Source organism: Tachypleus tridentatus, chromosome 2 (genome assembly GCF_004210375.1).
Source record: "Tachypleus tridentatus isolate NWPU-2018 chromosome 2, ASM421037v1, whole genome shotgun sequence".
Taxonomy (NCBI): domain Eukaryota; kingdom Metazoa; phylum Arthropoda; class Merostomata; order Xiphosura; family Limulidae; genus Tachypleus; species Tachypleus tridentatus.
In genome coordinates, this window is record NC_134826.1 from 126,726,715 (window position 1) to 126,789,024 (window position 62,310).

Genomic DNA, 62,310 nt, shown 5'->3' on the forward strand with positions numbered 1-62,310 from the left:
TTCCCAAATTTTGAATGATACACTCACCGACAACTCTTGGACTTTTCTAATAATGTAACCGTTACTTTTATTATACAATCACAGCCCCAAAATGATGAGCATGATTTTGTGGCAACAAGACGCGAAACTTGTATTTACACTACGATCCGCTAACTACGCCATGATTGCAAATAACTAAGTTTCTAGCAAGATAATGTAAGTATGCTTTGTTACTAAGAAACGAAACATTTGTTCAGTTTTTGTTTTTCTGTGTGAGCACAACATTCCGTAAAACAATTTATGTAGTAACGTGTATTAATAAAAAAGCATAACGTAGAAAGAACATTATGCTTCTAACTGGCAGAAAACTTATGACCACGTTTAGGTTACATGCTTCATGACTTTGGTGAGATTATTTATTTATTATTTTGATAAACGTAAAGATGTTTTTAGTTTTAAATTTTGCCTCATGGTTATGGCTGAATTGTAATAAAACCTTAAAAGTAATTTCCAGATTCGTGTATAACATGTGCATAATTACACTGTAAAAAGTTTTACTTCACAACAGGACTATAGGAAATTAAGTAAACTTAGTGAAAACAGTAGAAATTTAACACAACAAAGGAAGTACTTTGAAATGTAGTTAAACTTGAAATATCACAATTTTTATTTAACATTCAAACATTTCGCCAAAGAAATGGACAAAAATTGGTCAACGTATTGCTAAAGTCGGACGAGAGAGGCAAGAAAAACAAGAAACACTTAAGGAAGAAGAGTTACAAAGACAAAATAATTGTTTTCGACAAGCACAAGCTTTAGCAGCTGAACCAACAGAAGAAAGAGATACCTGTTGGGAACCAAATAGTATTCAAGCTGCAAGAACTCAAGCAGTACAATGAGGAGAACAAAACAGAGACAGGTTAGAATCAAACCAACAAAGGAATACCCGAGTAAAACGGCCTATATCTATTGAACGGACAAGGTCTGCATTCACCTGTCAATTAACTGTTGAATATTATTCTTACACAAAGGTCAGCTTAGGAAAAACGTTCAAGATTAACTTCCTTTGCCAAGATAAGAAATAGAAAGGGGAAAGTCCAGGTATGTAATGTGCACGTGGGAATGCCAAACTTCCAGACATTGGTTCTAATGAAGCGTAAGCTAATTCCAAGCATTTTCTTAACAAACATCTGTAAACACAATTCATGCTTTGAAATGACTTCCTTTGGAACAGAAAAGGTCCAGATGTTAGGCTACATATGAAGAATCAAACTTTGTGGAAAAGTCTGCAATCAGGCTAGCTTGCTGTTGCCCCTACCAGGGGTGCAATCTAAGTTTATGTAAATATATTTTATGAATGGCCATAATGAACAAACACAGCAGCGCTGCAACTATATTGAAGATGTTCAATTAAATTTGGTCTAATATCCAAGAAACGTTACATACCAAATTCAGTTATGTCTACAGCTTCAAGTCAACTTTGGGACAAATGCCAAATGAAGAAATTAAAGTGATTATAAGGGCAGACAAAACACCATCAGGTGAATACCAAAGACGTTTCAATGCACCATTTATAAACTAGATTGCTCTTTCTTAATGCTGGTTAGGACTTTGGAAAATGAAATATAGCTCTTCATTGGAGAAACAATAAGCTCCAAGGAATATCGGAAAACCAAAGATCATATTATGCGTTACAATATCCAAACACCTTTGAAGGATGACAAGATAGATATAATTTCCAAATGAAACGGTTAAATCTAACTACAGTACAATCCATCTCAGAGAAAAACTATTAATGGTAAGGAGAAACAATATTTTAAAATACTCTCAGCTGTTGTTAACTCCATCAATTTTAGTATGCTCAAAATGAAACAGATCACCTTCATTATATTCGATTAAACCAGAAGAAACGTAGAGTAGATGATTACATTCATTTTCATGATGCAATTGAAAATTATGGGAGCAGTGGAACTGCTGAACAGTTAGTAATACTACCATAATCTGTAAAATGTCAACCCTTATACACAAATGAGCGTACCCAAGATGCCATGGCATGTGTATAAATTTATCGCATACCTGACCTGTTCATCACACTTACTTATAATTATTCTTGAACAGAAATCACTGAAAAATTGTTTAATAGAAAAACTGCACAAGGCAAACATGTTATCCTGGCAAAAGTATTTAGGTAAAAAATAATCAAATTGATGAACCTCATCAAAAAGAGAAACTGCTTTGGTTCAGTTCAGTACACACGTATTCAACTGTATAGTAAAAACGTGTACTTCCACATGCCTACATAGTGATTTGACTCAAAGAAAAAAATTGAATCAAACCAAATAGATCCTATAATATGAGAAGAATTGCTAGATCCAAATAAGGATTCCCTATGTCTGAAAGATGGAAAGTACAAAAAACAATATCCTAGAAGTTTAATAAAGGAAACTCAAAACAGGAGGAAATAGGTAACCTCCTTACAGAAGACGTGGATCTGAGTATGAAAGATTTGTATCTACTATAGTCAAGAGGGAAAGAAATAACTCTTGACAATAAATAATTGTCCCCTACGGTCCATTGCTCTCCAAGATTTTCAATCCTCATCTCAATGTTAAATTTTGCAATTTTGTTAAATCCACAAAGTATATATCTAAGTACAACAACTAGAACAATGATCAAGCTGGCTTTGTTTTAAAAAGAACCAAAATTAAATAAAATTACGAGATACTTCGATACATTTGCAGTAATGAAGCAGTCTGGAAAATTCTCAATTTCCCAATACATGAGAGATATCCACCAGTAGTCCATCTGAGTGTTCACTTGGAAAATGGACAGTGAGTGTATTTTACAGAGGAAGGTGTGATAGAAAGGATTTAGAACCATCAAAACAATTTTAATAATTTTCTTTAAATTGTGCAAAGAAGCTGACTTTACTAAAACAATATTTTTTTACCCAGTTTCCACCCAGTACACATGGAATACAAGTACCAAGAAATTTAAATGTAGAATTTAAAGCATTCCGATTGATGGACATCCAAATTTTTAAAAAAATCTGATGTTACTGGTCGTGCATCCAAACAACTTTGAATGTTTCTTCATCAGACTTCTGCTGCATAATATATCAGAACCCACTTCCTTTGCCTATTTAATAATCATTAATGAAGAAGAATGTACCACATTTCGAGAAGCTTACCAAATGCTTGGTTTTCTAGAAGATGATTCTCATAAGAATAACACTCTGAAAGATACAGGAGTAATAAGATCACCAAACAGTTTAAGATATTTGTTTTCTATCGTGCTAACCACTTGTGGATTATCAAATCCCGTGCTATTTTCGGACAATAATCAGGAAAAAATTGTAGAAAACATTTTGCACCAAGTACAAGAGAGAATGTTGCTTGTATGGAAGACATCTTCAATCAGACTTTAATCTTCCATGAGGTAAACATTGAGACAATGTAGTTTTCTTGAACCAACAAGAAGAGCAGCATTGATATTAAGCCAAGATCTGTTCAGATCAATTACAACACAACAGAACGGAAAATAATTGTCAATTAAAATTAACATCTTCTTGTAGAAGATCAATAAAGAGGCATACAGAAAGATAATTCAAAATGTTAAGAAGAGGAATAGTATTTTTAGATGCCGTACGAAGTATGAGAAAGATATTTGTCAGCATTATTTTATTGATAAAAGTTCATCAACGAAGGAGAATTGCACAGGCCATTGGATAGTCTGGTATAGCTGCCACTTGACTTGCAGGTGGTCGAACAGTTCATTTTGCATTAAACTATGTGTTTTTTAGCTTAGCCAAGCAGAAAAGTCAGTATACAACATTACAAAAGAAACAGAAAAAGCTAAAGTTCTAGAAGAATATCGTTTTATTGTGTGAGAGGAATACATAATCTTTCACACAATTAAATGAAATTCTTTTAGAACTTTTGCTTGTGTTCTGTTTCTGTGACATGAATACATAATCTTTCACAAGCTTGCCTTCAGCCCCTTGATCACACAATGCAAGAGTTAAGAAGGAATAATCAGCTGCTGGGTAGAATTATATTAATAATTTCTGGAGACTTCCGCCAAAGTTTTCCCGTGATTCCACATGTTACACCAGTAAATTGACTAAAATGTATGCATGAAGTGATCCTGTCTTTGGAACCATGTTGAAACATGCCATCTTTCAACCATCGTGAGAGCCAGATTACGTAAAGATCGCAATGCTGGACAGTTTGCTAATGTTCAGCTTAAAACTCTCTTAAAATGGAGAAATAACTTTGTCTCCTAATTCTAGAGCAACGGTATGAACACTTGAAGAGCCGAAAAATGAAGTGTACTCAAACATAACTCTTAATTACAAAATATTCTTGCACCGAAGAATGATGCAGTCAATAAAACCAATGAATACTTGTTTAGAGACACTCAGTACTCCACCCCACAACCTAGCACTAAAGATAGTCTGCCCAGTCATGTTCTTAAGAAACATAAAGTCCTGATTGTGGTACGGTACTTGACTTTGCGTAAAGAGACTAATGCCTAATGTCATAATGATATTGACTGGATATGCAAAGGGAAAACATTTATGCATTCCAAATGATATGCCGTTTGGATTCAAATGCTTGCAGTTCCCAGTTAGACTTTGCTTTGAAATGTCTATGAATAAGTCACAGATGTAATCCTTAAAAGTGACTGTTCTTGAGTTTTCATCAACATGGTTTTCCCATGGTCAACCGTTGGTTTTTCAAGAGTAGAATCGTCAAGTCATTATGCATTCCTCCAGCAAACGATAAAACTACCAATATTGCATATCCCTCAGCATCAGAATGAACTACTTAACCACTATTGTTAGAACTGTTGAAAACAGTATATCTTTCTTTTTAGCATTAGCATTTTTCCGTATTTGTATCCTAGCCTTAGTTACGAACGAGTTTTTTACTTCACTCGTCTTATGGACATATACTCTCGGTAGTTTAATGGTGATCTGTAATTATGCTTCTATGGAATACTATATTCTACAATAAGATGTAAGAAATATCCTTAAAATTTTAATGAGAACATATGTCTCAAATTCAGGCTTAAGTACTTATTTTCTATCCTTCGTGTAAACTGGAGATCAGATAGTGTAAATTAGGCGAAAAGCGAGAAACTTAAATAGCAGCAATATCTTTATTCAGCGCATAACAGGTAGATGTTTTGTCACTGGATATTTTGGCTATTATGTGAAGCCAACCAAAATACTGAAAAGTTTATTTACGATATTTTACTTCGAAAATTTTAATGTGGTTTGAGTGTTGTTTAAACTCAACGCTCCCCAAGTGTGTGTGTTTTTTCATAGCAAAGCCACATTGGGCTATCTGCTGAGTCCACTGAGGGGAATCAAACCCCTGATTTCAGCGTAAATCTGAAGACTTACCACTATACCAACGGGGGATCCTGTATGTCTGCGAACCCACACCGCTAGAAACCGGGTTTTGATACCCTTGGTGGGCAGAGAACAGATAGTCCATTGTGTAGCTTTGTGCTTAATTTCAAACAAACAAACAGCTCAAACTCAACTCTTTAAATTAGCTACTGCAGTAAAATCATAGGAGGTATTCTATGAAATATTGTTTTAGACCTCTAAATATCGACTTCTAATCTGAGGGTCGCGGGTTCGAATTTCCGTCACGTAGGGTCGTTATAATGTAAAACAGTTGCCTAAGAATTGGCGATGGGTGGTGATGACTAGCTGCTTTTCCTCTAGTCTCACACTGTTAAATTAGGGACGGCTAGCGCAAATAGCTCTTGTGTAGTTTTGGGCGAAATTCGAAAAACAAACAAAGAAAAATAAAATATTTCTTGTTTTTTAATATATGGGAAAGTTTAATTAGAATTAAGCTATCTTTAAACTACTGAATTAGCACACCAAGTTTAGTCACGATGTGCTCGTTTGGGAGGAGATGTGTGCACAAAGAGACAGAAAGAAGTTTTATTTGATATTGTATAGTTACCGAGGAAGTGTTGCTTAATATGTATAGCGCATCTGTGAAGAACGCTTGTATTCTAATATTTGTAAACAGTGCTATCTCTATTTCCTTGCCAGAACAGGATTAATTTACACGTGTTACCATAATTTCAAAATTGCTCTTCGCAGGCCACTCCGATCCTCGCTGCCCGGGTTTTTCAAAACCGATAAATTAAGCTAATAGTTGACTAGTTTAAGTTGTTTTATTGCTTTTTTATAATTGTTCATTCGGGTCAATTTTTTTCTAAGTTTTATTAACAATATTTAGTTAAGTTAATAACATACTTCTCTTTGATTTGCAAATGACATCAAATTATGCATTATCTTGATAAATGATATTTAGTTTTTCATAGAAGTAACCCTAATCTGTATAAATTGAGTATTAATTCTTCATTAGCAACTTTTATTGGCTGGGCTCTTAAACGTATATAATACGACATAACAACCGATTTAACTTTCAATCCATCACAACAGCAAAATAAGGTTGTTTCTCTATAAAAGTCAATATATTGAGTTTTAAATGGAATTTAGTGTTTAAACTACCATTATTAGGAACATTAAACAGGTATAAACTCTGAAGTAGCTTATGTTATATATGTTTAAATCATATGAGTCAAAATACTACTCGGCATTGTATCATAGTAAAACCATAGAATTTTTTACTGAAACATTTAATTTTGTATATAGTAAAATTACCTTTTATTTGAATATGACGACTTTTTATTTCTGTGGTTTCGTTTATTTATGAGTAATAAGTCCAAAGTCCTTAAAATGTGTTGCTAAATGTATTCTTAAGTATGCTTTTCACAGTCCTCAATTCTGATCCTAGTCTTTGTATTTTAATATAGCCTATGGTTTATATTCACATTAATAAATATCTGACTTCAATAATTTTCAATAAGATTATTTATATTTTGGAAAATAAACGCGTGAAAAGTTTCCTGTACGTTTATCCCGCGATGCCAGTCGTCTGGCCTTTGAACAGTTCATTACAAGGTTCGGTTTATTGGATGCACATTTATTATTTACATCAAATACCCCTGGTTTCACGTGGAGGCGTTTTGTTCATGGAGAGTTGATCACTTCCCGTCTAGACAGGGCCTTTATTACGGCTAACCTGCAGGGTGCTGTCAGTAGTTTCCATACAATGTGGTTTCCTGGTACCGATCATGCTCTGTTAAGCTTCAAACTTAACTTATCTCAAGTTGTTACGGGTCCAAATTACTGGCACTTTAATAATCAGCTATTGAGAGATGTTGAATACATAAATACCACCACACTCTTAATCGAAAGAAGCCGTAGTTGACAAGAATATGGTCGTGATAAGATCTCCTGGTATGCGACCTTAAAAAGTGCAATCCGTAATATTACCAAGCGATATTCGCTTCGTCGGGCGTGTGACTTTCTATTTAAGAAACGTAAATTAGAACATTCCGTTGCTCGTGAGTTGCGTAAATTGGCGAGTTGCTTTACTTGGTCTAGGGAAAGTTATATGCATATGAAGAAGACTTGGAGAAATTTGATCATGACGCCATTGAAGGGGCTCGAATTCGTTCACATATTCGTTGGTTCGAGGAGGGCGAAAGGTCAACCTCTTACTTTTTGCGTATGGAGAAAGTTCGGCAGGGTTGAGCCATGCTTACTGAATGAGGTGTTCGAGGTGGATGATATAGCTGCTGTTTTACATCACTGTTATTCTACTTTGTACACTAAAGAAGAAGTCCAGCAGGATGATGCAGATATGGTGCTCAACTTTATCGACAAAACGCTTTCCCCTGAGCAAGTTCATATGTGTGATGCACCTTTCACGGCCTCGGGTTGTTATCTGTACTTGGTGGTTTACCGACTGGAAAATCTCCGGGTCTCGATGGATTTACATCAGAGTTTTACAATTATTTTTTACCGTTATTTGTAGATGATTTTGTAACCGTCTTATCCGACCTCTACCACTCCAAACAGTTGCTCCATTCTATGTACATTGGGGTGATCGTTCCTATTCCAAAGGGCGGGGATCGACGGTTGGCGGCTAATAGTCGGCCACTGACGTTCCTGTGTACAGGCTACAAGTTATTGGCTAAAGTTCTGGCTCAACGCCTTTCCACCGTAATATCTAGTTTAGTGTCAGTTAATCAATCTGGTTCTATACCTGTCATTGATAACCCGTTAACTTTAGTTTTGCTTCTCCAATCTTTAGAACGTACAGGACAGGGGGGGATTTTTTGAAGCTCGATCAAATGAAAGCCTTTGATCGGGTGAACCATGACTATTTATTTCAACTTCTGGTGCGAGTGGGCTTTAACTCGACTTTTGTTAATTGGATTAAACTATGTTATACTGATATTTCTAGCTGTGTTAAGTTTAATGGCTTTCTCACTGATAGGTTCTCCTTATCTCGAGGTATTCGTCAAAGCTGCCCAATGTCTGCTTTGCTTTATGTTCTCAACATTGAGAAATATGTTGGTCCATCTTGATCAGATTATAGGTATTGGTGGTGATGGGTTCCTCAACACACCGTCCTTTATCTATCAACATGCTGACGACACTACATTGACTTTACAAGATTCTGATTCCTTGCCATACGTTTTGGATGTTTGTAGTATCTTTGGTCAGGCTTCGGGTGGAAGGATTAATTGGACAAAGAGCCAGGGTCTCTGGGTTGGGAGCTTGGACTCTTCTAATGAGTTTGTCCTGGGAGAGTTGAAAATCTCCCAGAATCCTATTCGGATTTTGGGTATTGTTTTTCATTCTCAATTTGATGTTATGCTGCAGGATACGTGGCGGGCAGTTTTGCGCAAAGTCTCTAGTATCCTGGTGTCCTGGAGATATCGTTCCCTGTTGCTGAAGGGCAAATCTATTGTGGTGAATGCCTTAGTTGCGTCAGTTTTGTGGTATCCATTGCAAATCCTCCCATTGCCACAGCAATTTGAAGCTCGATTTCGTCAAAGTGTATTAGATTTCGTGTGACGGGGTGGTATTCTTGACCAAGAATTTCTCTGGTGGGGTATCAATTTGGTAGATATACACGTTCGTAAACTTGCTTTTCGCTTGAAATTGCTGCAGAGATGTTTGGACGATTCTTGTTCTTCGCCTTTGTGGCAACTTCTTTTTGGGTTTTTCTCTTGTTATGGTGAACTCGCATTGGGATTTCGGGCTTTTCAATTGCAAATTTCCGAGGTATGTGAAGGTCTTGCCAATGTTTATTCAAGAAATGTTTCGTGCATGGAAGGTACTGCTTGGGGATAAAGGGCTTGCCCCTGTTCCTCTTTCATCACATGTTTTCGACGAATCATTGTTTCTTAATCCTGTTCTTGTTGATGCTCGGTCAGACACGTTTTATTTTCCTGAATTTTTTAAGCAGGATTGGTCCTTGTGCGACACTTATTGTATGAGGTGCTCCCAGGGTTTCTCCCTGTGGAGGCGGTTGTGGAAATGTGTAGTGATGTCGATATGTCGTTGAATGTCAATACCATTGTTTCACATCTCACTTCTTGGACGGATGCATTGCCTGAAGATTGGCTGGCGCTCACGTTTACTCAGCCAGCTCCGCTGTCCTCGACACAGCATGAAATAGACTTCTACTTTGTGAACTCTTCTAATCAACGGGTCCATTTTAGGGGATTAACTCTGAAGCAGTTGTTTTGTTGTTTGAATTGTTCACTTGCTCATCATGTCTCTGCTCCATCCTTTTGGGGGAATATTGTTCCTCCAGACGATTGGACACTCATTCGCAAATCTACCTTTTCATCATTTGTGGGTTTTGATGTCTGTACCGTGGATTATTTGTTATGGTTGCGAGCGGTGACTACTAATGTTAAGTTGGTACATATGGATAGGCATCCCACGGGTTTATGCACTTTTTTGTGCACTAACGCGGGAAACCATTGACCATCTGTTTTTCATGTGTCCTTCTGTCCACCCCTTGTAGTCCAATGTGTATGCTTTACTGGAATTTTATTATGGATGCCCTATCTCCAACTGGGTCTGGAGGAGATGCCAGTTAGTGGGATCTCATCCTCTCTTACCTGATCGGTGTTTAAATATTTTTCGCTTATTCACTAGTTTTGCACGGCTTGTTATCCAATCTGCGAGGTCTGTTCAGTTAGCACGCAATCGCAAGCTTCATTTAATTTCGTTCTATAAAGTGCGTTTACGCAAACATATACACGTACATTATCATAGATGTGTGTTACATGACTCATTAAGTGTCTTTTATTCATTGTATCACTATAACGGTAGGTTGGTTACAAAGGGAGTACACGGATACCTGTTATGTGCTTTGTTAAGATAAAATGTGTTCTTTTCTACAATTGAGTTTTCTTTTTTTATCACAGTGTTCCTTTCTTTTCTTTGTTCTATTAAGGTTTTTGGTGTATTTTGATTTAAAAATTACAGCTAATTATCACTTCTTTTATATTTTTAACACATTTTACACCTGTTGTAATTTTTTAGCAAGGTATCTTGCAATGTTTTTTCGTTTTTTTGTGTTTTTTTCCATATGCTAATTACTTAACTAGTGTTTCATTTACTGTATCACTATAATGGTAGCTTGGTAACAAAGATATCTGATGAAGTGTATTATTTTCTACAAGTTTTCTTATTTATCACAAGTGTTCCATTGTTTTCTTTGTTTTATTAATGTTTTTTCGTGTAATTTGATTAAGATACTTACCGCTAACTATTACTTCTTTTATATTTTCTAATTCATTTTATACCTTTTGTTGTAATTTTTTAACAAGGTGGTATCTTGCAATGTTTTCCCCCATATGCTAATTATTTAACTAGTGTTTTATTTCATGTATTTTTGTTTATACCCCCTCTTTGAATAAAGAGAAAAAAAACTCGACACGTAATCCGAGGGTCGCAGGTTCGAATCCCCGTCGTACCAAACATGCTCGCCCTTTCAGCCGTGGGGGCATTATAAGTGACGGTAAATCCCACTATTCGTTGGTAAAAGAGTAGCCCAAGAGTTGGCGGTGGGTGATGATGACTAGCTGCTTTCCCTCTTGTCTCACATTTCCATATTAAGGACGGCTATCGCAGATAACCCTCTTGTAGCTTTGCGCTGAAGTCAAAACAAAGCAATGAATTAATTACACAAGCTTGTGAATTTAAACTTCAGAAAATTGTTTTAATAACGAATTTTCTATAATTCGGTTACGCAACTTTTGAAATAATATTCATTTTATTCGATCACGTAAAAGGTTTTTACAAATCGGGAATTTAAAAAAAATATTTTACTTAAGTTAAATTATTATTTAGTTTGCCACGATGAAAATTTTTTATTATTGTTTCTCAACAAAAATACAAAGGAACTGAAGAAAAGGGAAGAACATTGATGTCAAATGAAAATGCTTTTGTTATGTTGTTAAGTCTATGTTTTTAGCCTCAAAACTACGTGCTGTGGTCTTTTTTGCATTGCGTCCAGTTTATCTCCCTTCAATGACCAACAGTAATCAGCATATCATGCTGATGTTTCTCCTTTCCATTTCCCTGATGTTTTGATGAAACCTTTCCCCTCGTTCTTTACTGACGGCACCGAGATTTGGAGGGACTTAGTCAATATGAGTGTAAGAAATGAAGTTTCAAGCTCATATTACACCCAACTCTTTGAATTTATCTAGCATGCTATTGACAATATTTTCGTAATTGGGATTCTTGTTGTTTTATGAACTTTGGTCAATAACATATTTTAAGGAAATCTACGCTTGTTTTCTAACTTATCCTTTCGAACTGCTCATACAAAGTCAATTTCTTAATCTGAGGCCAAAGAAAAATCCCTTCTTTAAGTTATTTGCTTTTGAAAAAGCTGGAAATTGCCCACATAGATACTTGAAACACTCGCATTTTGTCTAAGGCCTACACAAACTGTTTCATTGGGCCAAATTTTGTATAAAGTGGAGGTAATAGTAATTTTTTGTATCAATCAAACTTCCCTGTTTAATGTTTTTCGATCCTGGTATCAGGCTGACTCTGCAAGACTATTGCTTCTTCAACCAGTGTTGTCCCATTCACACAGAAAATATGAAAATTTTATGTAACCGAATTTTCGACCCAGCAACTTTCAAAGAGCTTTTTAAAGTCTTCACAGAGAAGCCAACCATGTTCTTTGTATTTGACGTTATTAAGAAGAAGTTTGAGATTCTCACACTTTCCTTCAAGTGGACCGGATGACCAATAGGAACAGATGCATATATCTTACTATTGTCAAGGAGAACATCTTTTTTACTTCTTTTGGAAGACTCAATGAACAATCCCCACTAATTTGGTCTATAGACTGCATCTCTTAGCATTGGTATTAATTCATCAATATTGTTGCAATAAACCAGTGAACCTTTATTGCGAAAAGTATGATACAAACACTATCTCACGACTTCCGTACCAATAAAATGATGCCCCTAAAGAAAAATAAGTTTTTATTCCAAACTCTGGATCCAAGATTCCTGAAGAATCCTTTGAAAGGCCAATATTTCTCACAAGATCATTATGTTCACCTTGTGTGAAAAGTTGTGGTTCACTAGACATTTTAGGTTGAAAACGAACCCCATCATAATTTCTATTGACATCAGATTTAGAATTAGATGAAACTGTATTAAGAGTCTCTGGTGGAGTAGATAGAGGAACATCAGGTCCATGGTGGAGTAGGTAGAGGTACATTAGGTCCATGGTGGAGTAGGTAGAGGAACATCAGGTCCATGGTGGAGTAGGTAGAGGTACATCAGGTCCATGGTGGAGTAGGTAGAAGTACATCAGGACCATGAGCAACATATCTTATAGCAGAATGAAGGTTCAGTTAAGAACTTTCTTTTTTATTTCGAGTGTTCCAGCATTGTTTGTTACGTGAGTGAAAACAACAGTCATCTCCGTATTTCGTCCCTAATTATGATTGTGTTGTTCTTTTTCCAAAAATAATATTCAAGAAAAACTGTGTGGGCATTTTTAATAACCTTCTGATTACTTGTTATCAAGTGCAAAAAAGTAACATAAGATTAGAAAAGAATTCCAAATCAATAAAATTAACAAAATTATAATGTTTTTGAATGAAAGTGAGTTTTACAAATCAATGTAAATATTTACTGAACTAAATAAAACACAAGTGATAACAATAATAATTCCCCAAATATAACTTTTCGTATTTTTATGTATAATTTTTAAGAAGTAACTTGTATACATTTGGTGTAGTGTTTGTTATAAACACATCTGTAATGCTGGTTTCGTCCTCTTTCCAGGAAAGAAATATTATTTACTGATTGTACGTTCTTGTTAAACAAAAGTTTGGAAATTTACATCTATTGTGTCAGTTTTATATAAGTTTGATAAAAATGTGAAAAACAAGTACTAGTTAACTGTGAAAACAATTTAATGTTACAAGTATGCGAACTATGCACACAAACTACAATAAACCAATCTGCAGATTACATTTTCCAAGAACAAAGATACACATTTGAATACTTTTATTGTTACACATATATTATCTCTGGTTATTCAAAAATAGTATTCACGAAACTATGCACTATTTTCAAGAACCTTTTGTACTTGCTGTTAAAACTGATATATCCAGCTACTGTGTAATTGAATCATGAATTTTATATTATAATCCTTCAAGCTGAATAATGAACCTCTGAAAGGACGTGTTAGCTAATGAATCCATTGGCTCACTAAACTATAGTGAGACATATTGATAATTAGTTAAGAACATTATGAACAACTGGACTAAACCACATTCAGTAACTCCGGTATTCCAGCCCAGTATGACTATTACTCATTTCATGTTAATTATACCAGACAAGATATCTACTTAAGTGAAGCCTAACTTTCCGAAATATCAACTATATAATAAAACTTCTCTCTATTCCAAATGTTTATCTTTGTTGGTAACGCTCGACTCTCTGTTGGTAACGTTCAAATTGGCTAACTAGTTGGTCTTAAGTGGAAGTCTCGAGTTTATACACTAGTTAACGGGGATTTTTAAAGCTTTTTTTAAAAAAAATTATAAAATTCTCATGTTTAGAACAAGATATTACAGTATTCGGAAAACACTGTAACACGATAGTTTACATTAGAAATTTGGATTATGTGTTACAATTTAGTTACAAACGCTGGATGTAACAGTATTATCTAGTTTAACTATAAGATGGAAGTTTCGAATTGAAATCCAGGTAGCATTTGTATTTTATGTTACTTTTCTATTATTATAATAGTTTTATTAGATATATTTATTATCACATTTACAACAAACTTTTAATATTCGGAAACACACAAATACAATTATAGGTTAAATAAGGAATAATATATTACGCAATAAATGCCAGTGACTGTATGTGTCAAAAACAACTTAACCATGTTTTCAACACAATGCATAAGTTGGTGTTTTTCACCTTCTGTAAGAGATTGTTTAAAATGTAGTCAAAACATTTACAAGAATTTTTTTATGAAAAGTTATGCCTTTGTGAATTTCCTCTTTGCTATAAAACACATCGCCTTTGCCATCACTATTAATATATCACAAGATATATATCATTTGAAGGTCAAGAAATATTGTACCGAGAACCAGATTTTTCGCATGGTTCGACCTATAAGGCTTTTAAACCGAAGAAGAATTGAACGTAAGATAAAAATTAATATAAGTGATATATCTAATCAATGAAAACTTACAGAAGATGACCAAATATACATTAAAAACACGTTCTCCATACATATATTGTAACTACAGTATAATTTATTTTTAGAAAACGCGTTCATAAAACATTTATTCCGATTTAATTTTCAGAGAAAACATTAATTAGAATTTCCACCACTTGAAAAGCAGTTAACTAGTATCATATTATACAGGTCAGATGAGCCCTGGTATTGGATAGAAATGTGGTTCAGTGTCATTACGTACTCTTCTAAACACCCTTAGGGACCACATAAAAGCTGTAGCGTTTAAAAATACAGTAAGTCTATTACCAATACCTTATGGCATATATAATTACAATCACATTTCGCCAGAAACAACACATTTATATCATAAAAACGACACAAGGCACAGCTAAATTCTGCCTAAAAATTGTATTAAATATGATGTCATTGTAAACTTTTTGTTAGATATTCCATCCATGATTAGGATTGTTTTTTTAATTTTTTAATACTTCTACAGGAAATGTATTTTCGATAAAATGATGCGGATTAGTTATTACGTACGGAGATCTAGTCCTTAGAATATAGAAGGCTATCCCATTATTCAGAAGAAAAGTTGTTCATCAGAATATTTGCTTTGGTTTGTTTTGAATTTCGTGCAAATCTACACGAGAGCTATCTGCGCTAACCGTCCCTAATTTTGCAATGTAAGACTAGACGGAAGGCAACTTTGCATGTTTGGTGTGATGGGGAGAATATTTGGATGGAGGACTGGAATTTAATAGAATTATTTTACTGATTTTCATCCATTTATTTCGAAACTTGCTTGAATACAATGTTTCATTCCATTAACCCACGAAAATACAAAATATTGTTATGCATTCCATCTACTGATTCATTAATATGTACCGTTTGGGATTTTAGTAATATTATAATGAGTGTAATTCAAAGAATAGGGAAATAATACCTGTCTCTGAGGTATAAATTAACATACTGGAAGACAGTTATAAAATTTTCCCTTACTTTAATAATTCTCTCTAGCTTTTATCTTTAATAAATTACAAGTTGGTACGATATCACTAAATTTTGGATTGTGACACAGTTTTAGCAAAATTGCTCACAAAAAATTCATTCACAGATCCAAAATGTTTTCGATAATATTTTTATTTATGTGTCATACAATAACTGATTTAGTAAACTGAATTAACACGTAATTGTCTTTAATGCACGTTTTATGTAAACACGACAAATTTTAGTAAACGTACAAAACAGTTTGTCATTTTAACAATTAGTAAGAAATAATATTGACAACTGAAGTAAAAAAATATTATAGACGGATAACTACATAAAGACATTTTTCTGGCCTTCAGATAATAAAATTCTAAAATAATAATGTTGTTAAATAAAGAAATTTGATAATATATATATATATGCGTAGTTATATTACACGCCCCCTGTGGTTCAGCGGTATGTCTGTAGACTTACAACGCTAAGAACTGGGTTTCGATATCCGTGGTGGGCAGAGCACAGATAGCCCATTGTACAGCTTTGGCTTAATTCAAAACAACAACAACAAGTTATATTACATGTACTACAAAAAATATTAAGTTTTAGTAGAACATGTTCCTAACTATAGGTAAGCTGATAAAAAGATCAACGTAAGCCAATATTATAACTTGGTAAAAGTGAAGTTTGTTCTTGACATCAGACTAAAATAGAAATAAACACACAAACACACACATATATATATATATATATATATACTCTCTCTACACGTACGGATGTACACACAAATTATGAAGACTTAGTTCAACATTACTGGTCATTTTAAAAGTGTTGTATGTGTTGAAGTATATGCTACATTTCCCCCACCCTTTACCATAAAGTCTTGATATAAAATGGGTCTATTCCTTGCTTTAGCACTCACTGAACTAGTCATTGAACTAAAGTATCACACATACTTTCTAATGGGTTAGTTTCCAGTGAAGCGGTGCATGCTACGTAGAATGGACAGTGATCTTCCTCACTGGTAGATCAGTGATACCGCAGGATTCCAACCTCTAATACTGTATCAAAATGAGAAAACATAGTAATATCGCTATTCTCAGGACGTAGGTGCTATCCTCATGACTGATGGTCACTCTCACTCCAAAATAGTAGTGGTTGTAACATAAGCTTCGCCAGAACATATTTGATGGAGTAAATCTGGATTTGTTGACCTCGACTGAGTCGAAGAAAGGAAAGGGACTGTATAGAACACAGATAACACTTTTCATTCAACTTAAAACAATCAAAGTTAGAAAAATGTATCTTAATGCTTTTTAGTGTATCTTAAACCTGAAATTGTTCTGGTGTTACTCTTAGTTAAATCTGTGTTCTTAAGAATTCCACAGCATTCATTACCAAATAATACCTACATCAGTTTTGCTATTTAATCACCAGACAGTTTTATGCAAATATTTTAGGGCAAACTATATTCTTTCTTTTCTTGTTAAAGATACGGAATTGGTAGTCACTTTTACCTTAAGTGCAATCTGAAATACTTGTTGGTTTTTTTTCAAAATTTCAAGATTAGTATTACTTTACTTTTGGAAACCTCATCTAATATGGTCTTCCCATATGGTCTTCCCCTCCACAAAATCTCATTTTCTTTGAATTATGTGTCTTGTCATAATTAGTATGCAAATATAGATACTTTGTTCTTGGGAAACTTCGCCTATTATATCGTCCTTTTAAAACTTCTCGTATTTCGGATTAAACACATTCATTTTCTGATGTCAGTAAGTTTTGTTTTAACGCACAGGGTAAGGAAAGGAAGATGGAATAGTACCTTGAATTAAAAACTATCTGAGTTATTTGAACAATCGAATATTTTGGAATAGGTTGAGTAGTAAATTGTTTTTTCATAACAGTTTTTCTCCAACGAATCTCTTATTAAGTAAAGAATACTTTCAGGAGAAAGCTGTACATTTCAAATATAAATCAGTGCAAACTGATATCTATAAATGCGTAAACTTTGAGTTTGTAGTCTAATTCTCTGAAAACTTAGTGCAAAGAATTTTCTACTTACACGAACATGGAAAAAAATGTGCAACATGACAACGATTAGAAGCATTCTGTTTCACCTTTTACAAGTTATATATTGACATTTTAAAATGAAAACTTACAACCTTCTTCTATCCGCACATAACTCATACGGTGAAGCGAAATCTTACAGCACACAAGCCTTAACACGTTTTACAAGTATAATCACGGGTGCGTTGTCGGGTGTTTAAGTTATTACATGTATTGATATACATATATATATGACTTTACCAGTTATCGCTATCTGATTCAGTTTCATTCTGTGATGTTCTTTTCTTTTAAGGTCAAGAAAGTTTTCATAAAACTATTTTATGTTTAAGCCAATACTGTCTCCAGGGGCAGGACTGTCTAATTTTTTTTATATTCTAATAGTGTTCAGAGCATTCTTGCACAAGACAACTACATTTTTACTATAGTGTTTAAATAAAAAGGTTATTAGTGTTGTTAAAGTGAAAAATAAGTACCTGCTTTGTTTAATATTTCAGAAGCTTTTTCAAAGCATCTAGATTGTTGAAAGAACTCGATTGGACACTCCCGTGTGGTTAACTGGTGTTCTGAAAGTACCAGATATACTGCCAGAAAACTGTACGTGCCATCCCGTACATTTACAACCAAAAATGTTTAGGAAGCTTTTACGAAAATTTGAATTCATGAAGCAGTAAGTGATTGGATTACAACAAGATGATGTATAGGCTAGTAACTGAAAAAAAGAAATGCCGTGATAGCCAAGACCTCCGTAAACTGCTGTGGGGTTAAAAAAGCTAACTGTATTGATGACATGTATTGGAGTCCAACAAATAAAGAATTCCAATACAACAACAAAAAGCATCTTTATCACTCGCTTCTTTTGAGCTAGAGCTTTCTTGTGATTATTCACACTGTGTATGGCGTAAAAGTCTCTTTCACCTAGGTCCTGACGAACTCTGAAAGTATTGTTACTGGTTCTATGTAGATTTCCACAAACAGTTGTGCAGCTTGTTGTTAATGGTTGTTGGACGTTTCTAACATCTTGAAGGGCTATTCCTTTTTAATGTTTTTTAGGTAAAAAAATACAGAACTGAGAAACAATTTTATTAATACACACAAAATAAACCCTTTTTTTAATAAATAAATTAAATTTTTATATAGACTTGTTAAGTTGTAGAAAATACTTAGCTTCTATAATAATAAAAAACACACCAAGACTTCAGAACAGTTTAATAACTGAAAATAATCAACTTAGTCTTGATATCACCAGTGGTTAATACCTTTCTAGTTAAGGAACATGTTTTATGTTAAGATACAGTTTCTTATTTAGACTGTAAAAGATCTTAAGATTGTTACCATATAAATTATTTGAAAAAAAATGTGTCTCAAAACACAAATAGTTTCGAGATAAAACAGATTTCTGTAGACTTATGAAAAACAAACAAACACAACCAGCTCCGAGATAACTATATACTTAAAGGCAGAGCTTTTATAGCAGAAACAGACAACTCTAAGGTCATTGTATTTCTTCCTATTAGGAAACTATTTATAAAAACAATTCGATAAAAACATTAGACTTCTATAATGAGCTAGTCTGAAGAAATCAACTAACTGTGGGAAAACAGAATTTAAATAAGAACACAGATGAATGTTATATAGCCTGGATTATTATGAATGTTATATAGCCTGGATTATTATGTAGATGTAAACTTATTATTGTTTATGCTTATATATATATATCACTTCACTTGAACGAAAAGTAATAGGACGCAATGCTTGAAAAATGCTTAATTTTAAAGTTATCCCTTGCAAAAAAAAGTCTTTTTTTCCCTTCAAACTTTGTTGAGTTACTACAAAAACTTTCTTATTATGTCAAGAAAGCAAAAATAAAACCTATCGCTAACAATTTATACACACTAAGCCCTTTGTTTTTTTTTAATAAGAAACAAGACTGATGATAAACGAGATTAAACAGAACGTCGTAGCTTACAGAACTCATCAACTTCAAACCATTTTCTTTCGACGAATTACCTTACAAATAAGACTAATGATAAACAGGAAGACAGGTCGTAACTTACGTAACTTATAAACGCTAAACCTTTTATTTTGATGAATCACTGTGGGAACAAAACTGGTAGTAAAAAACGAACAAAACACAAAATAGAGGTTTTTCTACTCACAACATTGTGGAATATTCTAAGGTGAGCCAGTATTATTCGCACTGTTATAGGGTAAGGCTACAACAACAAAATATAATTCCACTTTTCTGCAAAACAACAGTTGTAGTAAAAAACGGTTCGTTTTACCTTCTGTCCTATAACGAAGAGGGCGCATAGCTCGCCAAAGGGTGATGGTGATAAGCAAATAGGTTATTACCATAATTAGTAATGGAGTGACCAGCAGGAGAGCGTCCAGAAAAATGTTGAAAAGCTTCTCTGTTGCTTTGCTTGGCCAATTTTCTCGACATTTGAATCTGTCTGGAAAATCAAGTTCTATTTATTAAATTGTAGAAGAAAGACACTAAAGTTTCTATGGTTGTTATTATTATTTCAGGTAAGTGCATTGTCCAATATTGGACCGAAATGAATAAGACATTATTAAATCAAGAGGCATCACATCTTAATGTCTACTTGAAGACAGTACACCAAAAATGGCTTAAAGATTGAGCCAATATACAATCCAATTAACCCACGTACCTATAAAAGATAATTTTATAATTGTAAGTGTATAGTTAGCTATGTTGTAGATTTCTCAATTTTAGGCTCTTAGTAAGAATTCAGTAAAGCACTTTCCAGCAAAGTTTGATTGGATTAGAACATAAAGTATATTTCTTTTTTCTAAACCTAGGTCTACTTTTATCTTTTTTGGAGATGTGGTACAGAAAGAGTTTCACCTTAAAACACAATTGTGTAAGTGAGATTAACGTTGAGTATGAGCTGGAAATAAGTTGGTAGTTTCTTTTCAAACCATTCATGAATAATCGATGGACAGCATTCAAGTAGATTCGTACTATGTTTTCTTCAACATATCGAAAAAAAAATTTACCTCATTTTCGTTGAAAGAAAACAGGTCGGTGCATCAATAGCCCGTTACTAAAACTGAAATCGATATTTATCTAATGCAAAACGCTTTTAAAAGCTAAATTATAACACAAAAAGTTAAAGAAATAAAAAAAATTGTGTTACATTTAAATTTATCTAACTTTCATAGAATGACTTAGAGTTGAAAGTTTTAACAATGTATTAAACTCTGTTGCTTTATCTTACCAGAAAATGTTAAAACATATTTTAATATTGAACTTAAAGAGCCATAATATCCTTCTTTTCAAATCAACAATCCAGGATCGCCTTCTTAAATATACTTAACTTTGACGTTACTTTATACTTTTCAGAATACTAGAGAAAATGGTAACGGTAAGGAAATATATTTATAATGAAAAATGATGGTGGTTCATAATAAGGATTGCAAGAAAACACATAAAAACATATCAGAACGTTCGGGCAAAACGCAATTTAAACAACAATGATTCAGTTCAAACAAACTTTAAAACCTTTGTCACTGACTACTAAAGTATATACATTTAAAAATACGCAAAAAAGTATGCATTTTAGACTTACAAGGAACAGAAAATCCGATTAAAACTACCCATTTGTAATTTGTATTATTATTACAACATGAAAGATTTGATATATTGCACCCAAACGTTTTGTAGAATACTAAATAAAGCATCACTAAAGTTTTAGAAGTATTGGAAAGTCTGTTTCTTCCATATTTAACATAAGCTAAAATACATCATAATCCTAGTGTACGCGATGTTAACATTACAGAAATTCGATGTTCCTTTAAAATGCTTAAACACAGGGTTATCCGAACATACCAGTCAATAATAGATGAAATTAGATGAGTGTAACATATGCATACTCAATGATTTGTACACTATACACACGGTGTCTTTAGGGAGCTAACTCCTAGGTCATGTACCAAGTGAAGGAGTAAATAAAAATCAATACACACAATGTTTTATTAATCACATTCATAGAATAATTACTTTAAAATATTTGAAGGTTTATTTAAAGCGATGTATGTTTTATTTGAAAAGGCTGCTTTTCTACGAGTAAAATTTTATTCGACCTTATTGGGGGGTTGTGTCTTTGTCTTGGCTTATATTTTCCATTGATATGCATTATATTTAGATAATTCTATTACGCAGAAACTTTAAATTCTCACTATATTCTCAAACAAATCTGCGTGACAATTTCCTGCTGCAGCTTAACATTTTATATCTCGAACTAATGCGATCAAGTAGTCAATAGCTATAGTAAATCATCACGAACTGTATCTTCTAGCTACTTGCTATGTATATTATCATTACAGTGTATAAAGTTATCTAGCGTAACAAATAATCGTCTTTCCATGGCTGAGCATATAAAAAGCCAGGAAACCAAATAAATAAAACAACTGTCAATTTAAATATCTGTAAAGAGGAACCGTAAAATGAAGGGAACAAAACTGGAGATACAACATCAACAGTATGAACAGAGTACAGCCTGAAAGATGTTCATCAACTAAGTTGTTGGTTATTATAGATGAAGATAAATTAAATTGGTCTTAATACATAAGAAATGTTAGAAAAAAACGTTGCAATATATGTATATTTACACGTAGCTACAATAAAGATACAAAACATATTAGTTAGTAAGAAATGTTTAGTAACGTTTTATTTTATTTTTATTTATTTAAAACAGTTAAATTCCTATTAGGAAAGTTCATCAGAATACAACGTAAATCATTGGTTACTTATTAATTAAAAAGACTTATGAAAGTAATTTTGGGTTAAGCTATTAGCATTCTGTGTATCAGTTCTTTCTTAAAAGAAAATATTAAATATTTATGTGCTTTTTGTGTGTTTGTTTTTCTTATAGCAAATCTACATCAGGTAATCTGCTGTGTATACTGAGGGGAATCGAACGTTGAAAATCTGTAGACTTACCGCTATCTTAGCGGGAGACTAAATATTTATGAAATAAGTAAGTATTCGCTGCGAGGCATTATGTTTTTAGTAAAAAGATGAATATTAATTAGTATACTGAGTCTTGTTTTTTGTTTTGAATTTTCGCACAATGCTACACGAGGACAATCTGCGATAGCCGCCCCTAATTTAGCAGTGTAAGATTAGAGGAAAGGTAACTGGTCATCTCTTGGACTACTCTTCTATCATCGCATACTGGAATTAACCGTCGCATTATAACGCTTCCACGGCTGTAAGGGCGAGAATGTTTGGTATAATGGGGATTCGAACCCGCGACCCTCAGATTACGAGTAGAGTGCCTTAACCATCTGATCATGCCGAGCCAATATAAAGTGTTCAGATTTAAATTCACTTAATATTAGCGAATACAAACAGACTTAGAATTTAAGTCACGGCCATCATCTCATAAAATATTAATTCAATCGATAATATTTTACAATGGGCAATTTGCGCCGTGCCCATCACGGGTATCAAAAGTTAGAAGACTTAGTTAGACTTCTAGGGTTAGAAGTCTGCAGACGAACCAGTGTGTCACTGAGTGACTGTGAGGTAATTATAAAAGAGGAATGCAGAATAACAATATTTGTAATATTTATTATTATTACTTCTCAGCTGATATTAGTTTTTGATTGAGAAGTTATGAATCACGTTAGGCGCTGAGAAGAAGAATACACGATAGTTACGCTAACGTATCAAAATATCATAATATCATTACTGTCGAATAATGCCCGACTTGGCCAGGAGGTTAAGGTGCTCGACTCGTAATCTGAGAATCGCGGGTTCAAATCCCCGTCGCATCAAACATGCTCGCCCTTTCAGCCGTGAAGGAGTTATAAGTGACGCTCAATCCCACTTTTCTTTGGTAAAAGAGTAGCCCAAGAGCTGGCGGTGGGTGGTAGTGACTAACTGCTTTCCCTCTAGTATTACACTACTAAATTAGGGAAGGCTAGCGCAGATAGCCCTCGAGTAGCTTTGCGCGAAATTCAAAACAAACCGAACCAAAACAACTTCTGTATAAATTATGCCACATTTAGCCAATATGTAATATTTTTTTTCTTGTTATACGTTGTAATAAATTTTGGTCTCACGTTAAAAGATCTTTAATTTAGTACCACTGAAGATGTGTATGTGTGTGTCTTCTTATAGCATAGCCGCATCGGGCTATACGCTGAGTCCACCGAGGGGAATCGAATCTCTGATTTTAGCGTTGTAAGTCCGTAGACTTACTGCTGTACCGGAGTGGGACCTCTAATAAGGTGGATTTAAAAAAAAACAAAACAGTTTACCAAGTACGCTGTTATGAATAGGAAAAACTTTAATTTAAAATGATTAGTGGTGTTAATCTAAAGGTCATAAAACATCTCATCTAACAAGATCTTAGTTAATTACACACTAACTTTCTCTCGTTTACTACAACTGTTAGAACTTTCTGTAGATATCTACTTCTTTAAAGTTAAAACAAAATTTTCCTACAATGAATAAAACAGCTTAATAAAACGTCTATTGAAAAGAAATCTCTAAATTTAAGAATATTATTAAATAAAGTGATAGTAATGATAAAGGAAGTCGTTTATTTTAAAACATTAATAGTTCGGCTCTGTGGCAGTTACAATTACTTGTAATCGACTTGGCACTAACATAGCTAAAGTCGGAAGCTCGATTTCCTGCTGTGGACAAAGCGCAAACAGCCTATTTGTACCTTTGCATTAAGAAAACAACGTCAATAAGATCAAATACATTCATTCTGTCTCTTCAGTTGACTGATCTTATGAAGATAAACTGTTTTCATTTTTTGAACTTGGTGCAACATAAGATTATTCTGGTAAGTAGTGCAATATTGTGTAAATGAATGGGAAAGAAATAATATCAGAAATTATGGTGTACGGTTGTAGAAATAGCTATTGTATATTGTAAGAAAATACAGTTCGTTCGTTTGTTTGGAATTAAGCACAAAGCTACACAATGGACTATCAGTGCTCTGCCCACCACGAGTATCGAAACCCGGATTTTAGCGGTGTGAGCTGCAGACATACCGCTGTACCACTGGGGGAAAATTATGGTCTATTGTGCAAATAATATCAGTGAGTACGGTGTACGGTGGTGTAAATAGCTTTTGTACAAATAATATCAGAGAGTACGGTAGTAAAAATAGCTCTTATATAAATAATATCCGAGAGTACAGTAGTAAAAATAGCTCTTGTATAAATAATATCGGAGAGTACAGTAGTAAAAATAGCTCTTGTATAAATAATATCCGAGAGAACAGTAGTAAAAATAGCTCTTGTATAAATAATATCCGAGTACAGTAGTAAAAATAGCTCTTGTATAAATAATATCTGAGAGTACAGTAGTAAAAATAGCTCTTGTATAAATAATATCCGAGAGTACAGTAGTAAAAATAGCTCTTGTATAAATAATATCCGTGAGTACAGTAGTAAAAATAGCTCTTGTATAAATAATATCCGAGAGTACAGTAGTAAAAATAGCTCTTGTATAAATAATATCTGAGAGTACAGTAGTAAAAATAGCTCTTGTATAAATAATATCCGAGAGTACAGTAGTAAAAATAGCTCTTGTATAAATAATATCCGAGAGTACAGTAGTAAAAATAGCTCTTGTATAAATAATATCCGAGAGTACAGTAGTAAAAATAGCTCTTGTATAAATAATATCTGAGAGTACAGTAGTAAAAATAGCTCTTGTATAAATAATATCCGTGAGTACAGTAGTAAAAATAGCTCTTGTATAAATAATATCAGAGAGTACGGTGTACTGTAGCATAAGTAACACTTATGAAAATTCTCGGGATATTAGTTTAGTGTTTTAAATTGAATTAAGTTTTTCAATATATACATATTTTCCATGACGGTCAGCAGAACTATGTCTCCACATTTTAAACAAATAAATATCAGTTTGTTAAAGTCGAAGCAAATGATTGAAGAAACGGCCATTAAAAGTAGTTTGTGAACGAAACGTTAATAGAATTATGGAATACAATGACACGTGTAGTAGGATATAAACACTTACCCTGAGTAATTTATATTACTTCTTGAACATTTCTGTCCCAAAAAAACAGACGTACAATGAAGAAAACATGGTTGTGTTCTCCGCTTTCAAAGATGTTTTTAAAACTAATGAATCTCGAAGATAAATAGAAAACCAATACGACAACGTTACCTACTTCTGGTAAGATAGTCTTTCAAATTAAGTTGTGAAGACAATATAGGATTAATGGATAAGGTTTAACTTAATTACAACTGAAAACATAAGTTTTCCTAACGTAGTGAAATTTTGTAAAACATTCTCACTACCTCACACTAGCAGACATTTGAGTCCAGACAAAACTACAGCATTAACTATTGTAGTTGTTAAACGTTACATTGTTATCAGTATGTAATATTGTAATTGTTTGGCACAATCACACTGTTTCGGTTCCACAAAATATTTAATATCAGTGACCATGAAAAGTGCCGTGTAGCTTCAAAACTACAATTATTTTTTTTTAATTCGTTCAATGTGCCAAATCAAAGAAATAAAATTGGTTGGAGAGTGAAAAAAATGTGGATAAATGAAATAATTTCATCGTTTATTTGACGTTGTAGGTTACAAATAAAATCGTCTTTGCCAGTTTCTCTGTAATAACCAGATTATAAAATGTACTAAAATATTTAAAATATTTCTGGTAATACTGAATTAATCTCAACATGTAATGTATTAAAGTGATTATTTATTTTAATGAAATAAATATACTTGTTAAAGGTGTGTTAATTTCCAAAAGAACGTGGTTAATGTTTCCAGCCCGATAAATACGCTACAATATCCCCTTACGTTTACTTTTATCTTTACTATTTCGCTGTAAATTAATAATGATCTGTGATGTTTGAATTTAATTAACAACTGTGATGTGCAATACCTTTGAAGTACAAACACACACGTATGTAATAATATCATTACACAATATTAGCAACTTTAAAATTTACGTGAGGGTTGTTCGTGAAAGAAAACAAAACAAATCATGCTAAAATGTGAATTTCAATGCATGAGGATTACAAGAAAAAAATCAGTAAATCTGAAAAAAAAACACATGTAAACATAATTCTCGTGTAACGCTACCCACTCGTTTACGTTAATACGTTTTTTTCTGAATCTCGAAAGCATCTCTAAAAACATCAGTTTTTCTCTTTGAGGCGGTATGGTCATAATATAGAAAACAGATAATTTTTTCTTTATTTATTTAAATAATGCTCTGAAATTTTAATTTACTGTATAGACATAAAACATACGTCATGCTTAGAAAATCCAGTTTTTTCTACAATTAAATATTACAAAGATACAGCAACTATCATGCACTAAGACTATTAGGTCTATGTTAAAATGTCAGAGCTAATTCACTAAGGTTCTAAGTAACATGTTAACGTGGGTGTACTAAAAATAAAAAAAAATGTTATAAGTAATGTATAAAAGTGTTTCTATTCAACAGAGAAAATAATTCTAAGTAGTGAATCGAACAGAGTTTATTGAACATAAAAAAAACACCTCTAGGTAACGTGTCAAAGAAAGTGTATTAAACATAAAAAACACCTCTAAGTAACGTGTCAAAGAAAGTGTATTGAACATAAAAAACAGCTCTAAGTAAAGTCTTAAAGAGAGTGAATTGAACAAAAAATAATTATAAGTAATGTGTCAAACGAAGTGAACTGAAAGTGTGTGTATTCATCATAAAAAATAATTCTAAGCGATGAATTGAAAAGAATGTATTGAACAGAGAAAAACAATTATGAGTCATATGTCAAAGTGAGTACATTTTTCTAAGCCATGTGTAAAAGTGTACGTATTCAACAGAAAATAATAATTTTAAGTTTAAGTAGTGAATCAAAAAGAACGTATTTAACAAAATGAACAACTCTAAGTAATGTGTCAAAGTGAGAGTATTGAAGAAAAAAAAATAATTTTAAGTAACGTGTCTGAGTGCGTGTATTTAAAAAAGTAATTCTAAGTAATTTGTTTGTTTGTTTTGAATTTCGCGCAAAGCTACTCGAGTATTATCTTTGCTAGCAATCCCTAATTTAGCAGTGTAAGACTAGAGGGAAGGCAGCTAGTCATCACCACCCACCGCCAACTCTTGGATTACTCTTTTACCAACGAATAGTGGGATTGACCGTCACATTATAACGCCCCCTACGGCTGAAAGGGCGAGCATGTTTTGGTACGACGGGGATTCGAACCTGCGACCCACGGATTACGAGTCGAACGCCTTAACACCCTTGGCCATGCCGGGCCAATTCTAAGTAATTTCTAGGAGTGTGTGTATATCAAATAAAGACAAACAGTTCAAAGTGAGTGTATTGAAGAGAGAATGGTAACAAATAATATGTTTCTGCTGCTACACACATATCTGTGTGTATGTTTAATAGCTACACGTTCAACACCAAACTAGTACCATGTACTACTGAGAATGAAGGAAAACTAGTCAGTGCATATTCAAATAGAAGAAAAACGATCAAAATGGTTCGTTTTAAAATTCAGTATCATTCTTTGTAATACATATTGCTCATACAATTCAACATCTGGAAACACAAAGATATTTTTATTTCAAAAGAAAGTAACAATAGATACACAACACGTATGGATACTGGGGAAAAAAACGGAATATTGGTATGAGTCTTATAGGTTTCTTATCATATTTTCATAAAAAACTTCTTTTGTTCTTGTGAACAGGTGAAGAGAATACTAATATAGTGTTCGTAAAAAAATGTTTATTTGAACATAAAGCCACTTAATAGAATATCTAGTCCTGAATATTGAGCTAACTATATGAAATAATCTCTATTATTAAAACATAATGATAAAATGAAAAATATTAAAATTAGATAGATTAAACATTATAAATACATTTAATGAGAGTAATAATCAAGAAATAACATTGTATAACTTTCTTACAGAATACATAAAAATTAAGTGTTGGATTTAAGTACAATTAGGTCCGAGGGGAGTCCGAAACACGATAAATCGTATATCTAGTGATATTTAAGGCAGAACTTAGCCCTAATATTTAAAGCAAAGCCAACATGATCAATCTTACACTTATATGATAATACTTAAGGAAAATTCCAGTCTCGGTATTATTAATGTAGCAAGTGTTGATAAAAAGATGTGTTGTTGTATGTTCTACCATTAAATTATAATAAAAAGATATTCTGTGATATGCTCTATAATTAGGTGTTGTTAAAAGGAAGATATGTAATGTGTTACGTCAGTAGGTCTTAATGAAGAGATACTCTTTGATATATTGTTGGTTTATTTCTTCTGAATTAAGCACAAAGCTTCACAATGGTCTATCTGTGTTCTGCTCACCACAGGAATCGAAACCCGTTTTCTAGCAATGTTAGTCCGCAGAAATATCGTTGTGCTACTGGGGGGCCTTGATATATTGTGTTAGTGTTATTAGTAAAATATATATTATGTGTATGTTGTCTCTTAGTACTTTTAGTACGAGATGTGCTGTTTCAGTATATGTTAGTAAAAACTATAGTTTTGAATATGTCAGTAGACATTAGTAAAGAGATAATCCCTAAAATGTTGTGCAAGTAATTATTAGTAAAACAAACACCCTTTGATTCGTTGTGTTAGGTAGGTGCTAGTAAAATATGTTCTGAAACTTCGGTCATTATCATGTTAGTTATAAGCCAAGTAGGTTAATTTTTTGGAAAAACCAGTGAACCAGGTAAACAAGTTTATTTGTTTTATTCATCGAAATTACAATTCAGTATATATATATATGTGTGTGTGTGTCTTTCCATATTGTTTTGTTTTGAAAAAACAACAACATGAATATTAGTTTAATTGCTCGAGCGAAGTGTTTGGATTGTAAAAGTAGAAAGGATAGAAAATATAGTGGACCTTACATCTTTGAAGTAATTAAAATTCTTGAAAAATTACAAAAAAAGGAAGTAAAATCGTTTACCAATCCCACGGAGCGGCTGTAGCTCACTAAGGACAGCTATGGGAAGCATGCACAAAATCGATCCCACCCAGACAGCTCCGATCATCCGGTAAGCATGAGACAGAGTCTGCCATTCTCGAGATTTTAATGGATGGCAGATGGCATAATAGCGTTCCACCGACATCGAAACTAAAGTCCAAGCACTCACACTGACCGAAACAGCTGGGAAGAGAAGTGAACGAATCAGTACAGTGTTTTTAAAGCAAATTTTTCAATGGACCATGAAAATCACTAGAACAATCGCTATATAACTCTTACTTTTATAATTTAAAGAAAAAATATCTATTAGAAGTATATGGGTTGAAAGATGTTTTCTTTCTCAGATTAAGTTATTTTTGATATTGTAGTAACTAAGCCAAAATTTTAATTAACTACTTTTCCACTGACTTAAAGATTTAATTACGGTCTTCTTTTAACAATTAACTACAGTTCTGAATAAGTTTCACTTTCTTTCATGCACCACACTCTTGTCCTTGTCAGGAATACAATTGGTAAATACGGTTTAAATACTAACCCAGTCATTAACGTATGTCTAACTGAATTTTGGTTCGTGAACTCTGTTGAATTGAATGGCAAAGATGATTTGAGCTCTTTTTAAAAAAAAACATTTAAAATAATGGTTTATCCAGCTAATTTGGTTTATCCAGCTAATTTGCCGAGTTTATTAAAATAGGATAATTTCCATTCTTATTTTTTCTGTCAAAATTGGTGTTGATCTACAAGTGATATCCCAATTTCTGGACAAGTTGAAATCATGTAAGAATTAGTAAGACGCTGTCCAATTATAACTCAGAAGACAGACAAATTTCTTAGGTTCTAGGTAAAATAAAGTTTTGTTAGTTAGTTTATTGGATAAGCAGTAGTAAGATGCTGTCCAACTATAACTCAGAAGACAGATTGCTTAGGTTGTAGGTGAAGTAAAATTTTCTAAATTAGTCTAATTGGATAAGAAGCAGTAAGATGCTGTCCAATTATAACTCAGAAGACAGACATATTGCTTATGTTGTTGGCAAAACAAAGATTTCTAAATTAGTTTATTGGATAGACTTTTCCCTGGATTATGTTGTCTTTTAAGTACCTAAGAAACCGAAAAAATTTTCGGTTCAAAATGTAGGCTTATTTACTAAATATGTAACTTGAAAATGCGATACACCATATAGTTAAATGCACTGATCAACTCATTCAAAGTGTCTGTAATAGTTGAAAGTTAATACTTGTACTTTAATTTAATCAAAGAAACTGGACTTTCAACTAAATTCTTTTTTCTTCAACAATTATTAAAATACAATATTTTAAGGGCCCAGCATGGCCAAGTGTATTAAGGCGTTCGGCTCGTAATCCGGGTTCCAATCCCGGTCGCACCAAACATGCTCGCCCTTTCAGCCGTGGCGGCGTTATGTGTTGGTCAATCCCACTATTCTTTGATAAAAGAGTAGCCAAAGAGTTGGCGGTGGGTGGTGATGACTAGCTGCCTTCCCTCTAGTCTTACACTGCTAAATTAGGGACGGCTAGCGCAGATAGCCCTCGAGTAGCTTTGCGCGAAATTTAAAAAAGACAACAACAATATTTTAAAGCTTGCCATTAACGTTGGACTTAGTAATAATTTCAAAAGTACAAGAATATATCAAGGTAACATCAAAGAATTATTACAGTTTTATTTTATATTCCTTATTTTATATTTTTCAAATGTTAGAGGATAATTATGTAAAGAGGTTAAGATATAGTGGTGGAAGTTAATTACAACCCAAACGTCAATACCTATGTTTCTCTATGAAAGCCAACTTTAGGAAAACCTTTCTCAAATGGAGAAGTACAACAATAACTTATTTTCAATTAATAATGTTATTATCGTTTCGTATAAAATATAAAATTAAACGTATTTGTGAATTTTTATTTATTTCCTCAACACGTGTATTTTTAGTGATGAGAAAAAAAAGAATCCGTGAATAACGTAAAAACCCAACATATTCCTCGATACGCTACTCCCTTCAGAGTAAAGTTTCGCCGAATTCACGGTTTATCAGTACCACTTACAAGAGGTAATTAGATACTTTTTTCAGTTTCATTTCGTTTCGGTCTCAGTGTTAAAAATGATAAGCAGCAGAGGGTTGCTTCTTCTATACGACGAGGAAAATTTGTTTGTTTTATTGTTAAGCACAAATCTGCACAATGAACTATCCGCGTTGTATCCATTACTATCAAGATTTTAGTGTTATAAGCCTTCAGAGTTACCCTTGAGCCAGTGGGATAAGAGATACAAAAGAAGTAATCACATATAGGAAACTGTGGACGTACGAATTATCGCTGTGCCACTATGGGGTAAATAGTAGTAGATAGATCTCGTGAGAAACATTCTGCAGTTGGGAGTATATAAGTGTGTTTGATGTAGGTTCTGTATTTCCTTGGTTATGTAAAGCATGGATATTATACAGAAATAGAGGTTGTTAAAAACAACAGCATAATTCATATTACGGAAAAAAAATTGGAATAAATTCTGAAAGGTGAGCGTTGGTAAGATGGGAAGTATCCAGGGTGATATCTGTGGTAAGATGGGAAGTATCCAGGGTGATATCTGTGTGAAAATAGTGGAATAAATTCTGAAAGGTGAGCGTTGGTAAGATGGGAAATATCCAGGGTGATATCTGTGTGAAAATAGTGGAATAAATTCTGAAAGGTGAGCGTTGGTAAGATGGGAAATATCCAGGGTGATATCTGTGTGAAAAGAGTGAAAATTATTATTTAAAAATTGCTCTAAAAATAGCAGACATTGACTTTTTCTAACGAGGAAGTAGAAGTGATGTAATAAACAAATAATTAGGAAAGTTTAGTTCACTAGTTAGCATTTAAATTGATGCTTATCTCGAGAGGGATAAGAAAAGCTATACAGTTAGGTTCATGTTACCCGTCATTACGAGCAGTTAGTTCCAGACATCTTGATATACTGACGTTCTCGAAGGAAAACATGAAATCAGTGCATCAAGAAAATAACCACACATGATAAAGTAGGTTTAGGTGGACTCTGACGAACAGTTAGAATGTGTAAAAACTAACTGAAAATCCGGCGGATGCAGGAGCATAAATTAAATCACAAATATCTTCTGATACGGAGAGGTTGGAATCAGTGTATTGAAGAGAAGTATATAAAACAAATACCAGCTGCACGAAAAGAGCATGTGGTTGTATGTGCGAGTTCCAGCAGCAAGGTGAAGAGGAAAAGGTGGACGATTCTTGTCAACATTTCAATATCAGAAGAGGAGAGGATTATATCCAATACGGTATTTGATTCAAGTCGTTTGTGACAATGGAAGTTTCAAAACAATGTCTCCAAAGCACCCAGAATAACGTTAAACAGATGTAGTTCGGAAAAGATCGACTGTGAATGTCTATATGATAATGTAGTTCTTGATAAAGAAATGTGAAGAAGACAAAAGGCAATACTTCTGTTTTTCTGACACATACAGTGGTAAGTGTGATTATACAGGGTAAAACACACATAGTAATAATGAGGTAGTTTGTGGAGCTGAAGTGGAGCTAGCTATGAATTTGAACAGGTAATGAAGGTTATTGCAAGCTGTCCAAACTATTCCTTGTGGATTATCACTCCGGTATAAAACAATGTTGGCTCAAACAAGATCTTTCTAAAGAATACACAATTAGTAGATTTGTGGAGCAATAATGGCTCCGATATTTGTTTCTTGGCTTTGAGAAAATGAGTATTTAGGAAAAAAAGTCTACAATCTGTTCGGAGGCTGAACTGATTGCTCAGGTATCAACAATAGTCGAAAGAAAAAATGAGTGTTTAAAGAAGAGGTAGCCTACGTATCGTTTCATAAACAATTTGTAAAAGTAAAAATAATATTATCAGATAACAAAGTAGCTTAATAAAGATGAATATTGTATAATGTGGTAAATACGAAACATAGAATATCCTCTACAGTCAGCAGTGGAAACACAGAGCTGTTGATAGGAGTCACAGTGTCATATGTACCTGATTGCTTGTCATTTCACGCAGAATTACAAGACAACAAGTATTCGGTATTTCAAATATTTCAAACAAATTTTGTAGAGAATCCATAAATAAATTAAACTTCACGTAATGGCTGATCAAAGTAAGTAAATATAGAATACGGTTTGTAGGATTTGATGTAAAGTCTTTAATTCGATACCAGTAACGATAAATAATGAGGTGGTTAGGTACAATGTGAATATATCGTCAGAATTAATTAATTACTATTTTTCAGTGATCACTGAAACTACCTGTTAAAAATTAAACAAATAAAGTTAAATGTATTCACTTTAAACATGAATGCTGCAAATTAAACAACAGATTTTTAGAAATCAGTTTTTATAATCATGTCAAAAAGTGATTTTCTTGGCATTGTTCTATTAGTCGGTAATACCTCCCTGCCTTTTTTTTCACGCCATATATACATTGACGTAAAAAAATATTGTTGAAAAATATGAGCAACATCAGACAAAGTATCTCTTTATTGTCATTATCGAATTTTGTTTGTTATTTATTTCTCAGTGTAAGCCTACACAAGGGTCTATCTGTACTGTGCCCAGGATAGGTATCGAAGCCCAATTTTTAGCGATTAAGCCTCCTTACTTATCGCTGAACCTCTCCGAGGCATTTCACCGAGAGAAAAAAATTTCCTTGTATTTTTCTAATTCATTACAAAATAACAACAAAAAATACGGTTACTTGAAATTATTTCTTCTAGTACTTTTTGAACTCTAACTTATCACAGCTGAAGCCTGCTGATAGCTAGCTCCAGGCCTCTGGAAGTGGCAACAGTTTTGAACTCTGACTTATCACAGCTGAAGCGTGCTGATAGCTAGCTCCAGGCCTCGGGAAGTGGCAACAGTTTTGAACTCTGACTTATCACAGCTGAAGCGTGCTTATAGCTAGCTCCAGGCCTCTGGAAGTAGCACCAGTTTTGAACTCTGACTTATCACAGCTGAAGCGTGCTGACAGCTTGCTCCAGGCCTCTGGAAGTGGCAACAGTTTTGTTTCAAGTAGTTCAGCTTTCCTAAACCACTTTCACTGATAATTATCAAGTTTCCAATCAGATGACTCTAAAATTGTACAAGACAGAAACATTGATAAACGGAAGTACTTTCAGTTCTGTTTTTTTTTTTCATGAAACACGTAAAGTTAGGGAATAACATAAGAAGAAAGGCGTGCCTTTATTATATAAATGTTGTCTCAGTTGTCCAAACATAGGCCACTAATAAGGATTAGGGCGACACTCATGTAAGTTTTTACACAGATGTATTAAAGAAATAAAGTCATCGTTTAAACGAACAAAATAAATATTTAAAATCAGGCTGTTCTTAGTCTCATAATACGTTAACAATGGTTTTACTGAATAATTTTACTGTATATACTGTATAAGATAAAACAATGTTAGCTGGAAACAGTTGTGCACAGTGTTCCGACGTCTTATTACGTCATCATCAGGAGTGCAGTATTTCACCTGAGATAAAATATGAATACAAATTTTAAAAAAAATCACATGGTTAAATTTAGATAAATTCAGATACAATTTAAGAAGATCGCGCCATCTATTAACATTTCCTTGTAGGCGTTCATCTTTATTTTATAAATTAGTACATTTGATTATGACAGCAGACTCATAAACATTGTTATCAATAGAGTTTGCAGTTTGTATTAAAATAAGGTTTTTCCCCTGTTGAAACTAGTGGAATGTCAAAAAGTGATTTTCTTGACATTATTTTATTAGTCGGTAATACCTCCGACACCGTCAATAAGATATTATATAAGTCTTAACTCGTATGAAATATTGCACTTCTATTGATGACCCAGTGAAATAGAGAAGCGAGAAGTGTATAAGATTGTCTTCCTTCTCACAGTACTTTATCTCATTTGTCTTTTAATTTAATAAAATTATTAAGTAAAAATTTTGATACTGGGGCAATCTCATTTTACGTATCTACTGTGCACTATGAAACGTCGGTTTTATTTTTTAAATAAATTTGTGTCATGAGCCAATAATAAAATACACAATTCAGTGTATATTAGCTGCTAAATTAAACGAAAAATGTATGAAATGTGTATTTGGTTTGTTTTGAATTTCTCGCAAAGCTACACGAGGGCTATCTGCACTAGTCGTCCCTAATTTAGTAGGTTGGTTTGTTTTGAAATTCGCACAAAGCTACTCCAGGGCTATCTGCACTAGCCATCCCTAATTTAGTAGTGTAAGACTAGGGGGAAGGCAGATAGTCTTCACGACCCACCGCCAACTCTTTGGCTACTCTTTTATCAAAGAATAGTGGGATTGATCGCACATTATAAAACCCACACGGCGGAAAGGGTGAGCATGTTTGATGTAACGGGAATTCGAACCGGTGACTTTTAGATTACAAGTCGAGTGCCTTAACCACCTGGCCATGTCGGGACCTCGCGTAAGTGAGAGTAGGTTATTAAGTAGAGCAAATGAACGGAATCATATTTTATGTTTTCTAAATGTCCGTATAATTAGTACAAGAGCATCGTATGTATGATACTTCGACTATTGATATAAAAAAAAAACTATAGAGAAATGAACCGCCAGACATATGGATTCTTTTCTGAATATCTACAGTTTTTTATTTGACAAATAGAATGTAACGATTATGCTATGTAATGAACACTTTGTTAAGTCATTTAATTGAAAGTATAGAAGAACTGTTTTTTCTTCAGGAGAACAAAGACAGCAAAAGCGTCTTCTTTTAAGGTTTTTTCTTAACTACTGGTGTACGGAAACAACGTTTATCAGGACGACAAAGACTCGTATTTTAGACAGCAGAAGCACCTTGTGTTAAGCCACTTTTTCTAACTACGTTTATACATGAACAACTTTTCTAAAGGGAACAGAAACTGATATCTCGGGCAACTAGAACAACAGTTTCGAGGTACAAAGAAGGAATTTTGTGTCAAAGCTATCAACAAGCTTGCAGAGTCCGTCTCATGGGCGTTGTCAAGGTGAATGGTTGTAATTACGAAGAGCCGTCAAGATAGCAACCGTACGAAAAATTTCATAACAGAGGGTGCTTCGTTCACATTGAATCAAACGCCCTATTCTTTAGCAAATAAGCTATTATATAATTATTCTAAATCACATTTTCAACCCAAGAATTACTTTGTTTTAGAAAGTAAACCACTGGATAATTATCGTAAATCACACTTTCAATCCAACAGTTACCTTTCTTTAGTAAAGGTTTGTTTGTTTATTATGCATTCAGTAACGTAATGGATTATTTGAGTTTTGCCCATCACGAGTATCGAAATCCGGTTTCTGGTGTTGTAAGTCCTCAGGCATACCGCTCTACCACTGGGGTTGTGGGTGGGTTATGGTAAGTAATGTATTAATTAGATAATTAACTTAAATCACATTTTCAACTCAACGATTACTTCTTGTTTGTCCATCTCAGACATTTTAGAAATATTTGGTTGTTTGTAGTTAAACTACGCAATAAGCTATCTGTACCCTTCCCATCACGGGTATCGAAATCTAGTTTCTAACTGTGTAACTCCGCAGACATACTGCTCTGCCCTTGGGGGTTAATTTAGAAAGAACATTTAAATAAAATACGATGCTGCTAGTATGTATGTATTGGCATACATTTTGTAAAATATTTGTTACGGAAAGTCTACTGTACGATTCTTAGCTTAGGGTATCGAGGGAGCAGTCATAACCTACAGCGAAATGGAAATAATCAATGGTAAAATCTCGTGACTTCGGCTTATTTAAAACGTTTCTAGGTACAGATTTTTAGAGTTAAGAGAAAGTTACTTTGTTTAGAATTTTCCATGCCTGAATCAAAATGATTTTTACAGTATAAATTACGAGTTTTAAATACAATTGCAATTTCTCTCTCTATCTTTGTGTGTGTATGTGTGCGTGCGTGCATATACATATATACCAACTTTGACAATATTGTTTTCACTATTTTATTTACCTCTATTCTCTCCATTGGCACAGTGGTATGTCTGCGGAGTTACTTCGCTAGAAACCAGGTTTCGATACCCGTGACAGGAAAGGCACATATAGGTTTTTCTATAGCTTTGTGCATAGTAACAAACAAACAGTTACATGTAATTTTAGTTATACAAACTTGTATACACATCTATACCCTCATGGTTCTTCACACGGTTGTCTCACCGGCAAGTCTGATGCCTTATAATGCTAAAATTCGAGTTTCAATAGTTACAGTGTTGCAGGGTACAAATAAAACATTATGTAATTCGGCGTTGAACTACAAAGAAACAAAACATTTTAGTGATTTCTAGACAAAGGCGACACTAAGGTACTGAGTTGAGTATTTTAAATGTTAAAAATGCTAATATATCATCCGTAAATTATCCTCATAATTGTTTAAAATTTAATATATACTGTAAACAATATTCAAGAAATGTTTTAAAAAGCGCGTTCTACACCAGCACACAGAAAAATATCCTTTGAATTTCGCGCAAAGCTAACTGTACATAATTTAGCAGTGTAAGACGAGATGGAAGGCAGCTAATCATCACCACTCACAGCTAATTCTTGGGCTACTCTCTTACCAACGAATAGTGAGATTGAACGACACATTATAACGTTCCCCCACGGCTGAAAAGGCAAGTATCTTTGGTGCAACGGGGATTCGAACCCGCAACCCTCAGAGGGCGAGTCGAGTGCCTTAACCACCTGACCACCCCGGGCCTTAAATATAAAACATTAATTAGTATAGACAACTTTAACTTTTATATTTAAGCAAGTATTTCATTGGGCACTTCTTTAGTTTGTTTGTGAAATTAAATGAATAAAACCACACTAAAATGTCTAAATTATTTTAATTTCTGTGTTTGACCTTATTTTAATTCATAAATAAATAAATGATTTACCTTGAAGATATGGGATGAGTCGGCACATGACGTCTCCAAAAATGAATTCTCGCATTAGAACACCGACAAGCGTAAAAGGCATGCAGAAAACTCCCAGAAGCAAATCGCTTACAGACAGGTTCAGCAAGAAGACATTAGTTACGGTTCTCATTCTCTTGTTGACTGCCAGGGTCACAATAACAAGGACATTGCCCACTACCGCCAGCAGTAGAATGAAGGTATAAGGAAGGATCAGGCGAATTTTCTCTTCCAAAGTTCCTGTTGAACTGTCGCTCGAATATGCAGGACGTTCCGATGTCAAGTTTGAATATTCATAAAACTGAACTTCCCAGACTGAGAAGTTGAGGAAATCATAATAGTAGGTATAATTTGTCCATTTCCAACTATCCGAATAGTTGGCCATAATTATCTAAAGAAAACTATTTTCTCAAACTAGTGATACAGAGACAGTCCTGTGAAGCTGGTTTAGCACCAAATGTATTAAAGTGAAGTGTTTTTTCGTACAAACACAATAAGCTCCTTAACTTCATAAACAGGCTTATGAGATTTCTAGTTGTTATACCGTCTACCTCTTCGAGTCAAATGGTAGGCTACGTTGAATAGGAAAGAAATCTCTCATTAGACTACGTAACATAATGTTTGTTTAATATTATAATTTTTATTGTTTCATATTGATATTTTCTTAACAAAAATAATTCCAATAACTTCGTAACAATATAAATAAATTTGTTAAAACAATAAGAGTAATGTTAACCATTAAAAACGTAAAATAATATTACTTATTACTGAACCTTAAAAAAACTTTGAAAAACCATCTTAACATATTAAATGAGTTCCATAAAAAGTAATGTCTTTTTTATGAATTAAAAATATAAAAACGGCTGGTATGGGTAGAGAAAGCACCCATACCAGCCGTTTTTAAACATACAATTTTCTCTACAAGTGGGATTTCTCGTCATCAGTTGGAGTCCATGTGCACTTAGTATTCGCTTGACTTTTGACCGTGTAAAGAAATTTCATTGAGTATTTAAACGAAAAAAAGTATCCGAGGATGAAACGTTGAAACGTCGTATATTTTAAATAAAGTTTTCTTCATTACTCATTCAAACCATATCGAAACACTTAAGTTAACAAATTCTGTAGTGATTTGGTCTTTTATATCATTAACTAATGTAGGTCAAGGAAATTAGGTTTATTACAAAGGTTCAAATATATATCTAAAGCATAAACTATTTATACTCAGAAACTCAGAAGCATGTTAACCCACATGATGTGGCACTGCATTGTAACATTCATTCAGTCGTATCTTAACCAACATAACACGGCATTGCATTGTAACGTTCATTCAGAAATATTTTATCCAACATGAAGTGGCACTGCACTGTGACATTCATTTAGTAGTATTTTAACTCACTTGAAATGGCACTGCCTTGTGACTTTCTTCCAGAAGGATTTCAATAATGCGCATGTTTAAACATTAACTTCCATATTCGTAAAATATACTACACCAGTTGCTTGTGCAAGAGCTATGATCGAGATAGTCGCTAAACTTATTAACATTAAATCTTTACTTTCCTACATTTATACTAATTCATTATTAAACAGCTAATCAAAGCTATTTTATCATTCTTAATGAAAGATGGGTGCACCATTAGGGCCTCAAGCTTTACGATCCAAGCCCCAATGCATTACCGTTCCTCTTTCCTTGTGTTTTATGTTTTGACTAGAAGGACTTACTTTCTTCCCTCTTACTACTATAAATGAGTAAGTAAACTCATGTCCAACAGCCAGTAAACCAAAAAAAACCGGCTTTTAGGTAATCTTAACAGCGAGAGCTCTTTCTCGTCAAGTTACAGATTGATCCATGGTTTGTTTGTCGGAAGTTAGAAAAAACATGACAACCGCTTTTCGTAATGATTCTTACGCCTTGAAGGCTTTATTCTACCAGTGCACAAACATATCCAACCTGAACTAAACGTACATTCTTTACTCCACAGAGACGTCTAGAAAATAATGAATAACAGTTTCTGTACCATTAGATTCCCGTGGTACCTACACGGTTAAGTTGTTGTCTTACCCGCCCACAATCTGAAAGTTGTTATATAGTCTCTCGAAACTTCTGATCGATCTTTTGGAATACATCAGACTGTTTGGAAAACACGAGAATTGTAGAAAAAATCATCTGTTTTGTTCTTCCATTCTAAGTGTCCTGACTATTTCCCAGATGGATCTTTCCTTTGAGAGTTATGTGTCGTAGATAAAAGTCGTTTTGCTTGTTAACGATCTATGCTCCTGTGCGTCAGATCTTTTATTGATCAAAGCCCAAATTTAGTAACAAAGTCGGTAACATTAAATCAAAATTTCAGTAAAAAACATGTAACTTCTTTGTTTTAGAGTAAAACCTTACTAAACTATCTGCTGCGTCTATCATGGAGTAACAATCCCGAGGTTTTAGCGTTGTAAGTCCATAAACTTATCGCTGACCCACTGAAGGACGAGTGTGCAGCTTGAGTATACTGGAGTAACGTAACTTTATTACAATAGGAAATGTAGTGACTAAAGCTAAAACATTCTAAGTACCAATTAATATACGAACCCTTTCAAGTGTTACACGCTAATAACTCGTTTCTACCTTACATCTAATGATCCTTACATTATGCCTGTTATTAGAACATTCACGGTGCTACTAATTCCACTTCTTTAATATATCAAATGAATATTTCTCACCAACATTTAGGATAAACAGTAGTCAGGAGATACTGGCGGAAACTTGCCTAACGTTGCGAATACAGCCACAATAGTAATTTATTATAGCTTATAATAGTACTGTATAATTCAAATACGTTGTTTAAAACAGAATGTATCAAGCTAAAGGGTACGAAGCTAGGTATTTAAGGCCTTAAATTATTTACGAGGACAGCTTGAACCTAAGTTTCCAGTTAGGTTTTCCAAATGAGAATTTATTTATATATATTTCGCGCAGAACGCATCATTACTAAAACGTGTTCGTCCTTAATCGTCGCTTCAATGTAGACTGTTGTATAAATGTATTAGTTTATTTCTAGAAAGACTGTATTTTCTGTAAAGCATATTACTAAATCAATGTTATTTGACATTAATTAACACATGTATTAAACTCGTGGCATTACTAAGCTTTCAATATAACATTGCTTTATAGTTGTTTTTAGTTATCTAGTCCTCGGCTTTTCTTTACCTATAAAGAAATAACACCATAATGCAAGCAATTGTGTTGGTAGTGACTTTTCAACCCGTTTGTCTTTTAATCATTTCACACTGTTCAATTTCTAATAAAATAGTTGAGTGTGAAAATGTATCAAAGGTACTAGTTTGTCTAACTCATTATTGAATAAAGACCTTTTTTAAAAAATATACGGTTTTATTATAAACATCAATTTTATTTTATCTGCTTATCAGCTTTGACTATACAAGAAATATGTTAATACGTTCATAAGCTTTAGAACTAGGCTTTACCTACTTTAGAAGTATCTTAACTTGTGGTTCTAAACCCATGTTAATTACTTCACTCACTGATAAAGCACAGAAGAAATTCTGGATTATTGAAATGGACGTTTCTGCCTGGCTTGTCGAGCCTGAATTTTTTTCCGAATGACATAAGCTACAAACATACTAAGCAAATATTATTACTAGTTCATTAGGACACCAGAAGCACCAATAAAATATATGCGTTAGTGTTTTATAGATATTTGTCCATAGGCTTGACTATTTATTTGATAACTTTTTTATTTCATAAAACTGAAACAATAAATATTTCTTGTTCTTACTTTTCCATAAAGGGCTTCCGAAAAATATGGGTCTAAAATGTTCTCCATATCACAAGAGGATATAGAAAATTAGAATAACGTGATGTAGAAAGGGTTTCTGGAAAGAACGAAAATGATACTTGCAGGGAAGTTGGGCAGATAGATATGTTAACTTACTGTAAGTGTCTGTTCTACAGAAAACACCTGATATCTTGCAATGCGCAAAAGGTATGTTAGAGTGGGAAAGTGTCGAACATTACATTAAGCAACGTCATTCAGCTTGTTTTTTCATAAACTTCGCGGAAAGCTACATGAAGGTTATCTGCGCTAGCCGAGAAAAGCCAGCTAGTCATCACTACCCACCGCCAACTCTTAGGCTACTCTTTTACTAACAAATAGTAGGATTGAAAGACGAGTATGTTTGGTGTAACGGGGATTGGAACCCACCACCCTCAGACTTGGAGATAAGTGTCTTAACCACATGGCCAATGCCTATTAAACATTGAAAAATTAAATGTAGTAATACCACACAGACAATGAAAAATTACATTCAGTAATGCCAATCAGACATGAAAACATTGCATTCAGTAATGCCACTTAAAACTGAAAAATTACATTAGTAATGCCATATAGAAACTAAAAAACTGCATTCAACAATGCCACTTAGACACTGAAAAATTATATCCAGTAATGCCACTAAGACAATGAAAAATTACATTCTGCAAAACCACTTAGACACTAATGGTCGCGAGAGTAACGTGAAAAGCCAATCACGGCACGTGATCTAGTCCTCACTCAGTGGATCAAACAGTGCAATTCAGAAACAAAGAAACACAAATGTTGTTCTCATGTTGCATTTTTTGCTATAGTGTCTAGATTTTCATTGTCAGGTTTCCAACACCAACAAATATGATGTCTTGATCCTGTTTGAGAGTGACACAAATGACTAAATGACATTGACGTAGTTTCCTTCAAGCGCTGGACAGATTAAAGTAATTTGTTTAAAACTGAGTTATTAATGGAAAGCATCACAAGCTAATTTTTTTTGCTTGCGAGTCGTATTAACGAAATATGTAATGTAAGTACCTAATCGTATTATTTAGTATGTATTGTCGGATTTGGCAATTAGAATATAATCTCTGGTGTAATTACTTCAGAAATAATTAACGTAGCACATATATATGTATATATGCTCTGATTACGTAAGGATCCGTATGTCTTACTGCCGGCATCTTAGGATTCGAATGTATAATCATCGATCATACCTATTACTGTATTTTTGCACATTTAGGGGCAGATCTATTTTGGATCAATTTAGGCTTTTATTGCTATCCATCCTTTACATGCAAATACAACACTGAATGATTTATCTAACAACCGTTAAACATAAAAACAAATGCTTGAAACAACCATAGAGGTTAACAATATAACTAAGTGTAAATTATACCGATATTTTATGTTTTTTATTTGCGAGACATGTAATTGTAGATTTGCTCAAAATCAATATGACGTAATTTTACGTTCACTCTACGCAACTTCTTTATTTTTAACTGATATAGATGAGGTTAATAAAAAAAATAACATATTTTAACCAAAGTTCCATGTCCAATACATGAGCCATCTTAATCTAAAACCCTATGTATAACGTTTAGTTGTAGTAGATTCATAGGCCCGGAATGACCAGGTAGTTAAGGCACTCAACTCGTAATCCAAGGGTCGCGGGTTCGAATCCCCGTCATACCAAACATGCTCGTCCATTCAGCCCTGGGAGTTATAACGTGATGGTCAATTTCACTATTCGTTGGTAAAAAAGTAGCCCAAGAGTTAGCGGTCGGTGGTAATGACTAGTTGCTTTCCCTCTAGTCTTACACCGCTAAATTAGGGACAGGTAGAACAGCTAGCCCTCGTGTATCTTTGCGCGAAAGCAAACAAGCTCCTTATTTTTGAGCTTGTATGTGCAGTGTAAGAGTAAAAGTCAGATCTCTTAGGCAAGAGAAGCCCAAACGTTAGAGATGAAGACTATTGATTAAGGACTGCTTAGGCAGGCAGCCATTTTGTAGCTTTGCGAAAAAATTCTAAACAAGCATATTGTGATATATATTGACGCCATGGATTTTGTGCTACAGACTAGAAAATAACTTTCTTCTAGAGGCAGTTTACAATTAGTTTGAAACTCCAATAGTTTTTGCTTATAATTAATGTTTGATATTTAACTTTACAATAATTGTAGTTCTTCCATATATCAGCAATTCTTATTCTTTCTTGAAATATAATCTATTCAGTACAGCAGAGTTACAAAATCCAATTACTTCTTTCAAAGTGTTTCGTAGACATTTAACATTTGGATATTTTATGTACTTATACAATGGTTTAAAAAAGTATTTGCGTAACCAGGTGCGAAATTAAATTTTGAGTGTATTCGAGCTATGATTCATGGGCAAGAAGTATTTAAATCTTTGATGACATGTTAAAGGAAGCTGAAAGTTCTATGTGTGACGAGTGCTGTCTGGGAAGCATCGTGCAGCTCTCTAATTGGGCCGCTGTAAGAACGTAGAAATTAGCGAGTTGAAAATAAAGAACTGAATTGGTTATGGTTTTTCCACTTTCCAATTAATAAGTATATTAGTTATGACGCAATAACGCGTTTGGTTTCATTTTTTTTTCAGGATATAAAATACGTTTTCATTTCCTCAATAAATTTAAGAAAACAAATGTTTTCACGTATATCCTTAATTAACCTGATATTGGCAATAGTGTGTTTGTCATTACTTGTTACGACAACTTTCCTAGAGAGCTGGAACGCTATACAAAAGTTTTGTAATACACGTATGTGCTTCAATTAGTTTGTAGATATTTCATTAAAAGTTGATTTCTGACGTCTACATAAGACTGTAAGATTAATATATTTATGTATTTTTAAATACATGTTGAAACTATCACGCTTAGACTATAATTGACCTATAACTAGCTTATAATTCATAACTCTTATCAAATATGTTGTATGCATTAGCGTTTATAATTTACCTGTCTCCAAATTAGCATTGACAAGACATAATCTAATAAAGAAAAGTAATACGGGCTAAATTATCCTTTTAAATTTGTTCTTATTAGTTTCTATGTGTTCACTTTGTACCGATAAGACAAATTAAAACTAGATGAATAAATGTTTTCTTAACAAGAATGTATTAAAATTCCAATAACATTCAACTTTAGGAAAACAGCAATATGTTACATATCTTTAAATTTAAACATGATCTCATTGTGTTAATTCTGTTGGTTGTTTTTAAAATTTATTGCGTTTTGTAACATTCTTGATTTATTTTACTTTCAATAATGCTTTCAAACTATAAGTGTGTTATATTCGCTACTAAACTTTTTAACATTATTATGTTACCAGATCTACTTGGCAAAGAAGTACTTTCATTTTATGTCAGGCCAGGCATGGTCAGGTTTTTAGAGCACTCAACTCGTAAAATGAGGATTGCGGGTTCGCACGCCTTACGCGCTTGGCCATGCCAGGCCTAACAATTAATGAGGTGAAGTGTTAAGATACTACGAAAAGCACAATTTTAGAGTTTATTTTTTAATTTTTCCGCCTTATTTTGACCAATTAATATAGAATTTTGTACAAATATATATTTTTACAAGTCCTGAACAGAGATTTAAACAGTTTTGGAATTTGTCTTTTGCTCAATGTTTTAGCGAGAAAAGCACAATTTCGAGTTTTCGTGAACAGTTCATGTGTATATCAACCACCCTACACAGGATTTGGTGTACAGAAACCTTCATGCAGATCTCAAGCACTGTTAGAGACCAATTTCGATTTCTTCTGTGATTTCATAATTTTTCTGGTGTCAAAATTGGCCATGGTGGGATTGCATGGAGGAAATATTTTGCTTTCGCTTGCGAATGGTGAAATCTTTAATAAGTCCCTTTACAATAGAATAAAAAACTACTTCTAAATAAAACAAGTAATTTATTAATGATCCATTTCTACTTTACATTTAATCTTTCCACATCAACCCTATAAATTACGATTTCGCATTAATAACCATTCCACTACCACAATATCGAAAACAAGGAGAGACAAAACAGATGCTGTGGTCGTGTTAAATCTATTCGCGTGATATGTAGACTTTCATCGCTAAGGTTCCAACAGTAAATGTTCTTCAGTTCTAGGATTTATTATTATTTTATACAAGGAAGAAGAGAAGACGTTATGGCGAATATTCAGATACTATAAAAGAGAATGTATTTAAATTGCTATTAGTTGAAACCATTAAAAACAGCGACTTCTTAACACTAAGACAGTAGAGTATTGGTTAAATACTTTCTGAAGGACATTCTAAAGAAACCTCAGCTGTCACAGTTACAGTTGAAAAATCCCAGTTCTCTATCAGCCTGAACAGCTTGATCACTTTCAACAATGATACCACAGAAATGACATTAAGCTGAAACAACTTTTTTTCTGGCATCCTTGTGGGGCCACTAAAGATTTGCCTAGAAGGACCTCCATCAATTTACCAATGAGAATCACTTCACACTTCTAATGCCATATTAGAGTAAGCTAACGAAGACATTACAAATCGCCGAAGGAGTTTTCATAAGCTTCTCGCTTTCAAGTCTGTGAAGATATTTATTTTCAACTGAGTTGAATCTGCATATCAATCACTAGGTTGCTTTTAGTTAAAATGATCCATGACATCGAATGATGAACCATCTGAACGCAACATCAAGTAATGCTATGTTTGTCCCCGAGTTAACATTTCCCAGGAAACTACTTACTTCATATTTTTAAGAAAAATCATCCATGTCTTTCTTTTACGTGCTACTGAGAGTTGATGAGTTAACGTGCTTGATATCACAACTACTGGATGGTTACGATAAATGCAAAGGAATGCATGTGGCTTCTGAGCTAAGTAGCAGCTTAGGTGTCATCTCCATCTTACAGTAATAAGAGATTACAAACTGAAGATAAAAAAGATTATCTAAGTTATGTCGTGCTGTAATAAACTCATGTTCACAGCGCTGTTTTTTAGCTCTTAATAATCTGTTCTGTGGTATTCACAGGTGAAAACAAGACCCAACATGTTAGTGTTTAATACCGTGATACAGGAGGTTCGATAGGATTTATACAAAGTAATTTGACACAAGTACTAAATTTGTAATCTAAAACAACCAACCAATAAATACATTAAATTAACTCAATTGTTTCTTTGGATAACCACGCAGATTTTAATAAATATAATTAACTCTCTTATTGCTGAACGAAGGTTTCAGGCAAGTGTACTGTGCGAGAGATTTTCATTCAATGAGCAAAAAAGTAAATTTAGCGAAAAGTAACTTTTCTTAGAACTATATGACGATCTTTAGTCTCACTACAACTTCCAAGAATGTCTCTTTACTCATGTCATCCCATTAACAGCAAAGAAGAAACAATTGTCAATGTCTGAACTATCACCTTGAACAACGTACTAGATAACTCATTAAGACAGGCTCAATAAAGTATCTGATAAGACAATCAGATGTAAAAATAGACATGTATAGGGCAGTTCCAAAGAGCAAGCTCAGCCAAGTTCAAGGTTGGGTTCTTAACGAGGAAATATTTTATGTTATAAATGATTTATTTTATGATTTTTTGACTTCACATTTAATTATGCGCTAAATATCAAAATCATTTCACTATTTTTTTATTTTTAGGTCTATTTGTTTGTTTGACAGAAAACGTAATATGAGAGGCCAATACTCTCCATTCGCTAAATTCAGATCATTAGTATTATCATAGCGGTTGATGAAGCAACAGTCTATATATCAGGGGTCTCCAAACCTTTTTGGACAAGGGTCGAGAGGTAGATCTTTTTAGGATTTTCTGATCGAAAGGGTCGTGGTAAAATTAAGTAGGGATGCATACTTGATCAGAATACAACATCACGAACTTATTTCTTATAAGAGCACATATCGAAATTATTTAAGATACAATTGTCTTTGTGTATTTGTGTATACTATATTGCAAATAAGTACGGTTTTGCCCTGCAATCTAAGATTAAAATCATTCAGGTACGTGGTCAAATATACAGAAAAAGCTAATTTCTAAAGCCATTCACTGTTCGTGAGTAACGGTTGAGGGCGGTTCTTTTCGTTTGAGAAAATTTCAATATCATTTCTAAGCTAAAAAATCGCAACATAACCTTCTCACAGCTAAGTCATCGAATTGAAGTGCGGTTGGGCAAGTCGGGATATGTTACTTTTATTTCCGCTAAAAATTCACGGAATTAACGATGGTTGCATCCATGACAGCAAATGACGTTCACTGTTGAAACTGCAGGTTCCATGAAACATGACAGGTCCAGATATTTTCCACACGGTGTCTGCTTATGAATAATGTAGTGAAGAATCATAGGCTTGAAACAATCCTCACTTTCAACAGCTTTGTAAATCTGCCCACCTAAACCTTTTTCTACACCACACATAATTTTACTACCACTTGTTGGAATGCACTTCACCAACACCACACATATTTTACCACCACTTGTTGTAATGCACTTCACCTACACCACACATATTTTACCACCATTTGTTGTAATGCATTTCACCTACACCACACGTATTTTGCCACCACTTGTTGTGATGCACTTCACCTACACCACACGTATTTTACCACCACTTGTTGTGATGCACTTCACCTACACCACACATATTTTTGCCACCACTTGTTGTGGATGCACTTCACCTACACCACACATATTTTACCACCATTTATTGTAATGCACTTCACCTACACCACACATATTTTACCACCATTTATTGTAATGCACTTCACCTACACCACACATATTTTACCACCACTTGTTGTAATGCACTTCACCTACACCACACATATTTTACCACCATTTGTTGTAATGCATTTCACCTACACCACACGTATTTTACCACCACTTGTTGTGATGCACTTCACCTACACCACACGTATTTTACCACCACTTGTTGTGATGCACTTCACCTACACCACACATATTTTACCACCACTTGTTGTGATGCACTTCACCTACACCACACGTATTTTACCACCACTTGTTGTAATACACTTCACCTACACCACACATATTTTACCACCATTTATTGTAATGCATTTCACCTACATCACACATATTTTACCACCATTTATTGTAATGCACTTCACCTACACCACACATATTTTACCAACATTTGTTGTAATGCACTTCAGTTGTTTCCATTTCACGTTATACTGAATTAGTGATTTTTCGACCTCTTTGAAAATGTCCTCATCTGTGATTGCTCCATGCATACTGTGCACAGAAACTAGTTCTTCAGTCTTTTCAAATTTAATATTGACTCTGCAAATAAACAATAGCAACTGTGAAGTGTCGGACACATTAGTTGACTCTTCAAGCGCTATGGAAAAGCACTCGAACTCTTTGGCCTTATCTTTTAACTGAGACACAATATTGCTTCTAATGTCCTCGGTTCTACGATCAACTGTATTCGTCGAAAAGCTAGTAGTCTTCAATAAGTCTACTTTTTCTGCGCACATTTCTTCGGCTGCTTTAATCATACATAACTTAATTAGTTCGCCATCGGTAAATGGTTTTATTTACTTGACTAACAGGTGTGACATTCGGAAACTTGCTCTTGTTGCAGCTTCGTTCTTGGCTTTCTTCCTCTTAAATACAAACTGTTGTGACGATAAGTTACGTTTCAAGGTTTCGAATTTGCCTAAACATAGTTTTTCCGTGCACTGAGAATAGTTTAATGATTGCTTGGTTTGGTAATGTCTACGAATATTGTATTCTTTTAGCACTGCGATAGTCTCGTTGCATATTAAGCACAACGTTTTATTACGTGATTCAATAATGTTGTAGTCCACACTCCACTGTTCTTTAAGAACACGACATTCAAGAGTCAACTTTTCTCTTTTTCTCTTGTCCTGATATAATAATTTGGAATAGCTATGAACTTGAACATAAAGTAAACTGCAGCATTCATTCACACACTTTGAGATACACGTCACAGGTGAGGGAAGAAACATGTTGCTTCAGGGCATTGGGATCGACAAGTGAAATGACGTAATACTAAGTAATATGACGTTTTCCATCAAATAGAGAAATGTATCGCATCTAAATTGGCTTTTGGTCAATTACGTTTTTTATTTTTATATCACTAAGAATGATAACGATATCATTATATCATTTTATAATTTTATTACTTTAATGAACTGTTGGCAAGCTGTATCTAAACTTGATTGGCTTTTGTTCAATTACGTTTTATTTTTTGTTTTTATAATATTAAAAATATATTACCACTTTATTAAACTGTTGACGGGCCGAATAAACCGAGTCGCGGGCAGGATGCGACCCGTGGGCCGTAGTTTGAGAGACCCCTGGTCTATACAGTAGCATTAAGATGTTTCCAGAATATAAAATTCAGAGAAGACACAATGTTAGTATCTCATATTAAGGACTTTTAGTGCGATAAAGGGCTCGGCATAGACAGATGGCTAAGGTACTTCATTCGTAATTCGAGAGTTGTTAGTTCGAATTCATGTCACATCTAACATACTCGTCCTTACGGTCGTGGGGGCGTTATAATTATTCAGTCAATCCCAATATTCGTTGGTGAAAGAGCAGCCCAAGAGTTGGCGGTGGGTGGTGACGACTAGCTGCTTTTTCTCTAGTCTTACACTGCTAAATTAGGGAGGGCTAGCGCAAACAGCCCTTTAGTAGCTTTGTGCGAAATTCAAAACAAATAAACAAACATACTACGATGAAACATTCAGAGTAAAATTCCTAAGTCTGGTAAAAAATAACAACACTAATTAAGTAATTAGTTAATTGCTGAGATTAGAGAAGTGTATTAATTTACTTGTTAATTTCTACTGTACTATAGGTATAGATATGAATGCTGTTGTTTCTCTCAGTTGGAATACAGAACTACAAATGAAAAGAAATCACAAGAAACTCTCAACTTCTTATTCATAAAACATTTTGACTGCGTCTTATGATTTGCCTAACAAAAAAGTACGCATTTTTACCAATCCACTCACAGTTTAATGTTGTTATCGAAACTCTTCTGAAATAAAAACATTTTCACTGACTTTCAAAACTAGCATTCTTAGCATCTGGATTGATTTTCATTCATCGATTTCTTCTTTACTGGAATGAGTAAATGGAGATAGTGTATTTCTAAAGTACCAATAAACAACGTCACATATTATACCTAGAATAATACTTTAAATCAACTTAAATACATAACAAAGCCAGACAGTCGATCCTCACAACGTATTCAGGCGGCTTGTGATATAACCTCAAAATACACAGAAACGTTTGGTTTGTTTTTTTTGGAATTTCTCACAAAGTTACTCGAGGGCTATCTGTGCTAGCCGTCCCTAATTTAGCAGTGTAAGACTAGAGGGAAGGCAGTTAGTCATCACCACCCACCGCCAACTCTTGGGCTACACTTTTACCAACGAATAGTGGGATTGACCGTAACATTATAACGCCCCCACGGCTGGGAGGGCGGGCATGTTTGGCACGACGCGCATGCGTACCCGCGACCCTCGGAATGCGAGTCGCACGCCTTAACGCGCTTGGCCATGCCGGGCCTCACAGAAACGACACGTTTTATCAATGTGACAAGTGCATAGCATGAAAGGAAAACGTTTAAAAACTTAAAACTAGTTTGTTCTTGGAGGAAAAACGTAAATTATCTCAATGCCTCACCGTACTTGTTTAAATAAATATCACGTTATTTAGCTCGAGACAACTCGATCAGTTCTGATTGGGTATAAAGTCCTGTCATATGTTATACACGTGACTTCTTTTTCTTCAATTGTTAAGTCAATTCTATGTCTGTTACGAATTTCTTTATTTTGTAATTTAGTTTGTGGTGAATTTATCCTAAGCCTGGTGATGACAAGAAAGAAAGACGCAGCATGTTGATGTTCATTAAGTTACCTACTGCTATGAGTCTGTATACATTTGTATACACGTTAATCTAATCACAGTCAATACAAGCTTATATTCTAAATGTAAGTTCTCAACAGTGAAATCAACTAAAGTGATAGTAACATATACTGCGTGTTGTCATTTCCAATAACAACAGCATATAATTTATATTTAACCACTGTTAGAACATTCACTGTAACGAATTGAAACTTGTTATATTGCTTACACTTTTAAAATAATTGCATAATAGATTACCTAGGACTAGCTACTGAAATTGTGGAACTAGGTGAAACATAATTTAATGAGCTAATCTATTAATGAGAAAAATTATCAGAAGAATGTGTTTATATAACAGTAACACAAACAAAACAATATATATGTTAAAATTAACGGAAAAATGTTTATCAAGCAGTAACGGGCGAAGTTACTGCTTAAACAGAACAATATGTATGATAAAATTAATAGAATAATGGGTTAATATAGTAGTAACCGGTGAAGTTAATACCAGAAAAGAACAATATATATATTAAAATTAACAGCAGAAGGTTTTCATATAGTAGTTACCAGTTAAAGTAATGCCTAAATAGAACAATGCATATCGTACACTTAATAAAAGAATGTGTTAATACAGTAGTAACCGGCGAAGTTGGTAACTAAACAGAACATTCCATATGTAAAATTTAACACAAGAATGAATGTATTTATGAAGCAGTAGTGGGTGAAGTTAATACCTAAATAGAACAACAAGTGTTAAAATTAACAGAATAATGTGTTCAAATAGTAGTTAAATCAGTACTTAAATAGAGCGATTTCCGATAATTAACACGTCCTTAATTATTTAGTTTGCTTATTTAAGATTTCGAATTTCTCATTTAAACGCCAAAACTAGAAGAAAAATTGAATAAATAAGATGAAACAACGGTATAGTTCAGCCTTCACAGCCAGATTGATGACAGAGAGGAGTTAGTTTAGAAACTGTAAAAACAAGCAAGTCTTGTGTCCTAAGAATTCTTATAGATTTAATTACTGTCTCCAAACTAAAATTCACTATGTCAGTTACCAAAATCTAAATGGCTAAATCCTGGCCTTAGTTGCTTATTGTACGTTAATGCTTCCATTTAGACTGAAATGTTCTTCGATCGTGAGGCTGTTTTGCATAAAAAACATTTAGCTTAGAAGGCTAATATCCTGTAAATACTACGTAAATTTCATGGAAACCCCAACGTAATTTTCTTAACATTCGTGCACGTAAACCTTTAAAGTTCAAGGTTTTTCTTTCTTTCTAAGCCCAGTATTAAGATGTAACATGTGTTTCTTGGAGTTTACTTACATTCTTCATGTCTTGTTGCATCGACATGTTGTTTTAGATACGCAGATATTTCAGGTTATGTGATGGCGCATGTGCATTGGTCTGATTCTTTGAGAGTTCTACATTAAATGTTTCAAAGTTTTCTAATTACTATTTAGGAAATGGACGTTTTTCTCTTATAAACAAGCTGCTTGTAAACGTTATAGAAGCCCATCACATGAATTCCCTTTATTTCCTTGAAAATGGGCTAAATACCGCCTGGAGGGTTCACCTGTTTTAACCTCTCGCACCATTATACAATAGTTTGTTGTCTATTAGCCAGTCAGTAAACATCAAAATAACGTCACGTAAGAAACGCTTAGCGTTTGAATTTGTACCCTCTTGACGTCATTGAAATGTGCACTTATCATTAATCACGAGAATAATTATGCACTCTGTGCGCTACAACGTAGTATGAGATGTGAACTTCAAAACAAGAAATAAAGAAAATATTCAGTACTATTTTAGTTTTATTTGCTGTTAAAACAGAACACTTTCTGAGACCCTGCGAATCTACATCTAGTCATTAATCTACCTTGTATCCAAAATGAGGATGACAAAGGTCCTGGGTCATGTAGTGGGATAAGAAGGCCCAAAGAATTTGGGCATCACAATAAGACTGAGGGAAAAAAGACCTAAAGGAAGACAAAAAGAAAAAAAATAGTGAGCTTTTGGGCAATATTCATGAGAGATTTGTCTAAAAAAAACATGAGATGAACGACCAACCTAGACAGATGATAGAGATGAACGACCAACCTAGACAGATGATAGATATGATCGACCAACCTAGACAGATAGAGATGAACGACCAACCTAGACAGATGATAGAGATGATCGACCAACCTAGACAGATAGAGATGAACGACCAACCTAGACAGATGATAGAGATGAACGACCAACCTAGACAGATAGAGATGAACGACCAACCTAGACAGACGATAGAGATGAACGACCAACCTAGACAGATGATAGATATGATCGACCAACCTACGGATGGCACGTGATGATGATGATACCACTGTTGTAAACCTCATTTTACGTTTCTAATTGCCCGTCAGTGGCACAATGGTATATCTTCGAACTCAAACCGCTAAAAACCGCGGTTTCGATACCCGTGGTGAGCAGAGTACAGATAACCCATTGTGTAGCTTTGTGTTTAATTCAAAAACACCAAACAGCGATGTTTTTATTTAGTACGTAGTTAATTAATTAAAAACAGAGTACTGTAATCCTTTAATAAGAGAATAAGTTCATGACGTCTTGAATCACTGTCTCCCTTGCCCCTTAAGTGTTGGTGCTAAAAACAGAGGATAAACAATGTTAAAGTTTGTATTTCAATCTTCTATACTCGTGTATTAATTTCAATTAAAACCGTTATTAAGTTAAATATCATGCATTTTGAGCTTTTACAAAGCAGTTAAATCTAGTCAATCCCTTGAGGCTACACTTGTCTTGAGTGTACTCAGTATGTGATACAGTATACCTAATCACACCTCAGCCCCAGAACAGATCACAATGACTGATCTTATAGCAAAAAGCTTCGACTATGCTCGATAGGTAACAATCAATGTAATGGAGTAGAACTACCCATTTATTTAATGACTGTTTGCTTGTTTGTTTTGAATTTCGCGCAAAGCTACTCAAAGGCTATCAACGCTAGCCGTCCCTAATTTGGTAGAGTAAGACTAGAGGGAAGGCAGCTAGTCATCACCACCCACCGCCAACTCTTGGGCTACTCTTTTACCAACGAATAATAGAATTGACCGTCACTTTACAACGCCCTCACGGCTGAAACGGCGAGCATGTTTGGTGCGACCGGGATTCGAACCCGCGACCCTCAGATTGTGATTCGATTGCCTTAACCACATGGCCATGCCTGGCCATATAACATGAAAACTAATTTTTTTGGGCCCGGCATGGACATGTGGGTTAAGGCGTGCTACTCGTAATCTGAGGGTAGCGGGTTCGCATCCCCGTCGCACTAAACATGCTCGCCTTCTGAGCCGTGGGGGCGTTATAATGTGACGGTCGATCCCACTATTCGTTGGTAAAAGAATAGTCCAAGAGTTGGCGGTGGGTGGTGATGACTAGCTGCCTTCCCTCTAGTCTCACTCTGCCAAATTAGGGATGGCTAGCGCAGATAGCCCTCGAGTAGCTTTGCGCGAAATTCAGAAACAAGCAAACAAACAAAACTATTTTTTTGTTTCGACGTGTTTATTCCTTATACCAACAAACCTATAACCTATAATGAGTAATTCAATGAAGAGTTTAATCCTTACTACTGCAGACGTTGATAACACCACTTAGTAATGAGAGAAACAATTATCACAGTAATTGATAAAAAGACAAGACAAAACCACCTGGTGGGATAGATTGGTATCAATACACATTCTATTTTAGCTGTCTGTAAATGTAAAGAAACTCTTATTGTGGTAAAAATATCTAAATGAATCATATAGGTAGTTTTAAGACTGATTTTTTTGCAAGCACGAGCTAAATATTGGATGTATTTTCTAGTAGAATACCTACCGATCTCAGTAATTAATTTATAAAGGTGGTAGTTTAAGACTTATATTTGTAAACAGTGGAACTCTAAGTATTGGTTGTATATCACAAAAGGAGACCTACCAATTTCAGTAAATATATTATAAAGACTAGTATTAATAAGCAACTGATCTAACAGTCGCATGTATTTCCTAGCTGGAGAACCACCTATATTAGTGAATAAAGTGAGATTAAAAGCTCCTGTCAAAAATACAGTTGTTACTTGAAACATTTCACTATTAAGAAAATATATTCAATCAGAATCTAATGACAGGTAGATAATAGGTAATCAAAATAGTCATACTAGCAACACAGAGCGTTCCACTGTTGATCGGTTTTAAAAGTGAACAAGTTCTATGGAATACAAATCTTTCAGAGATGGGTATAAATATGTACAATATGAACAAAATGAGAAGTTAGTAATCAATAGAAGCATAAAATAACTGTGAAGGAGAAGCAAAATTTTTGTTAAGAAGAAATAATCCCAATGAGATTCGTAGTTTGTAGAGTTTGTTTGTTTTTGAATTTCGCACAAAGCTACTCGAGGGCTATCTGTGCTAGCCGTCCCTAATTTAGCAGTGTAATGTAAGACTAGAGGGAAGGCAGCTAGTCATCACCACCCACCGCCAACTCTTGGACTATTCTTTTACCAACGAATAGTGGGATTGACCGTCACATTATAACGCCCCCACGACTGAAAGGGCAAGCGTGATTGGTGCGACGGGGATTCGAACCCGCGACCCTCGGATTACGAGTCGAACGCCTTAACACATGCCGGGCCTTTAAAATTATCGTTTCATTTCCAGGTGGAGCTGATAGGAAGGAAGAGGATTTTGGACAGGTTTGAGTGTGTTTGTGTTTTCTTATAGCAAAGCCACATGGCCTACCTGCTGAGTCCAGTGAGGGGAATCGAACCCCTGAGTTTAGCGTTGTAAATCCGGAGACATACCGCTGTACAAGCAGGGGGATAATTATAATGCATAACAATAATAAATTGGGGGCTTGTCCGGATAAATAATAATGCATAACAATATTTTAATTAAGTTTACATCGAAATCGATAGTATTGAATTATAATATACTTTCATAAAAAACGCATTGCGGATAAAGCCAAAAACACGTGTATTAAAACCTTAAAATTATTAAACCTCAATAAGTTTTAGAAAAGCCAGGCAATATCTTGACCACAAAGATAAAACTTTTCTGTCTTGTAAACTCTTCAAATGAAGGTTGTTTTTTGTTTGAGAGTGTTTGGTGAAAATTCCAAAATCCGTTTTAATAATGTAATAGATTTATATTTTACACATATTTAGACTTTTACTTTCAATATATGTTCGTACTATAAGCCCCCCGCTAGTACAACGGTAAGTCTACAGATTTACAACGCTAAAATAAGGATTGATTCCCCTCGGTGGGCTCAGCAGATAGCTGGATGTGGCTTTGCTACAAAAGCAAAACACACACGCGGACTATTTTCTCTCAGAAAAGGCTGATCATTCTTATGTAGTGGGTGTAATCGCTGTTTGTTTGTTTGTTTTTTGGAATTTCGCACAAAGCTACTCGAGGGCTATCTTTGCTAGCCGTCCCTAATTTAGCAGTGTAAGACTAGAGGGAAGGCAGCTAGTCATCACCACCCACCGCCAACTCTTGGGCTACTCTTTTACCAACGAATAGTGGGATTGACCGTAACATTATACACCCCCACGGTTGGGAGGGCGACCATGTTTAGCGCGACGCGGGCGCGAACCCGCGACCCTCGGATTACGAGTCGTACGCCTTACGCGCTTGGCCATGCAGGGTGTAATCGCACTGATGTTGACATAAGCACACTGGTACGCACTTTTGGTGAAACATTTTACGCTACACGTTAAAACACACTTTACACGTTATAAATATGATGTGTAGCAAGATGTTTAGCGTCACTGATTCATTAAGAAAGTGTGGTTAATAAAAGTATTTTGTAAATTATTTGTCCTGAGTTGTAATCATTAAAACTTCAATAAACTAGAGCAACGTGAGGTGATATTTTCATATTTACCTAACGTTTAAAACTCTTCAAGTTAAATCCTGTGTTAACTTATCCGCAAGGATTACAAGCGGTCGCGTACAAAGTGGTGTACTCTACTGTACTAATCTGTAAACTTAACCCGACCACAAGTACTATACGATAGTGTGACTCCATAATAATCCAGTAAGAATTACATTTTCATAATTATTTCTATACTGCGCAAATAAGTAATTCTATTACCAGTCCCTTTGCTGATAAAGTTGAAAACAAAATCAATCACACTAATTATTGACTCACGTCTGGAAATATCGTAAAGAAACAAACATAAAAAAGAGACCGCCTTTTGACTTGCATCACATTAAACAAGCAAGTCTTGGTGCGGCGGGATCCCAACACTTTTCTTCTTTCTGTTTGTTACAGGTACATTGAACAATGCAATTTTTTATTGTTGCATTATACAGTCATACAATATTTATAAATACGTTCATATTGAAAAGCATTACAAAGTACAGTAGTTTTATAATAACTAGCAATAGTTCTCAAGAACAGTACTTTTATAATGACATGTAACTCGTTGTCATGTACAATAGTGTTATAATGACAAGTAGCTCGTTGTCATGTACAATAGTGTTATAATGACAAGTAACTTGGTATCGTTCCTCGTTGGGGCAATAAACAAGTCTTCGAATTTTCAACGCTAAAATCAGGGGTTCGATTCCCCTCGATGAACATAGGAGATAGCCCGATGTTACTTTGCTGTAAGAGAAGACGCATAACTCGTTTTCAAGTACAGTACTTTTATAATGACAAATGACTTGTTGTCAAGCACGGTAGGTTTATAATGACAAATCGCTTGTTGTCAAGCACGGTAAGTTTATAATGACAAGTAACTCGTTGTCAAGTAGAGTAGGTTTATAAATACAAGTAACTTGCTATCAAGAACAGCACTCTTATAATGACAAATAACTTGTTGTCAAGTACAATGGGTTTATAATATTCATGATTAGAGATTGACCTAAATACTTTAAATAAATTCGAGGGACATTAATTACGTGCAACACAAGTTAGTAAATATCTAATATCATAAACCACATTTATTGTTTCATTAACTACAGGAAATACAAAACACTTGTTATATTTCAATAGCTGTTGAAAACAAATTATGTCCAATAATTCAGTCACTGTTGAAAATACAAACCATGAGCAAGATCTCAACCACTGACTGAAAAAAAAAATCACTTATAATATTTCAGTCACTATTGAAAATAGAAATACTGTGTAATGCTTCTATGACTGTTGAAATTGTAAGTCGTATGTAATATTTTAGTCATCTTTGAAAGAATAACCATTAAATGGAATATTTTAGTCGCAACCAAAAACACATCCTTTATTTGCAACATTCTTTTATTTCCTGAATAAGATACTTGAATTTTGTGCAATGTTTCAGTAATTATCAAAGAACATCATTAAATATGAAACTTCACCTTCAACCGCCGGACAGCCAGTTGTGTAGCTTTTCACTCAGAAAATTACACCCATCAAAAGTTCATCGTATCTGCCCTTTATGAGATAATGAAACGGTTAGTTTAGTCAATTCTGTTTAGAAAATAAATAGTTTAACTTTAAAGATATCAAAACAGAGTTTCATTATATCTTCGTAATATATACTGAATGATAAACATTTTCTCTCACACTTTCTCTTATTCTTACAGTTTTCGATACTACGTTTTTAGTCCATTAGAATACTTATATAAGTCCTTTGATAATGTTTGTACTTAACGAAGGATGATATTCAGCCTAATCTATATTTTTTCATTAGGCTTGGCAATTCAGCTTTCACGAACTTGATTTAGTTTCACATTTAACTGTTATTAAAGTATAATTTGGCTTATTGTAAAAAACGAATGGTTCTATTTGCTTGAAAGTTATTTTTTGATCCTAATAAAAAATTCAACATAATGTTCGTGTTTTTCAGCTACACTTTTAACGAAACGTTATTAATTATTTCCAAAGGCACATCAAATTAATTTAACTCAACACTAATGCAGCTCATTAATTTGTAACCAGTGATATTTGGCAAATTGACTCATTTTTTAGGTTAATATGGTTGCAGGCTATGAGCATTGTTTTACACGTTTTCCAGAAAGAAATCGTTTTTCTCGCCAGCTTGGTGATAAGGAAATATTTCGAAAGTACATACTTGCCAATATATCAAACAATTTAAAATACAGCATTTCGACAAGTACCAAATTTAAATCATCTAAAGTAAACTTGTGTGTTTTTTAACAACGTTCTTTCAGGAGTGTGGCTTTAATAATTTCGTGACAAACTGAAGTATTCATAAGGAACAGAAAGGTAACATTTCTACTTTCATGAGTATTAATTCCATAGTTTAATCAAGACCTTATTTTGGTATTGTTAATGATGGATATCTACTAAATTACAGTAGAGTGAATAAAACCTCGAAGACAGAAAAAAACATGTAAGATAATTTTTTAAAGTACTTACATAATGAATATACGTTTATAGTATACTTTGGCTAGATTTTATAAAATCCTTCTCTGATAATAAACAGTCCTTTAATTGTGATAAACTACTGGAGATGAACAGTAGAACCATTGATAGCCGGTGACAACAGGATGTATCGATAGATTAGACTGCTGAGTAAAGCCACTGGTAACTGAGACTGGAAACAGAACTTAATGCGCATGTGTTAAACCGTGGGAGAATGCGTCGCATTAAAGATATATTTTTGGAATAATGATTGAGGAAAGGAAAACATATGTGCATTAAATTGTATGCAGGCCTCATACGTGAAACAATTGATGTGGAAGACAAAGGTAGCTAAAATAATATTACAAAGACAAGGAAAACTTACGTGTAATAGGTTTCATGACCATCTCATGCTTAAAATAACTGATGCGCAATGCAAAAATACGTAAAATCGTATTATAAAGACATGTTTTTCACTCCCATGTCTTTTCACCTGAAAATAGCTTAATTATTATGTGAAAAAATGAATCATTTCGTTCTTCCGATATATAAATAAAGCATATATAACTTCTTTTATAAATTAGCGAATTTTTTATGTGGTGAGTATCAAAACTATACTGTAAAGAATAAGAATCAATAAGAAAAGTATGCGTATGAGATAATGGTACTAGTGGATTGGACTTTTTGCTCTAATATGTGTGTGGGTGCCTTAGAACTGAATATTCTTTCTTACATATTCTTTCTTGGTTAAGGCACTCGAATCCTAATCCGAGAGTCGCGGGTTCTAATCCCCGTAACACCAAACATGCTCGCCCTTTCAGAACGCATGATTTGAAGTCGGTGTTCAAATTTTAACGAGCAGATTTTGCAGTAGAAATGATAGATCATTTATTATTTTTTCTTCAGAAAATCCAAAGAAATATTCAATATTTTATGAGAAATTCAGAGATGTACGTCCATCCATAGCCAGATAATATCCAAAGAAGTCATGATTGTTTTATTCAGTATTGTTGGGTTGATTTTCAAGTTAATTCAGTCAATGGATTGTTGTAGTACATAATCTGGTGGCCTCTTACCATTCTTGGACTTCCTGTGAAGTCTTTGAGGAATAGATGAAAGAAGAAGACAGAATCGCTTAGTGGCAAGGTACTTAAGGCACTCAACTTGCAATCTGCGAGTCGCAGGTTAGAATCCCTGCTATCGAACAACCTGGACCTTTCAGCGTGAGAATGTTATAATGTGATGGTTAATTTCACTGTTCTTTGGTATTACTTGGATGGTGTACACTAGCTTCTTTCCATCTAGTCTACTATCACTAAATTAGGGATGGCTGGCGCAGATAACTGTCGTATAGCTTTGCTCAAAATTCACAACAAACCACACCTATTTATGAGCGTTTGTTTGTTCTTGTCGCTATGGGAGGAAGATTGGATTCAAATCTAGCTTGAAAAAGGAAAAGCGATAAAATTTCCGAAATGTTACAAGTGTAGCAAGCGTAGACGTGATCACGATGGCACACCAGTTGCCCAAAAAAGTTAGCAGTAAGAGCTGTTAGAGAAGTTTCGACGGGGTACAGGTGTTATTAAACACCATAAGAAAAGTCGT

At 34.1% G+C, this 62,310-nt stretch overlaps 1 protein-coding gene across 1 annotated transcript; it reads right to left on the reverse strand.

Annotated features, from left to right (window-relative positions):
* Positions 1 to 18,182: 18,182 nt before the first annotated feature.
* LOC143245604 (cholecystokinin receptor-like) lies at positions 18,183 to 39,029 on the reverse strand. The gene is made up of 4 exons (XM_076491960.1): positions 38,570 to 39,029; positions 29,641 to 29,841; positions 19,926 to 20,124; positions 18,183 to 18,624 (listed from the first exon to the last, which is right to left on the reverse strand). The coding sequence occupies exons 1-4, from the start codon at positions 38,970 to 38,972 to the stop codon at positions 18,183 to 18,185; spliced, it is 1,245 nt and encodes a 414-aa protein (XP_076348075.1). The 5' UTR covers positions 38,973 to 39,029.
* Positions 39,030 to 62,310: the final 23,281 nt, after the last annotated feature.

Coding starts and splice junctions, on each gene's coding strand:
- LOC143245604 (XM_076491960.1), bottom strand. CDS start 38,972: ATGGCCAACTATTCGGATAGTTGGAAATGGACAAATTATACCTACTAT. Junction 20,125..29,640: donor ACAGCCGCTCCGTGGGATTG/GTAAACGATTTT, acceptor TTGATTTTCCAG/ACAGATTCAAATGTCGAGAA. Junction 18,625..19,925: donor AACCGTTTTTTACTACAACT/GTTGTTTTGCAG, acceptor AAATCTACATAG/AACCAGTAACAATACTTTCA.